The 68,017-nt window shown below is 40.9% G+C and overlaps 3 protein-coding genes across 4 annotated transcripts; all 3 read right to left on the bottom strand.

Moving 5' to 3' along the window:
- Positions 1-7,561: 7,561 nt before the first annotated feature.
- LOC140569253 (ADP/ATP translocase 3) lies at positions 7,562-12,566 on the bottom strand. Its single transcript, XM_072692529.1, has 4 exons — positions 12,341-12,566; positions 10,154-10,640; positions 8,934-9,074; positions 7,562-8,111 (listed from the first exon to the last, which is right to left on the bottom strand). The coding sequence occupies exons 1-4, from the start codon at positions 12,449-12,451 to the stop codon at positions 7,954-7,956; spliced, it is 897 nt and encodes a 298-aa protein (XP_072548630.1). The 5' UTR covers positions 12,452-12,566; the 3' UTR covers positions 7,562-7,953.
- An 8,380-nt stretch (positions 12,567-20,946) lies between these two features.
- Positions 20,947-45,924, bottom strand: LOC140569096 (uncharacterized). Its single transcript, XM_072692516.1, has 16 exons — positions 45,733-45,924; positions 42,480-42,519; positions 41,836-41,896; positions 39,615-39,724; positions 38,601-38,659; positions 36,900-37,010; positions 36,376-36,506; positions 36,103-36,236; positions 34,494-34,593; positions 33,245-33,386; positions 32,539-32,562; positions 32,273-32,330; positions 32,054-32,115; positions 31,214-31,412; positions 29,682-29,840; positions 20,947-26,051 (listed from the first exon to the last, which is right to left on the bottom strand). The coding sequence occupies exons 1-16, from the start codon at positions 45,791-45,793 to the stop codon at positions 25,925-25,927; spliced, it is 1,578 nt and encodes a 525-aa protein (XP_072548617.1). The 5' UTR covers positions 45,794-45,924; the 3' UTR covers positions 20,947-25,924.
- A 3,567-nt stretch (positions 45,925-49,491) lies between these two features.
- On the bottom strand, positions 49,492-64,660 carry tagln3a (transgelin 3a). Of its 2 annotated transcripts, none has more exons than XM_072692551.1 (5): positions 64,427-64,660; positions 62,305-62,537; positions 61,870-62,044; positions 57,170-57,272; positions 49,492-56,094 (listed from the first exon to the last, which is right to left on the bottom strand). In XM_072692551.1, the coding sequence occupies exons 2-5, from the start codon at positions 62,482-62,484 to the stop codon at positions 55,911-55,913; spliced, it is 642 nt and encodes a 213-aa protein (XP_072548652.1). In that variant the 5' UTR covers positions 62,485-62,537; positions 64,427-64,660; the 3' UTR covers positions 49,492-55,910. The 2 variants fall into 2 exon arrangements, with proteins under 2 accessions (XP_072548652.1, XP_072548642.1); XM_072692541.1 differs by having other exon boundaries at positions 62,305-62,534.
- Positions 64,661-68,017: the final 3,357 nt, after the last annotated feature.

The following is a 68,017-nucleotide window of genomic DNA, read 5'->3' as shown; positions in this document are numbered from 1 at the left end:
GTCAGCATTTTGAGAAAATTACAGTTCTGAAAACGCAATTTAAAAAAAATCTAAAATAAGCATTTCGAGTATTTAAAGTCTGAGAAAAAAAGAGGTCAATATTTGATATAGAATGTATTATTTTCTAATTTGTTTGTATACGTGTTTATATTTGTAATAATTTTACCACCAAAGTACAGAAGTCCATTCTCCATCTCTGTTTCTATAATTATTTACTGTCAAAATAAATGTCATTTTATAAAATGTCAGTTTTACACATTTTTAAAGTAACAATGTTGATGTACTGAAAAAAACTGAATTAAAAACATTGTTAAGATAAATGTTTTACTCATTTATATTTATTATATTTATTTATTTTTTATATTATTTATATTTGTATTTATTTATTTTTTGTATACATCCTTGGGTTTGTATCAATCTTATCATCAAAGTACAGAAGTCTATTTTCACCTGGCAGAGAACATCACCTGTGTTTTATTATTCTTCTCTGTTTGTTTTATTATTTACTATTTATGTTCAGATAATTTCGTTTATAAGATGTCCGCTTTTGGAATATAAGCCAAAATGTAAAAAAAAAAAAAAAAAAAAAAAAAAAATAGCAATAAAAAATATTTTGGAATAGTAAGTCAGAATTTCATTATAATACGTCATTATTTCAATATACTCATTAAAAATAGTAATGTGTTTACTGTGTTATACTATTGTAAATATTTTCAAGTCAACATAAAAAAGCAAAAAAGTAAAAATTTAGATTTTTTTAATATTATGGCAAAAATTCTTTAATATAAAGAAAATCACAAACATTTAAAAAAGACACCAGAAATACAGAAAAAAGTAAACATATATAAAAAGTATTTAAATTAACGAAAATATGAAAAAGAAATGTAATACTATATATTATGTATGGATTCTAATTTTTGTATACATCCTTGCATTTTTTGCATCCAAGAGTATTCTCACCTGGTAGAGACGATGTGTTTTATTATATTTCTCTATTTTCATAATTATTCATTATGTTAAAATAATTGTCGGTTTATAACATTTTTTTTTTTTAATAGAAGCCAAAATGTTAGAAATGTAACTGATGCATTTTGAGGTACTAAAATAAAAAAAATAAAAAAATTAAAACATTGTTTTGGAACAGTAAGTCAAAACTGAATAAAAATAAGTAATTATTTCAAGATACAATAATAATTATTCTCATGGTTTTGCTTTGCTTTGATCTTATCTCACATATTTTGACATGTTTAAGTACTTAAGTAATTATTTCAAGAAAATAACAAAACAGTCCAAAGATATTTTGAGTGTTATTTTGAGTATTATGGCAACATTTCAAGAAAAGATCATAAATGATAATAAATGTTGTGGCTCTGCAGTGTGTTTCGTTGTCAGCTTAGCGCCCCCTACTGGGAGAACAGGGTTAAGCACAGAGGTTAGGGACACAGGCAGTAGTCAGAGCAGAGCACATGGACTTCATATCTCGAATCTGCTGCAATCCTTCTGGGTCAGCCGTTAAACAGGCATTCCCTGCACATAGGGAGTTTTATTAATATCTAATAATAGGCGGAGCCTCCATGAGCATCAATGGACCCTGGGTGCCCATGAACCTGTCCTGGGTTCAGTGGTTGTCCTTCCTTTGGGCACTTTTGGTAGGCACTTTTGGTAGGTACTTTTAATAGGCAGTTTTAATGGGCACTTTTGGTAGGTACTTTTGGTAGGCACTTTTAATAGGCAGTTTTAATGGGCACTTTTGGTAGGCACTTTTGATAGGCACTTTAGATAGGCACTTTTGGTAGGCACTTTTGGTAGGCACTTTTGATAGGCACTTTTGGTAGGTACTTTTAATAGGAACTTTTGGTAGGCACTTTTGATAGGCACTTTAGATAGGCACTTTTGGTAGGCACTTTTGATAGGCACTTTTGGTAGGCACTTTTGATAGGCACTTTTGATAGGCACTTTTGGTAGGTACTTTTAATAGGAACTTTTGGTAGGCACTTTTGAAAGGCACTTTTGGTAGGCACTTTTGATAGGTACTTTTGATAGGTACTTTTGATAGGCACTTTTAGTAGGCACTTTTGGTAGGCACTTTTGGTTAGGCACTTTTTATAGGCACTTTTGATAGGCACTTTTGGTAGGCACTTTTAATAGGAACTTTTGGTTAGGCACTTTTTATAGGCACTTTTGATAGGCACTTTTGGTAGGCACTTTTAATAGGCAGTTTTGACACCTTTGCAGTAGTGATGGTGAGAGTAATGAGACTTCAGCTGTCGTGGTTTTAATGTTGTGGCTGATTGGTGTAGATTTTAAAATCTGTGCTGGCATTATGCTAAATGTCATTGTTTTATTGAGGAATATAATGTAATTAGAATGTAATTTCCAGCATTAGCATGTGATAAATATGAAAATGATGATAAATATGATAATTTATGTGTTGGTAAGGTTCTCACTGTCACACAGCTGGAGGAATCAATTAGCAGAAACAGGCTCAGTGAAGGTTATTGAAAACTAGCACTCGTCTTCGTAATGGAAAAAAGTTTAGGACGAAGAACTCACTGTGACGTACAAGTGTGTGTGTGAGTGTGAGTGTGTGTGAGTGTGTGTGAGTGTGAGTGTGTGTGAGTGTGAGTGTGTGTGTAGGCCAACTGAGATCATGTGTCTCACACACCCTTGGGCCCAGAGGCACAAGGCATCTCTGGAATCTCTCACCACAGCAGCCTGCCTAAATATTGGAGCAGGAACATGCCAGCATGTCAGTACCTGCTGTGTCTCAACCAGCCACAGTCACACACACACACTTACACACACACACACATACACACACTGATCAGGACTCACCTGCAAACTGAAGGGTGTGGAGATTCCACGCCAGTAGGGTGCTGTTTGGGGCCTATTGATTGCACATTCACTAGTACAGCATTTTGACAAAAGTATTGGGACACTTGCTCATTCATTGCTTCTAAAGGGTGTTAAAAAGAGTCGATCCTGCTTTTATTGGAATAATTGTCTCTACTGTCCAGAGAAGAAGGCTTTCTACTAGGTTTTGGAGGAGAATTGCGGTGAGGATTTGATTGCGTTCAGCCACAAGAGAGAGTATGAGGTCACCACCCCATCCTCATCATCCTCAACTCCTCAAGTTCCCTCTACAAAAAGTCTGTAAAAAAAGGTTGTGTGGGACTTCACACTATCCAGAGTGAGTTAATGATATTTATATATATTTTTTTTAATAATGTAGGAATTACCTGCTGCCATTTGCACAAGGCGAGGTAAAGCTCTGCTAAGGCCTCGACCCACCCCTGGAATAGAGCCAGAGATTAGCAGAGGCAGGCTGTGACTCAAAGTTAGCCAACAGACTGAGGTGAGGATCCTTCAGCTGCAGATCTGGTTGCTCACGCTGGCAGAAGGCATTAACACCGGGTTACGAGGGAGAGTGAAGACAGCGCGAGACTTACTGCTAGTACTCCAGACGACTGTCATTGGGCCTAAGCAGGAGATAAGGAGGGGTAAATATAGAGTGTAATCCACTTCATGCGTTTGATTATCCTTCAATGAACGTCTACACGCAGCACGCAGCAGGACCCAGAACCAGAGCGAAGCCACTGGAAGGGTTCTCCAAAAAAGTTGACCCCTGTCCAGTAATAATAATCCATTAAAGAGCCAATATCCTGCACTATATGTCCAAATGTTTGTGGACACACCTTCTAAGGAATGCATTTAGCTACTTTAAGTTGTGTAGCTGCTCTCTGAAGCAGATCAGCATCATGAACCTATTGGCACCATTGGTGCCTGCTTTGAGCACCATATGGACCCGCCTTGTAACTTAGGGGCAGTGGTGGCTCAGTGGGGCTATTGATGACAGGGTTGTGGGTTCGATACCCGGGCCACTGTTGGGCCCTTGAGCAAAGCCCTTCAGCCTCTCTGCTCCCCGGGCGCTGGAGTTGGCTGCCCACCGCTCTGGGTGTGTGTGTATGCTCAATGCCCCTAGTTCACTAGTGTGTGTGTGTGTTCACTACCACAGGTGGGTCAAATGCAGAGGACATTTTTCGCTGTATACAGTACAGTGACAGATACGTGCACCTTTACCTTTACTCACGCATTCAGCAAGACTGTCCACAAGAGGGCGCTACTGAAATCGCTCCTAGTGTTACTGCTCAGTGACCTGATTTCCAACCCAGCCGTTTACTGAAGGACTGGTGCTTTGCTTTAATGACACTGCGTGTCCTCGCACACAAGCAGACCACCTCCACCTTTCCTTGGATGAAGGATCTTTAAAGAAACACTACAAAATCCTAAGAACGTGTCTCATTGGCTACAAAGCACCATGTGGACTTGGGGAGAAAATGGGTATAAAATCAAAAATAAATTAATAATAATAATAATAAAAAAACAATCTTAAAGACACTCTTAAAGAGTCTTCAGATTTTCAATTTTCCATTATTCAGGTAAATCTGTGCAAAATAAGAGAAAATAAAAATCCAAAAGTGACGGTGGAGGAAACGGCCAACAGGAAACCTCTGGGATCCTTCTGGGAAAATATGGGAAGTGTGACGTGACGGAAATCGGAAAGCCATTATTTTCCATGTGTAGAAACAGCACTTCAGGAACATCAAGCCTCGCTCACCAGTGTCGTCCTGAGAATGCTCTTCAGCTGGTTCTTGAGACACAACTTAACAGAGGACATGTTCACAGCTCTGCTCTTAGAGTCATGGATCCCACTGTCCTTCTGACCTGAACACATCCCACATTAGACATTAATGCTGTGATTCGACCATTTCAGCTGATCATTTTAGAGGCCGACCTTTTGACCTCTTGCAGTCTGAGGCCTTTGTGACATTGAGAAAGTTAAGAACACCAATTATTCTTAGAAATGATCTTAATAAAGAGATATTATAAGAGAGCACATGTGAATTCGGGCCTAGGACACCTTAAGCTACCCCGCCCCATACCACCCCCCGGGTACACGCAATAAGCCAGAAACAGGCCCGAACGGCACTCCCGACGTGACAGGAATTCAGCATGGAAAGCTGGGCAGTGCAGCCAACACTATTGTACTACTGGTCAAATCACGTTGACCTTGTTAAGTCACATGGGCTGGGCAGTCAGCCAACAGCGTAGTGGATTTGGCTTCTGAAGTACTTGGAAGAGCTTTAAATGACCTCTGCTGTCCAGTTTCTGCAGGTCATTGACGAACTGGTGTTAAAAATACACACAGGTTTAAAAAGTAGCCCAGAGTCAACAGCACCCGAAACCAACTGCACCGGCCTAAAGTCTGACCCTCGCCCTTTATGGACATCTAGCTATACCAGTTAATTCAATGGTTCCACACCCAGGTCCTGGAGAACGCAGTGCTCCCAACACACCAGATCCAGCTAATGAGCTCACAGATAAGCCCTTCCTGATTCAAGGTGCTTGGGAACCAACTGGGTTCAACAGCTAAAGGGGAATTCCATCAAATTATCAGAATTTCTAGAAAATTAAAAAAATTAAAAAAATAAAAAAATCAGCCACAACATTAGAACCACCTGCCTTAATACACTGAGCAGGCCCCCTTGCACTGCCACAACTGGCTCTCTGACCATTCCAGGCATGCACTCCACAAGACCTCTGAGGGCATCCTGTGGTATCTTGACACCTTCTGACGTTAGCAGCAGATCCTTTAAGTCCTGTTAGTTGTGAGGCAGGTGGGTGGGCCTTCAGAAGCTTTAGCCATGACCCTGTGGCCGGTTCACCGGTTGTCCTTCCTTGGAGCACTTTTGCTTGGTGCTGACTGCTGCACACCAGGAACACCCCAAAAGATCTGATGGATGTTTTGGAGATGTTCTGACCCAGTTGTCTATCTAGAACATCACAGTCGAAGCGTCTGAGCTTGGCCATTTTTCCTGCTTCACCAGTAAGTGGTGCTAATGTACACTGGTATACTTGGGTAATTGCCCAAGTCAGTCATTTAAGCCAAGACTTTAAACGGAGAGCTAGCACAAGAGTCCCATAGCCCTTCAGTCCCAGACTACTTTAGGAAGTTGCCTCAGAGTTCCAGAAGAACCAACAGACACGGCCCTCTGAATATTAGGCTAATTTTAATGTTTTTATTCATAAGCTAACAGTCGACTGGATAAACCAAATATATATGGGACAAATGACCACAACCACCCAGTCACATTTCTGCAAGGTTCTCTGAAGGTTCTGAACATTTGATGGACACAGCAAGTTCTGGGAGGACACGTAATTTTCAAAGTGCAGACCACGCCTGCTCAGCTAAGAAAAGAAAAGAGGACCTGAGAAATTTGGGCTGGAGTTCTGGGGGGCTTTGAGCTGATGGGACCCGAAGCCAGTACAGGCAGAGGTTGAGCATAACTGGACCATCAGGAGGAGCAGGGGCGGTGGTGAGGTGCGAACTTTCGCCACATGAAGTAGTAATAAAGGAGGAGGAGTTTGGGCGTGGTCCTTCTCCCTAACTATTAGTTATTACATAACTCCATCTTCAAGCCAACATCTCATTTCCATAAACAAAATTAAAGGGGAATTCCACCAAATTAGCAAGATCATCCTAGATTACAGATCAAGAGATGCTGAAATGAGCTGGGGACCAAATTATCAGGAGCCTTTAAACAAAGTTAAGATTAGGGCTGCACGATATATCGTAGATATACAATCTGTGAACGTGCAAGTCTCACATCGCAGGCCGTGCAAGGTCATGGATGGCCACTTGGATATTTATAAAATTTGCAAAGATCATTTCCCAGGACATATCTAGGTTCTATCCTCCAAAAACTGTTCATTTACACCAATTTTGGATTAGGCAGAGGACTTCTTGACCTCTTAATCTCTGAAAATCTCAGAATATATAACCATGCTCTTTCTAATATCTGGCAGTCCTGGAGAAAAACGAAAGGGCTGGAAATGCACTGGCAACTTTTATACGTTTATCCAAACATCTCCCTAATTATCCGATAGCTCGCCTTAACCCCCATCCTCAAAGCGCATAAAACCCATAAACCAGAATAATTAAAACGTACTTGCATTTGGGAAAAATCTGACATTTATTAAAATACTAATTTTCCTTCTTCCCTCATTTGCCACCTCACCCCTCAGCCACCCCTGCAGGTCCACTGAGCGCCACTGCAGAACATGCATGCAAGACCTTTTGAGGGAAAACGTCCATTCTGAACAGGAATATAGGCCCAGATCAACAGCCCAATGAACTGGGGCTATTCGGACCCCCAGCTCCTTCCAAAATCACCAATAATGCAGAAATCAGAGCTACCACGATTCTTGAGAGCAACTCCTTTCTCTTGTAAAGAAACTCTACTGCACGACTTTGGCGACTTGTTGAAAGATTAGTTAAATTCCCCTTAAAAACACCAACACACCGGGCCTCATTCTCCACCTTCCGCACCACCTGATAAGAGTTCTTTAACATGTCCGAACAGAAAGTCTAGGTCGTACTCAGGATGCTCGTATAATGGTAGATTTCTCCTAGGGAATGGTTGGAGAAGGAGGCCCATTGCTCCCAGAAGGAAAAAAAAAATTAAATAATAATAAATCTTTTCAGGTCACAAGGTGTGTGTAGGGTTGTTCAGTAGGTTGAATTTATTCAAGTCGTGGTTAAAAACAGACCAACGGCAGAACAGGTGGAGCTCGTTCTGGGTTCTTGAACAGGAATGACCGTGATGAGAGGTGGGGACACTCAGAAGAGAATCGCTCGCGCACACCGTTTAAATATATACCATCTCTCCATTAGAACCAGTAGGGTGCTACTAGTTTGGGCCCCACGAATAAGGCAGAAGAGTCCAGCCAAATAATAATAATAATAATAATAATAATTATTATATAATAATACATTATGTTACAGGTTTTAACAACTTCAGCTTTTCTCCATTTTTCTCTTTTGATTGAAGGTGAAGGTTGTTAAAAAAAGAAATGAAAAGAAAAGGAGGGAGAAAGAAACGGGTGGGTCGCTTAGATAACTTTCTTCAGTTCGTCGTACAGGACTAGCACGAAGGCTCCGCCCATGCCTCGGAGAACGTTGGACCAGGCGCCCTTGAAGAAGGCCTTGCCGCCCTCATCCCGCGCAATCTTCCTCCAGCAGTCAATGGTGCCGGTGTACATGATGTCGGCTGTAAACACAACAGCAGGACGTTAGTAAGTCATTGCGGTGTAGCAGCGGCTCACCTGGATACTTTTCTGCACCAAATATTGATTAAACATTTGATAGAATTTTAATTTGTACATTTATTTAAATTTGGACGCCTCATTTTCAGCACCGCTGGGGGGATTTCAGTACTCCGGCCGAACCCTAATAAACCCGTTAAACTTACAGATACAAAGATACAATCTGAATTTGACATGGTTGAATCTTCGGACCTCCCCAACTGTCCATTTATGATTTATAAAATATTCAAAATCATGTTTTGAATAAACTGATTGATGCCAATTCAATTCAGTAACATACAGCTACTGATTTAGCCTAGAGACCTTCAGCTGCACCTGTACACACCTAAAGGGTTGTATTATGTAGGATTTTGTAGTGAGGTACAATGCAAGGCAGCCGGTCAGGATATAGCTCATTAACCTAGACTAGTATTAAAAGGAACAGTTGGGGGAAAATAAATAAATAAATAAATGCTGACGCAAAAAGCTTGCATCTTAAACAGCAACTTTACAGGAGAGGGGTAGAGAGCTTTTCTATTGGTCCATGCATCATGCTAACATGGATACTGCCAGATTCACATGATTGAGAAATGTAAAAATGAGGATAAGGTTTTTGCATGGCGGCAACACAAATCTGGTTTGCTTCCAAGGTTCCGAGATGCTGGAAGCTAGTCTGAAAATCTGCTAATCTGACTGGACGAGCAAGTTCATGGGTTTTAGATCTGCAGGCGGTCTACAGCAGAGTAAACTAGTTTTTGCTAATTAAGGGAGTGTTTGCAAAGTTTTACCTCCTTTGCGGCCAGACTGCATCATCATACGACGTCTGACTGTGTCGAAGGGGTAGGATGTGAGACCAGCAACAGCGGTCACAGTCTGAGCGATCATCCAGCTCACAACGATGTGGGTGTTCTTGGGGTCAGGCAGCATGCCTGTGAAAATTACAGAGACGTTAATGAGACAACTGGTCAAAAGACTGATGTGCATTAGAGGGCATGAACAATATATATAAAATATATATTTTTTTATAAATGTATATATATATATATATATATATATATATATATATATATATATATATATATATATATATATATATATATATATATAAAATAAACCATTGACCCATCTTTACACCTAGAGGTGGGCAATATACAGAAATATTTAATGGTATTGTGATCAATTTTGGAAGGGACACACACAATATACTCAATCTGAGCATACTGTGGATAATGGCATTGCTTAAAGAACACTGATCAACTGGCCAGTTCATTACCAGGTGTAATTAGCCCTGTTTAATTGGAGAAAATTCAGTGTACCAAAGATGGGATGGTATTTGAACAGGGGTTTAAGAACCTGATGTTCACTGATGTTGGTGTCCATCAATATTGCAATAAATGTCATGTAGCCTGACAATGTCTTTAAATAGGGTTTTAATAATAATAAAGATAATAAAAATAAATATAATCAACTTTACTATATATCCCAACCCTACTCACACATCTGAAACAGTTAATGCATGTTAACACTTCTATATTTTTTTAATTTATGAAATTAAAGTGAAGTAAATTAAATTATACTTTGAATAAAATGTATAGTATATTAAAAAAATAAAAATGTTTAATCAGCAGAAATCATAACAGTGCCCTTTGAAAAAGTGTTCATGTAGAGTCTACATGAAGAATTTCATAAATTTAATAAAGTAATTTCTTTAAAAGTACAGATAATCACATCTCTATCATTCATTTAAGGTGTAACGCTCACTTCCAGCTCAGACCGGAGGACCCAGCCCCTTTATACACGTCAGCAGGACTGAGCTAGGACTGACCTCAGTAAAGCCAAGGTGAAATAATTAGCTTCCCAAGTCCAAGCCACTTCCTTCACCTCACCTGCAGTGATCCCCACCCACCTAAGACCCTACAGACTTCCTACAGGAGCAGGGTAATAGGATCAGCAGGAAGGATAAAAAGTCGCCGAAGCGCGGCCCCCGACGAACCCGCGCTGAACTCACCTTTAGCGGTGTCGTAGATGCCAAAGTAGGCCGCTCTGTAGATGATGATGCCCTGCACGGACACGTTGAAGCCCTGGTAGAGTCCCTTCAGACCATCCGACCTGAAAATCTTCACCAAGCAGTTCCCGAGACCGGTGAACTCTCTCTCCTGGCCGGCTTTGCCCACATCAGCGGCCAGACGGGTTCTGGCGAAGTCGAGGGGGTAGACGAAGCAGAGGGAGGTGGCTCCGGCAGCACCGCCAGACGCCAAGTTACCGGCGAAGTACCTCCAGAACTGCGTGTGCTTGTCGACGCCGTCCAGGAACACCTTCTTGTACTTGTCCTTGAAGGCGAAGTTGAGGGCCTGGGTGGGGAAGTACCTGATCACGTTGGCCAGGTTACCTCTCCAGAAGGACAGGAAGCCCTGCTCCTTGGGGATGCGGACCACGCAGTCCATGATGCCTTTGTACTGCTTGTCGACTGTGATCTGCTTGCTGGCATGCTGGACCTGCGGGACGTCAAACGAGATGAAATTCGATCTTATAGAATTTATCGATATTCGGAGATAGCTGATTGTTTATATATCAATACAATACAATACTTAGGCGATTCTGGATACAACAGTTATACAGGTATAGCTACTGGAGTAGTAGTCTGGGGCCGCTGTATTAGCTTGTAGCCAATACGATTAGACAGCGACGCTAAAGCCCAACTTTTACTTCATATATTCTACTTTTCTCTTGTTTTTTCCCACTCTGTACGTGATCCTACTGAACCAATGTTTATATTTAGAGCCACTGCATTGTGATTCACTTCGATTTGGTCCAATTTGCTTCATTATTGATTATGTATTGACCTCTATAAACAACCCAGGACTCCCTTATACCAGTGCATCCCTAAAATCAATCAACGATTAAGAAAACCGAAATTAACCTTAAACTTAACCACATTTTAAGGTCACCCAACCTCAGGCTTGGCTATATGGCCATATATGATATTTTGCCAATCATGATATTCAGCTGTAGCTCAACAGAGAGATCAGAAGGTGGTCTTGTAGAAAGACAACAGCGATCATTTTGGTATATGGATCCTCCACCATTCAAAGCCAAGTGTCTTATATACATTTATAAATATTTATATATAAAAGGGGACAAGTTCTGTGTCCCGGATAAGCTCAGAAAAGCCAAAATGATGATAATTCTGCGTCCACCTCTACTTCTTGTGACCTTGTGGACCTACCAGTACCTCTCTCCAACGACCCACAGCCCCACTTCACCTTGCTCCTCACCCTCTACAGCTAGCCTTATCCAGGCCCGGCCTAGCAGAGGTGTCCCCTTGTCGCGACCTTGGCTGCAAACCACCTTTAAACGAGGTATAATCTACCTTAAGAGCCTGTCTCAGCTTCCCACGGCCAGCGAAGCGCGCTTCTCCTGCAGGGGACAAGATGTACAACCTTTGCATACCAAGATGGGAGCTGCATTACATAACCCACCCAGCTCCTTCCCCTCCCCAGTCATCTACTCCCAGTGAGAAAACCGTGCGCACACCGGTCACCCACAGCCAAACTGGGTCGACATCTGCATATACTGGGAGTCTGGGGTGTTTAGAGGGGGCATCTGATCACCAGGCCAGTGGACAGAGCCCCAATGTCACCTCAATGACTAGCTTAGCCACACAGGGCTAACGCTGGAGGGCATGGTTAAGCTCCAGCAGGTCACTCCACTGAAAACTAGCTAAAATAGAATATAAAGGGGGGTAAAAATGAGAACACCTGATTTAGGGAGGTTTTAGCTGCTATTTTAGGCAGTTCTAGGGTTTCTGTATTGATCTCCATTCATACAGTAATTAATTTAAGCTACATTATATTAAATTCTGCAGCCTTTTGCAGTCAAAATAATAAAATTGTGCACTTCAGCTCTGTATACTGCATATTTACATATTTACTGTATAAATAGTTTGATAAGTAATATATATAAATAAATAAAAATATAATGAACCTCTATAAATGTTAAAAGTTGACGTAAGAATCGTGTCAAGCGATTATAACTATATAATATTATTAAATACGTGCTCTTATTGTTGTTAATAATAATAATGATGATGATGACACTAACGCTGTGGAAGCACCGGGCTCAGCCCGCAGGCAGACCCCAGCCAGACTGCCCTTCCCACCGCGGCAGACCCGGCGGATGCTCGCCGCTCGGTTACCTGAAGGAGCAGCTTCACTCTCTCGATGGGAGCAACAGCTGTCTTGGAGATTGCGGCGGCGATTCCTCCGGCCAAGAAGTCCTTGGCGAACGAGATGGCGGTCTCACTCATGGTGCGGCGGCTGCTTAGTTCTGCTCCCCCGATGCTGATGTTCGCGAGTCCGGCCTGCGCTGCGCTGCCCCTCCGCTAGCTGCTGTTCGGCCGCTCGGTCGAAATGGCCGATTTTATAGACGCTCAGGACGGTGCAGGCGCGCAGCTCGCGAGACACAACGGGATCTCAGCGTGCCTATTGTGATTGGTCCGTCTGTTCTTTAGAGGCTGAAATGTCTTATTGTGATTGGTCCGTCTGTTCTTTAGAGGCTGGAATGTCTTATTGTGATTGGTCCGTCTGTTCTTTAGAGGCTGGAATGTCTTATTGTGATTGGTCCGTCTGTTCTTTAGAGGCTGGAATGTCTTATTGTGATTGGTCCGTCTGTTCTTTAGAGGCTGAAATGTCTTATTGTGATTGGTCCGTCTGTTCTTTAGAGGCTGGAATGCCTATTGTGATTGGTCCGTCTGTTCTTTAGAGGCTGGAATGCCTATTGTGATTGGTCCGTCTGTTCTTTAGAGGCTGGAATGTCTTATTGTGATTGGTCCGTCTGTTCTTTAGAGGCTGGAATGCCTTATTGTGATTGGTCCGTCTGTTCTTTAGAGGCTGGAATGTTTCATTGTGATTGGTCCGTCTGTTCTTTAGAGGCTGGAATGCCTTATTGTGATTGGTCCGTCTGTTCTGTAGAGGCTGGAATGTCTTATTGTGATTGGTCCGTCTGTTCTTTAGAGGCTGGAATGTTTCATTGTGATTGGTCCGTCTGTTCTTTAGAGGCTGGAATGTCTTATTGTGATTGGTCCGTCTGTTCTTTAGAGGCTGGAATGCCTATTGTGATTGGTCCGTCTGTTCTTTAGAGGCTGGAATGTCTTATTGTGATTGGTCCGTCTGTTCTTTAGAGGCTGGAATGCCTTATTGTGATTGGTCCGTTTTTTCTTTAGAGGCTGGAATGCCTATTGTGATTGGTCCGTCTGTTCTTTAGAGGCTGGAATGTCTTATTGTGATTGGTCCGTCTGTTCTTTAGAGGCTGGAATGCCTTATTGTGATTGGTCCGTTTTTTCTTTAGAGGCTGGAATGCCTTATTGTGATTGGTCCGTCTGTTCTTTAGAGGCTGGAATGTCTTATTGTGATTGGTCCGTCTGTTCTTTAGAGGCTGGAATGCCTATTGTGATTGGTCCGTCTGTTCTTTAGAGGCTGGAATGTCTTATTGTGATTGGTCCGTCTGTTCTTTAGAGGCTGGAATGCCTTATTGTGATTGGTCCGTTTTTTCTTTAGAGGCTGGAATGCCTTATTGTGATTGGTCCGTCTGTTCTTTAGAGGCTGGAATGTCTTATTGTGATTGGTCCGTCTGTTCTTTAGAGGCTGGAATGCCTATTGTGATTGGTCCGTCTGTTCTTTAGAAGCTGGAATGTCTTATTGTGATTGGTCCGTCTGTTCTTTAGAGGCTGGAATGCCTATTGTGATTGGTCCGTCTGTTCTTTAGAGGCTGGAATGTCTTATTGTGATTGGTCCGTCTGTTCTTTAGAGGCTGGAATGTCTTATTGTGATTGGTCCGTCTGTTCTTTAGAGGCTGGAATGTCTTATTGTGATTGGTCCGTCTGTTCTTTAGAGGCTGGAATGTCTTATTGTGATTGGTCCGTCTGTTCTTTAGAGGCTGGAATGCCTTATTGTGATTGGTCCGTCTGTTCTTTAGAGGCTGGAATGCCTTATTGTGATTGGTCCGTCTGTTCTTTAGAGGCTGGAATGCCTTATTGTGATTGGTCCGTCTGTTCTGTAGAGGCTGGAATATCTTATTGTGATTGGTCCGTCTGTTCTTTAGAGGCTGGAATGTCTTATTGTGATTGGTCCGTCTGTTCTTTAGAGGCTGGAATGTCTTATTGTGATTGGTCCGTCTGTTCTTTAAAGGCTGGAATGTCTTATTGTGATTGGTCTTTAGAGATAGAAAATGCCTTACTGTGATTGGTCCGTCTGTTCTTTAGAGATAGGAAATGCCTTATTGTGATTGGTCCGTCTGTTCTTTAGAAGTAGGAAATGCCTTATTGTGATTGGTCCGTCTGTTCTTTAGAAGTACGAAATGCCTTATTGTGATTGGTCCGTCTGTTCTTTAGAAGTAGGAAATGTCTTATTGTGATTGGTCCGTCTGTTCTTTAGAGGCTGGAATGTCTTATTGTGATTGGTCCGTCTGTTCTGTAGAGGCTGGAATGTCTTATTGTGATTGGTCTTTAGAGATAGAAAATGCCTTACTGTGATTGGTCCGTCTGTTCTTTAGAGATAGGAAATGCCTTATTGTGATTGGTCCGTCTGTTCTTTAGAAGTAGGAAATGCCTTATTGTGATTGGTCCGTCTGTTCTTTAGAAGTACGAAATGCCTTATTGTGATTGGTCCGTCTGTTCTTTAGAAGTAGGAAATGCCTTATTGTGATTGGTCCGTCTGTTCTTTAGAAGTAGGAAATGCCTTATTGTGATTGGCCCGTCTGTTATTTAAGCGCTGTGATTGGTTCAACTGTTTTTCATCTGCTCAAATGCCTTATTGTGATTGGTCCATCTGTTCTTTAGAAGAGCTAAAATAACGTATTGTCATTGGCCCGTCTGTTCTTTAAAAGCTGTGATTGGCTCAACTGTTTTCAGCTGCTCAAATGCCTTATTGCGATTGGTCCGTCTGTTCTTTAGAAGTAGGAAATGCCTTATTGTGATTGGCCGGTCTGTTCTTTAGAAGAGCTAAAATAACGTATTGTCATTGGCCCGTCTGTTTTTTAGAAGCTGGAATGTCTAACTGTGATTGGCCAGTCTGCTCTTTCAGAGATTTCATTGGTTCATCTCTTCTTTATCTGCTCTAATGTCTTTATTGTGATAGGCAGGTCAGGTTCTTTAAGAGCTGTAATTGGCTCAACTGTTTTCAGCTGCTCAAATGCCTTATTGCGATTGGTCCGTCTGTTCTTTAGAAGTAGGAAATGCCTTATTGTGATTGGCCGGTCTGTTATTTAGAAGAGCTAAAATAACATATTGTCATTGGCCCATCTGTTCTTTAGAAGCTGGAATGCCTTATTGGCCGGTCTGTTCTTTAAGAGCTGTGATTGGCTCAACTGTTCTTCAGCTGCTCAAATGTCTTTATGTGATTGGCCTGTCTGTTCTTTAGACGCTGGACTGTCTTATTAAGATGGGAACCCTTTCTCAGCTGCAGATGATCAGAACATGGTTGGAGAGGATTCTTCTGGAGGAGTCTCAGTATCTTATTTAAACCTCAGACGTTTCGTCTGGTCTGATCTTGATGGTTGAAGTGAGTGAGGGGTGAAGAAGATCACCATGGCCAGACCAATGTTCATTTAATAATCATATATATGTATATTATAATAATGTTATACATAATTATCCCCATCCTGACAGGTCTGCCTCCCCGTCAGACGCAGGAATTGTCAGAGTTCTATTAATACACTGGCCCGCCCCCTGATTCACAGAACACTGTGCTACAGGGAGTGAACAGAGTGTACATGACGGACCCAAAATAGTGAGTTATTACATTGCTGGAGTTTCAGTACAGGACAATTAGTTTACTATGTGCGTTACTGGGAAGTGCATACACTCAACAAAGCCACCTCTCAGCTCAGCAGAGCAAACACTTCCTAGAAAATTATCAATGGAATGGGAAATATGATAAAACACGAGGGTATCGGACCTGGTTTTGAATGGGCAACTTCTCATTAGGGCCTCTTCCAGTAAAACTAAGCATCAATACAAACAACAGCAACCTACAAAGTGTATGTTTTAATGCAACTGTTAGCAGCTTTATCTCTGGATTATGAAGTTTTATATACATAAGCATATTCATGTACATAAATGAAATGTTAAATTGGCCAAAAAAGCCAGTTTTAACACCTAATCTATCATTAAATTCAGTGTTTTGGTCACAAAACACTGCAGATCTCTAACAAAACTGCAGAAAATAGCAATTTAATTGTGAAAAAAGTTATAAAAGTAATGTTAGATATTCAGAAATACCAAAATTCTTAATTTTAGAGCAATTGGAGCAAGTTCTGACCTTTTTTCCTTCATTAAACTAAACCAACCTAATGACCTCGGCTTGTCAGAACGGAATATCAGATATCCTGGGCCTATTCCCATCAAAATAAAAGTAACTTTTATTAGTTTTATTATTTTATTATATATATTTTATTAGCTACTTCAGTAAGGTCAATATTTCTCTGCTTCAGAGACCTCCAATTACACGCCTCCCAGGCCGAGGTTTACCTTAAGCTGTACTTGTACTAGAGTCTAGCCTCTTTAGGACTCATATCTTAGGTCAGATATGAACGCGAGAGCCGAACAGAATAGAGAGTAGATCACTGTGTGAAAAGTTAAAGACCACATCCGTCACATGACTGGATAATCCATGACCCGTGTTCATTCAGTGTCCTGCCAGGCCGAGTATATATTTATATATATAGTCCTGAAGAAGCAGCTGAGTGGACATTCTCAGCTGACGCTGAGGCGTAAAGTCAGCCAAGAATAGAGTTCAGTACAAGGGCTTTTGTCAGGTGTCCTCTGAACAGCCATGGCTGAGGCCTGTGGTCACTGCAAAACTGACCGAAAGCCTCCATTGAAGCCTGGGAACAGCAGTAAAACCAGTCATCGACTCTGTATTTTGTACAATTTATACTGTATGTCCAAAAGTTTGTGGACACCCCTTCTAATGAATGCATTCAGCTACTTTAAGTTGCAACAGTTGCTGATACAGGTGTAGGGCAAATGCACACACACACACACAGCTTGTCTAGTCCCTGTACAGAAGAAGTACTGCCAATAGAATAGGACTCTCTGGAGCAGATCAACATCATGAACCTATTGGCACTATGCTGCCTAATAATGCCAGGTGTGGGCTAGAGGGGTATTTATAAAAACCCCCAGCATTGAGGAGCAGTGGAAGAGCTGTGTTCTCTGGAATGATGGTGGTGATGGAGCTCCATCCAGTACTTTTAGGATGAGTTGGGGATGATGAGGTGGGGTGGTGGTGATCATTCATCCAACATCCAGACCTCACTAACGCTCTTGTTGCTGGATGCAATCAAATCCTCACAGCAATGCTCCTCCAAAATCTAGAGTCTTCTTCCCTGGACATGTAGAAACAGTTGCTCCAACAAAAGCAGCATCAACTCTTCTTAATACCCCTGATTTCAGAAGAAAGGCTAAATGAGCAGGTGTCCAAATACTTTTTTTTTTAGATAGTGTATCTGTGACTGTAAATAGTTAACTGAGTAAAACATGACTTACTTTCCAAAAGGCTTCTTGTCTTTTGGAATCTTGAGAGATGGTTGCTAGGGTTTCTCAGTTTGTCCCTGTGCTGTTGATATAGATAGTTGCTATACCAGGTAGCTGCTAGGTTGCTAGGTTGCTAAGTGGTTGAGACAGTATCTCAGGTGGTTGTGATGGTGTTGCAAGATGGTTGCTGCGGTATTTAAGGTGGTTACTATGTGGCTGGGAATATTGAATATACTTCTGTAAGGTTCTGTGAGGTTCTGTGAGGTTCTGTAAGGTTCTGTGAGGTTCTAAGCTCGTCTTGCTGCTCTGCTCTTTTGAGGTCTATCCACAGATGTTCGACAATGTTTAGGACAAGGCCATGGAAAACCTTCAGCTTGGTCTTTCTGAGGTGCATTGTGGGGTTTAAGGTGTGTTCAGGATCGATAATCTGCTGTAGAAACTCCTCCCCTTTGAGCTATGCGTCCAGAATTTGCTGGTATTGAACTAAATCTATTCTTCCCTCTAGCTGCTGCTCTCTCTGCCACTGGCTGCAACACAAACCCAGAGCATGATGGATCCACCCTCGTGCTTAACAGTTGGAGAGGTGTTCTTTTCATGAAAGCATCTGATCAGTTCGATGTCGTCTTCATCAGTCCACAGGGCCTGTTCTCAGAATGGTTTAGGGCTTGTTTAGATTTAGTTGTTTTGAAAACGTTTGATGGAGGGAAAGGTCTCTGTTACGACCCTGGGTGTTGGCACTCTGCCTGACCTGCGGGGGCAGTGTAGGTACGGGCAGTTAAGATCAGAAGAACAGCTCATATTAGTGCAGGAGTCGCTGCACAGTAGAACAGTGCACCACCGCTCCAGAGCCTGCTCAATCTTCCTGAAAGTCCAAAACAACATCTTCCTGAAAGGTTTGTCATGAGACATCCTGTCCCCTCTGATGTCCTCTTACAGAAGGACCATTTAGGACCCAATACATTAGCCAGCCGATGTAGCTAGCATGCTACTGATTACCCAGCTGAGCTGGTCCACCCACCTTGGCTGTATTAGCTATCATGCTACTAGTTAACCAGTCAGGCTGATGTCCCTTGGACTGTATTATTAGCTAGCATGCTACTGGTTAACCAGCTGAGTTGCCCCCACCCCCTTCACTGTGAGTTTTATATAGTGGTTGTTTATTTTTTATTGCTTTATTATTTTATTTGGATCCAGATTATCTGCTGATCTTGCACAAGGTTAGCTCGATAGCGAATAGCGAGTGCATGATAGCTAGATTTACCTGTTGGGATCAGCTTTATATGCCAGCATAGCAACGACAATATTATATCGTTGAAGTTAATATGAGCTATTATGTGAATCACATTTAATAAATAAAGTTAATTAGCGACGCTTTATCCAGATAAAAAATTCTCAGTGATGATCAGTAAATATCTCAACACCAGACCTCAGCTTGACCTCCACCCTTCTACCATTTCTTAATAACATCAAACGGCATCAAACGGCTTCCTGCTATCTTCTCCTAGTCTCCTCAGACTCCGATTTTTCAGTGCTTTCAGGCTCTAATGTTTAGCAGCAGAACGTCATTCTTTAACTTTATGCCTTATGGAGATCAGTTCTCCAAAGATCTCCAAATTTCCAATTCACAGTAACGCACATCTTGACCAGAAACCTTTGCATGCCACTGTACGACCAACTGACCATGACCTCAGGCCTGTAATGGAGTTCATAAGGAACCAGAGTATCATTGGCCACAGTGGGAAAACCCAGGCCAAAAGTCAAGGCCAGAAGTGGACAGAGGTGAGCAGAGCAGCCTGAACCCGTCCATCTGAAACAGCTCACTGTAGAGAAACCTACCAACTGTTCTGTGCAGCGCTGGTCAACCAGGTGCATGGTGGAACTAGGCATTGTCGCCATGACTACAACACAAATATCGCCCTTCCATTTACTATCCAAACCCACCAGAGAACCTACAGGTGTCTTCTGAGTGGCTGAGCTGGTAGAAAAACAGCAAATGTGGTAAAGGTACATTGACTTCGGGGACTATTATTTACCGCACAGCGCCCTGCATGTATCCCTCCACCGTGAATGTTTTTAAGGACATGTTTTTAGCCTACTTTTGGTAGAAAAGTGTCTCGGGCATCAGGCAGTGTCTTCATAACCATTAGGAGGAAGAACTATCTGTGAGGGAGCTTTTCGAGGCTCCCTGGTACCACTCACCACCACTGTCTTTCTCTACAATGGAGCGAACAAGCACTTCCCTTCACCTCCTGACCATTTAACTGAATTACCACGGTACTGTGCTCCTTTTATAGTGTGGAATATTGTGATGACATATCGCAATATATATATTAGGACCTATACAAATTTAAAAAAAAAAAAAAAATAAATATATATATATATATATATATATATATATATTTGTTTTTTTTTTAAAGGTCGTAATTGTTTCTTCAGCTAACCTCTAATGACACGAAAGGTCAGAAATACAGGATAATCTCACCGTATTTGAACTAATTCTTTACTTTCCACTTTCCATCAGATATCACAAATACATTTGGTCCTTGAGCATGAATATGCCTGCTGCCCTTTTCCATTATTATTATTATTACTACCATTATTCTACATATACGCTTCAGAAATAATACAAATTCAGTGCATTACTGCCATTTCACACTGGGACGTTCAGAAATGCTACAAAGGCTACAGCATCAGGGCCATGCAAGATCTATTGCTGTACAATAATAATAATAAAAAGGATAATAATGGTAAGATTAAGGGATTTCAAATACATTAAACAAATATTGTGAAGGTTTCAGCTTTCAGGAAATTCTCTGACATTTTGAAGATGACAAAATTTTACCAGGGTTAAAATAATCAAAATAATAATAATAATAATAATAATAATAAATAAAAAAAACAACAACACATACATACACAATACGTCCAGAAGAAGCCTGTATAGCTTCCATAGAAAAGCACGGACCAATAGAATTGGGCACCCTGGAGCAACAATGAGCACATGACCCCTTAAGGTCACCGTGCCCGATGCAGAGCGTGGGCTAGAGGGATATAAATACCCCCAGCACTGAGTTGTGGAGTTCTCTGGAGTGGTGATGGAGCTCCATCCATTGGCAGAACTAATCATCCAGCATCAGTACCTGACCTCACTGTTGCTCTCGCTCTTGTACGGCTGATTGCAATCAAATCCTCCTGTGCGCAAATGTTCCGACATGTAGTGTTACATCTTCTCAGAAGAGTAAAACCTGTTACTGCAGCAAAGGGGGGGGGGGGGGGGGGTGTTACTCTTGATTTCTGAAGAAATGCTGGGGAGGCATGTGTACAGTGTAAATAATGTACATCATATGGTCTACATTTTAGACCCATAACCATAACATTTAACATACCATCAATGTCACGCAAAACATAAAAAACCTTGTATCTCCAAAGCAGCAACTTTACAGGAGAAGGAAAAAACCTTCTGAACTTTCAAAGGAAGAAAAGATGTTACTCCAGGTCATTTTGGAGCATTTCTATTGGTCCGTTCATCATGAAATTCTAATACAGTATAAAGAGCAACTGCCAAATTATAAATTATTATGAATAATGTCAAAAAGTAAAATGATCAAAAATGGAGATACAGTGGGGTTGGTTTATGGTTTTGGTTTCTGTCATTAAAACTTGGTAATATTTGGAAACACCAGTAATTTTTTTACACTGTGTGAAGATTTCATGATGAAAGGACCAACAGAAATGATCAGAACTGAACCTGAATAAAATCTTTCTCAATTAAATTAAGTTTACTAAAAAGTTTGTAAAAAAAATAATCTAAATATCTATAAATTAATTTAAGTTTTAATTATATCTATATTTATATTAATTTGATATTATTTAATATAAAACTGATGTTAGAACTGGTAGCGCTCCCTGTTACACACAATGAAGCCCAAAAGTCTGAGACCACTTGACCATTTGATTTTTTTTTACATTTATTACAAAAAAAACTAATAAATGAAGCTATAATGAGTGAAATTCAGCAGAATTATTCAATATTAGGCTCTACTTGAGGGTGAATATTCAGACGTGTTGTGCTCAGTCTGCGCTCTTTCACTGAAGCTGGTGTTCAGACAACTCTCAGGTGGGTCAAATCTGTGAAGTATGTACAGCTCGAGTGTATACACAGTCATTAAAGCAATAGGAGGACACACCACCAAATACTGGGGATCTCAGATCTCTGGACCTCACTGCGTATTTCACAACGTATAACACAAGTCAAATATACAGAACTGTGCAAAGGTCTCTGTACCTGTAATTAACTCTATATAACATTAGAATAAACCCAAATAAATAAAAAGTCAGTGGTCAGTGAGAGTGTCTACCTGTAATTAACTCTATATAACATTAGAATAAACCCAAAAAACATAAAGTCAGTGGTCAGTGAGAGTGTCTACCTGTAATTAACTCTATATAACATTAGAATAAACCCAAATAAACATAAAGTCAGTGGTCAGTGAGAGTGTCTACCTGTAATTAACTCTATATAACATAAGAAAAAAAACAAATAAACATAACGTCAGTGGTCAGTGAGAGTGTCAACCTGTAATTAACTCTATATAACATTAATTCTACATAACATTAGAATAAATCCTAATAAACATAAAGTTAGTGAGAGTGTCTACCTGTAATCAACTCTATATAACATTAGAATAAACCCAAATAAACATGAAGTCAGTGTTTAGTGAGAGTGTCTACCTGTAATTAACTCTATATAACATTAGAATAAACCCAAATAAACATAAAGTCAGTGGTCAGTGAGAGTGTCTACCTGTAATTAACTCTATATAACACTAGACTAAACCCTAATAAACATAAAGTCAGTGGTCAGTGAGAGTGTCTACCTGTAATTAACTCTATATAACATTAGAATAAACCCAAATAAACAAAGTCAGTGGTCAGTGAGAGTGTCTACCTGTAATTAACTCTATATAACATTAGAAAAAAAACAAATAAACATAACGTCAGTGGTCAGTGAGAGTGTCAACCTGTAATTAACTCTATATAACATTAATTCTACATAACATTGAATAAATCCTAATAAACATAAAGTTAGTGAGAGTGTCTACCTGTAATCAACTCTATATAACATTAGAATAAACCCAAATAAACATAAAGTCAGTGGTCAGTGAGAGTGTCTACCTGTAATTAACTCTATATAACAATAGACTAAACACTAATAAACATAAAGTCAGTGGTCAGTGAGAGTGTCTACCTGTAATTAACTCTATATAACACTAGACTAAACCCTAATAAACATAAAGTCAGTGGTCAGTGAGAGTGTCTACCTGTAATTAACTCTATATAACATTAGAATAAACTCAAATAAACATAAAGTCAGTGGTCAGTGAGAATGTCTACCTGTAATTAACTCTATATAACATTAGAATAAACCTAAATAAAGTGTGTCAGTGGTCAGTATATTAGTATTTTTACTTTAAATAAAATATTACTGCCCAGAAAAACAGCTTTTAGGATTATTTACTCAGAATCCTGAGACTTTTGCACAGTCCTGTATATAAAGAGTGGGATCTGTATCAGATCAGTGTTTGTTACAGTAGTTTGAGTTAGGTTGGTCATCCACAGAAGGAACTGCTTAGCTAAAAAAAGTACATTTTACACAGTTTTCCCAGACAAGTATAGTGCATTTTCACATCTTTACGAGGCTAACATAGCTAACAAACCGTGTGGAAGCGGTCAGTAATCTCTTACAGACTTAATTGTGTGTTTTCTACACTGTGGTTTCTCACTCTTAGCTACAAACATGGACTGAGGTACGTTAGCATAGCTAAAAACAGCAGCAGCGGCCATCTTGAAGCCTGAATTCTGCCTGTATGTTTGTCCATTTGTCCTCGACAGACTCTTCAGAGCAGGAGGGGCTGTTTCTATTACTGTAAAGTCTTAGTATTAGACTGGCTGTGCATTAGAAAGGTCAGTGTAAGGTTCGTGGAGTCGAGGGGAGAGACTGGGAAGACGTCAACGAAACTAGAATGCCCACGGAAATAGCTCTGCAGTAACGCTGCCTTCAAGCCGTGACGGAAATATCGTAACATAACATAACCGTGTAATTTTTTAATGAGTCTAGACTTTTCTAGACTAGTGAATTGAACCTTGAAGGTCTTGAAGGAATTGAAGGTCTGGACCAAGGTTCACTCTAGAACATGATATACCTACGTCCCATTGCTTCTCCCTATACTTGTCATTGATTGATTTGTAAGAGGGCGATTTGGCATTGGACATCGATGTGCTGTCAATTTGGAGAGTGGCCCAAATCCAGTGTTTTACCGAATTCTGACTTCCTGCCAGAATCCGACTCCCTTTGAGTGCACAGGCATAAAGCATTTTAAAATTTTATCAGATTTTCATCCATTTTCAATTACACATCCCAGACATACTCCCCACCATTGCAATAGCATACGCCCCCCTCTGACTCGTGCACAGTCAAGCCTCTCATTTTTCGAACTGACGCCAATGCAACATCGCCGGGCAACCTGCAGGAAAGGCACCAAAGCACCAGCCTGCAGACGCCAGTGATGGCCAGCATCGCTGCAATGTAGGGGGAGAGCGCCATCTACCCACCCTGGAGAGAGCAAGGCCAATTGTGCACTCTCAGGCTTCGGCTGCCGATGGCTAGCTGCATGACCGGGATTCAAACCAGCGATCCTCTGATCACAGTGATCAGATCCAGGGCCCCACATTTTTTTTTTATTTCTGATTATAAATAAGGGTTAATCCACAGTTATGGTAGATACAGGCACGTAACTAGTGCACCCTGTTGCGTCTGTATTGCTGTGATAGCCTGCTTTATCCTCCTGCAGTTGGTCTGAAAGTGTGAATCTCCAAAAAAGTGTTCTTACTGCAAACCCATCGAATCATGGTTCAGTTAGATCTGGTTTGAGACCATCAATTTCTTAATTTTGGTCTCGACCGAAGGAAGGCATAGACTGTGTATAAGAGAGGACAGTATGTCCCTGCTAAAACACACAACTCTTAGCATTCCTGTCAAAGTGTTTGCCTTATTCAATCTCTGATGATGCCACAGCCAACCGTCAGTGACTGGAAATCCAAAGACAGCCCTATAACTGTCCTTACTCTCTGGGTGGGTAGGATGACTCAGCGTGGGTGATGCTAGCCAGCGTGGGCGTCTGTTAGCTGACCTAACAGTATTAGCAGTTAGTGTTCTCTTCCAAGTGTGTTGAGATGTCCAGTGACGCTGGGTTAGGAGTGGTAGTTTAAAAAAGATGCAGTGGAAGCACATTTAGTCTTCACCCTCCCAGCACTGGTAGCATCATGTGATGAGTGGGGTCCTAGATAGTGGAAACTGGAAATGAGAACATTGCAAAACACATTTCAATATCAAAACCCTTAGAAATCGCAGTTATGGCCAGCAGTAACCTAAAGATCTCTGTGACCTGTAGTTCATTCCAGATTCAGGACTTTAAAGCAACATTATGCAAAATTTCCACCTTAAAAAATTAGCTTCAGGATCATGCTGATGCTCCACTGACTGGAATAGGGAGAGAACAACGTCTCTGTCATTCCCACTCTGGGCCGGAACGCTGCTGCTACTGCACTATGGAGGTTTGGTGGTGGAGCTGCAGGAGGAGAACCTCTCTCCAGAACTGCTGTGTAATGCTGCAGAACCCATATTAGTGATTATAAGAGTCATATTAGTGTAGAATCCTGTAGTATTACTCTACCGCCTCAGCCCACATGCTGCTCCACCTTCAGATCAAGCTTCTGGAGCTCTCAGCTTGTCCAGAAATACACATGGTGAGTGAGAACTACACTTCCTAACTGTAGGGAGAGCTCAGGAGCAAGAAGTGCCAATTCTTGCATAATGCTCCTTTAATCGTTGGAACACTAGGGTTATAATTCTGCTATTAATCATAATGCAGAAGCTACCTTTAGCTATTTAGAGGTCGTTTGGTTTAGCACGTTTTGTGGAGTCCCACAGGGTTCTAGTTTAGGGTCTATGAAATTGATGCTAATTATGAGAGCACCACAGTTATGAGGGTGGAGAACTGAGCTAGGGGTTTATGTACAGGGTTTAAGGAGTTAATTCCAGGCCGTATCAGTGTCTGCAGGGAGGAGAGGAGGTCCATTTGAATTCAGTCAGATTTTACAGAAAGAAAGTTGAGTTTTTGTAATTCATATAAAATCACAGCATGCTTTCGTTAACTGAGACTTCCAAGTCGTTGCTTTCGGCCGGGTTCAGTCCTTGTGTTCGTGTTCGTCCCCCTGTCCCCCCGCGTCCTCCGCCGCTCTCTCCTCTTTGCTGCGTTTGTTCTTTTTGTGTTTGTGTCTGCGGTGTCCGTCCCCGTCATCGTCGTGCTGTTTGCTGCGAACGGGAGACAGAGACTGGTTAGTTTACAGCACTTGGAGCATAGCATGGCTAACACTGCATGACGTTACCATATGCCAACAATGATGCGCTTGTCAGTTTTGATAAATTATAAATATATGATATTTATATACACAGCTCTGGAAAAATAAGAAACCACCCTACATGATGAGTTTCTCTGGTTTTATTATTTGTAGGCAGTGTGTTTAAGGGAAAATGAACATTTGCATGTATTTCAGAAACATGGGCAACATTTACCCTAAATACTAAATAAAAATATTACTATTTAGAGCATTTATTTATTTATTTAATTGCAGAAATGACAGCTGCTCAAATAATGCAAATAAATGATGATAATAATTATAATGTAAAGAAGTTATTATTCAGATTTAATTACAGTACTAATATCTGAACTCTGAGAGCATTCAGAAATCACTATGGTGAAATAATAACGTTAACGGCCAATCACAGCTCTCATGTCTCGGCCGGCTCTCCACTAGTCTTTCACACTGCTGTTGGGACTTTATGGCGTTCATGGTCTGCAGATTCAGCTAACTCAGCTCTAAAACAGCAAACAGAGATGTAGAGATGCAGATTTAACAAAATAATGACGTGGTCTCTTATTTTTTCCCGAGTTGTGTATAATGGTGCTTTCACTGATCTCTTTAAACTGCTGTTTTTCTGGGGAAGAATGAGTGACATCATTCATCTTTAATAGAAACAAACAAGAATTTTGTTATTTTTGAGGTTTTCTGGAATCAACACAAGATCAAAAATGTACATACAGCTAAAATTTGGTTAAATCTCTTACCAAGTTTCACCAGTAGCTTTAGTAGCTGTCTCAGTTTCCTGCCACAGACCCGACTTTTAAGTAGGAATGCACTGAAATGAACATTTTTGGCTGAAACTGAAACCGAATAAAATGAAACATTTGTCTGAAGGTCGAATACAGAATAACGAACACGGCTTTTCACAGGTTTTCATTCATTTTACCACTTTTTTCATAATTTAACAGCCTAAATATGTTTTATATTTATTAGTTTACAGCAGTTTATATATAAAAAAACAATTGCAAATTACAATTTTAAAATATTTATTTAAACACTTACCATTTTGACATCCCAGCAGACATATCAACAAAGCACAATATTTTAAATAAATTAACAAAAAAGTAAATAAAATTAAAATAAATAAATTACAAAATAATTATTATTTGCTCCCCCAAATAAAAATACAATAACTGCATTTAACAAAACAAACAATAAACAAAATAAACAAAAATTATATTACTGAAGATAAATTAGTATCTTAAAGTATTTTAAAGTATACAGTGAGTCCAAGAAGTATTTGATCCCTTGCTGATTTTCTTTGTTTGCCCACTAATAAAGACACTATACTTCTGCACTTTTAATGGTAGATATATTCTAACATGGAGAGACAGAATATCAAGACAAAAATCCAGAATATAATTTTAAAGAATATATTTTAATTAATTTGTATTTCAATGAGGAAAATAAGTATTTGATCCCTCTTGCCAAACACACTCAATACTTAGTGGCAAAGCCTTTGTTTGCAAGCACAGCGGTGAGACGTTTGTTGTAGTTAACCACAAGTTTAGCACACACACCAGGGGGAATTTTGGCCCACTCTTCTTTGCAGATCCTCTCTAAATCATGAAGGTTGGTGGGCTGTCGCTTGGCAACTCTGACCTTCAGCTCCCTCCATAGATTTTCGATCGGATTGAGGTCTGGCGACTGGCTGGGCCACTCCATGACCTTAATGTGATTTTTCTTGAGCCAATCCTTTGTTGCCTTTGCTGTATGTTTAGGGTCGTTATCATGTTGGAAGACCCAACCACGGCCCATTTTCAGATCCCTGGCAGAGGGGAGGAGGTTGTCCCTCAGGATTGTGCGGTACATGGCTCCATCCATCTTCCCAGTGATGCGGTGAAGTAGCCCTGTACCCTTGGCAGAGAAACACCCCCAAAACATTATGCTTCCACCTCCATGCTTGACGGTGGGCACAGTGTTCTTGGGGTCATAGGCAGCATTTTTCTTCCTCCACACATGGCGGGTGGAGTTGAGGCCAAAAAGTTCAATTTTGGTCTCGTCTGACCACAAAACCTTCTCCCAATAACTTGGTTCATCTTTCAAATGATCATTGGCATACTTGAGGCGCGCCTCCACATGTGCTCTCTTCAGCAGGGGTACCTTTCGGGCACTGCAGGATGTGAATCCATTGTTGCGCAAAGTGTTGCCAATTGTTTCCTTGCAAACTGTGGTCCCAGCTGCCTTCAGGTCATTTGCTAACTCCTGCCGAGTGGTTGCAGGACGATTTCTGACTGTTCTCAGCATCATTGCCACCCCACGAGGCGAAATCTTCTTTGGAGCACCGGGCCGAGGTCTGTTGATTGTCATGTTATACTCTTTAAACTTTCTGATAATTGCACCAATAGTTGTTACTTTCACATCCAACACCTTACTAATCTTTTTGTAGCCCATTCCAGCTTTGTGAAGGTCAACAATTCTGACTCTGAGGTCCTGTGACAGCTCTTTGGTTTTACCCATGTTGGAGACTTGAAATCTGTGTGATCTGTCTGATTCTGTGGACAGGTGTTTTTCACACAAGTGATTAGTGAGAACAGGTGGCTTCAGGTCAGGTAACAAGTTGATTGGGAGTGTCTAACTGGTCTGTAAAAGCCAGAACTGCTAATGAATACTAAGGGATCAAATACTTATTTCACTCCATGAAATACAAATCAATTAATATATATTCCTTAGATTTATTTTCTGGATTTTCTTTTTAATATTCTGTCTCTCCATGTAAGAATACATCTACCATTAAAAGTATAGAATGATCATGTCTTTATTAGTGGGCCAACGAAGAAAATCAGCAAGGGATCAAATACTTCTTGGACTCACTGTATTTATTATTATTTATTATATAATATATTTAAAGTATTTTTATTTATTTATTTATATGTATTTAATATTAAGTATATTCAAGTATTTTCATATGTCATCAAAAATGTAATTGTTCGGTAAATAACTTGGTCTTTTCACTCACATTGCCATTTTTTTTGGCAGAATAATTGCAGTTGCCAAATATTCGCTGCATCCCTACTATTAATCAAAGTCCACATATTTATCATAAAGGAAAGCCCGGGAATCAAACCCACAACCCTGGTATCAATAGCCCGGTACTCTAACCGCTGAGCCTCCACTGCCCCATATTTATATTATATTATATTTATATCATATTTATCATATTTTCATATTTATCATATTATATTTATATCATATTTTGATAAAGTTGAGGTTAGGACATCCTCCTCAGATCTGCTCTGAGCTCCTTGGACTTTCCCTCTGTACTGTACTGTGTTGGTCAATCCAATGACCGCTGTCAATCAGACCCTTTTAAATCGGCACAGGCAAGCTACCAGCTGTAGACCATCATGATCACTAACAGGAGGTTAAGAGGTCTTGCTTTGGGGAAGTTTCAGGAACTTTCAGCACTGAATGAAACATCTAAGCGGGTGAAATCAGGGTGTTTTCTGACCCGGTCAGCAGCTGCTCAGAGTGGCAGCCTCCTTCCTGAGAGCTTTTCCCTCTATTCAGACTCTCTCACCGTTTGGAAGACTTGTGTTTCCCGCTCTCGTCCTTCTCTCGGTGTCGTCTCTCCCTCCCAGAATGCTCCTCTCTGCCTCGGCTGCTGGCGCGAGTGTGATGGAAGCGCTCGTACTCTCTCTCACTCTCGCGGGCGTAGTAGTGAAAACGGTCGTCCTCACTGTGCTCAGCATCAGACAGACAGAGAGAGCTCTCACACACCGACTGCTCGCTCTCACACACACTCACACTCTCTCACAAAGACAGTGCTTGATAGTGATTTTGAATGTTTTGAATGTGGTGAATTACTGATGTATTGTTTGTAGGGCTGCAGGGGTGGAACCTTTCCAATAAAATGACAGTAAATTAGTGTGGTATCTTTCCAGGGTAACTTTAGCTTGGGAACTTTGGAAATAATCCAAAATGTAAACTTTCCATTGAAAGTTTGGGAAGTTTGGAATTTTTTTGGGAGTTAATAGGAAATATTGGATAATTTAAAAGAACTATATCATATACAATCATCAATGTACCATTTTTTGTCAACAGCAGACATAATTAATATTATACAAATAACTTTACCAAGGGAATTAACAGGAATTAACAGGTAATCATGTGAATAAAATGGAAGCTAAAGGTGAGAAACTTACATATAGTTGGTAAAAATCTACTGAAGCAGAATTGTGGCTAAAATAATTAGATATGAGACCAAAACAGTCAATCCCAGACACATGGCACATTACACACTGCTGGGCTATTAAGAAGACCACACCCCCTGCACCCACTGTCCATCTCTCCATCACATGTCCAGCTCATGTCCAGATGATTTCTAAAAATCGGACACTCACCACCACTGAAAGTGGTTTAATTATTAATTTTTAACATCAAATTAAATAAAGTTAAACTGTTTTTGTCTCATATCTAATTATTTGATGGTTTTACCAACTATATGTAAGTTTCTCACCTTTAGCTTCGAATATTCCCATTTTATTACCGTTAATTTTCAGGGTAAATTTACTGACTTTGAAAATTCCAAAAATATTGCAACCATAATTGTGTGTGTTATAAGTTATCAGACCATTATTATGATATGATATATATAAAATTAAATATCTAGGAAGAATGAATTGCTATTACATTTAATTGATATTAATTAAAATAAAAAAGAATCAAAGCAGAGATAAAACAAACAACTAGCCAAGAAGAAGATTATTCTTTTGCACAATGACTGAAATAATAATGAAAATACTAATAATGATGAACAATGTTTAATAATAAGTTAATATTGGTATAAATGTGATTAACTATTAAATAAAGGAATGATTTGTTAAATGAAACATATTTGTATTCCATTGAATAATGAATATAACTTCAGATAATATAACTATAACTTGTTGATTAATAAAACATTTTATTTGATTTTTTTCACTTAAATCTATTTATTTCTATAAATAAAAACCTCATAATTTATATGACAAAGTGTGTTTTTTATGTGATTGTTTATTTAGGGGTTAATCATGCCCCCTCTTCACACTCTGGGTTCTGAAAGCTGCTCACCTGTATTCGTTTGCAGTGGGCGTTCGCTCCCGTCGCTCTGCCTCTCTTTCTCTCTCCATCTCTCTTTCTCTCTCGCGCTCTCTGTCCCGCCGAGGGTGCTCCCAGTGTCCTCCTCCGCCTCCACCTGCGCACTTGTCCATCACTCCGCCCCACTGCATGTGTGAGGAGGACACCGGAGGGTAGCTGATGAAGTTTGGCTCTGCAATAAATCAATAAATAAACATTCAAATTTATTTTACAGTGGTGGTGAATGGAATGGGGCGTTGCCATGACTACAACACAAATATACAAATATAGCCCATCATTTATTTCTTATCCAAACCCACCAGTGCAGCTACACGAGTCTTCTGAGTTTTATATGGAATGATGATAAGGATGATGATGATGATGATGAAGGTAATATAGTGAAAAGAGAATCTCAACTAATCCAGTTTTCTTTAGGGACTACTTTCTGTAACCTGCAGCATGTATCCCTCCACCATTTTAATGATCTGGTTCTAAAAGCAGGTTCTAGAGCCGAACTCTTCTCAGAACTCTGGTAGAACAGTGTCTCAGGCATCAGGCAGCGTCTTCATCACCATTAGGTGAAGAACTTTCTGTGAGGAGCTTTTATTAGAGCTTCAGACGTCTGCTTCCCTTCACCTCCACTGTAGAACCACAGCTCTGACTGGGGGAGCTTATCTAGAACCTCCACTGTAGAACTCCAGCTCTGACTGGGGGAGGTTATCTAGAACCAAAAGTTTTGCACCAAACCCACCAAACTAACTTTGAATGATTCGAGAATTATTCCGAAAAATAGCTGAACCTGCTGAGGGAGAGCGTGTAAGCCCTTCTGTTTACCTCCACTGCTGTATCCAAAAGGGGGCGGGGCCCTGTTACCATATCCAGAAGTGGGACATCGGCTGTTGAGGAAAACACAGTTCACAGTTCAGTAGTTGCAGAATTGGCCTATCCATGCTCCGCCCCCCCATGTAAAGCTGCTGATCTGCTCAGTAAAACACTAATATTAGAATCAACACTAATAACATTCAGTTCTGCATTAAACAACAGGTCTCTCACCTGTTGACAGGTGGCATCATTAGGTTAGGTGGAGGAACGTGAGGAGGTGGAAAAATACCTGGAGATAAGACAAAAAGCTAGACTGCATTAACAGACATGTTAGCTTAACATTATAAACACTGGAGATTCGGGCTGCTTTATGTAACACGGAACAAGGAGACCACTACAATGTGTAGGACAGGGGGCCCCCAGAGCCAGGGTTGGGGACCAATCATCTAAACCATGTATGAAGAGCAAAAATAAAATCTGATTGGAGGAAATTTTACCTGGAAGAGCAGGTGGAGGAATGCCTGTAGAAAAGACATCATCACCATTAGCACTGTTACACTGTCACAATCATCCGATCCCATCATCAATATCCCTATACAATACACTATATGTCCAAAAGTTTGTGGACACCCCTTCTAATGATTGCATTCAGCTACTTTAAGTACACATTGCTGACACAGATGTGCAAATGCACACACACAGCTTGTCTAGTCCCTGTAGAGAGAAGTACTGCCAACAGAATAGGACTCTCTGGAGCAGATCAACATCATGACCCTATTAACACCATGCTGCCTAATGCCAGGCGTGGGCTAGAGGGGTATAAAGCCCCCCAGCACTGTGGTGCTGGAGCTGTGGTGAAGTGAAAGAACTGTGTTCTCTGGAATGATGGCTGCTGCTCCATCCAGTACTTTTGGAATAAGCTGGGGAGTTGGAGATGATGAGGTGGGGTGGTGATCATCATCCAACACCCTGACCTCCCTAACTAACGCTCTTGTCGCTGAATGCAGTCAAATCCTCACAGCAGTGCTCCTTCAGAATCTAGTAGAAAGCCTTCATCCCTGGACAGTAGAGACAGTTACTCCAAGAAAAGCAGGTGAAACTCTTTTTGATACTCGTGATTTCATAAAAAAACAACGAATGAGCAGGTGTCCCAATACTAATGTCCATTTAGTGTATCTCTGTCATTAATCCTGACTCATTTACCTGGGGGCTGCATGGGTGGGGGCATTCCAGAGACAGGAGGTGGGCGGTGAAGAAAGTGTGGTGGAGGTACTCCTATAGGAAGGGGAGGCGGTACTGTGGGCGGGGTCACAGGCTGCGTCTTGTTGCCATGGTCACCAAGAACCTGTGATTTGAGCAAGTTTCGTTAGAGGCCAGAGAATCCCTCAGATCACCTAAAAGTGAGTGGTTCTCACAGCTGTACTGGAAATCAGCTACAGTCATGGCCACAAATACTGGCACCCCTGCACTCCCATCAGCAAATAGTATACCCATGCTTATTTCTTTGGAGTCACTTTACCTGGATGCTCCAGTGTAGAGGCCTCGTAGATGCTCACCAGACATTCAACTGACCTTCAACTGTATCTGTATTTGTATCTATCTATTATCCAACCATCTATCCATCCATCCATTAATCAAACCATCAATCCATCCATCCATCTATCCATCCACCCAAACATCCAACCATCTATCTATCCATATATCCATCAATCCATCCATCCATGAATCTATCCATCCATCCATCTATCCATCCAAACATCAATCCATACATCAATCAATCAATTCATCCATCCATCCACCCATCCATCTAATCATCAGTCCATCAATCTATCAATCCATCAATCCATCTAACCATGCATCTTTTTTATCCATCTATCCAAACATCCATTAATGCATCCATCTAATCGTCCAACCATCAATTCATCCAAACATCTAGTCATCCATCCATCCATCCATCCATCAATATATCCATCCATCCATCCATCCATCCAACCATCAATTCATCCATCAATATATCCATCCATCCATCCATCAATATATCCATCCATCCATCCATCCATGCATCCATCCATTCATCCATCCATCCATCCATCCATCCATCCATCAAGATATCCATCCATCCATTTATTTATCTATCCTTTTACTTTTGTGTCCAGTCCATTTCTGGAGTTCTGTGTGGAATGATATCAGGTTTGACTTTTTTCTCAGTGTTTGGTTCAAAAACAGTTATGTGAAACAATCATGTGAAAGTATTTCTAAGTGCAACAGCGTTCTGGGAGCACATTTCAGAAAGAAGTGCAGGGGGCTGTAAGGGTTGTGTTCAGGGTTTGTTTGACCTCAGACCTGGATATCATATGAAATCTGAAGAGGTGTGTGTACGGAGCTCCGCTTGGTCTAAGTCAGTATCAGACTGAAAAGAAAACCAGTGGTATCTCCCATCCCGAGCGCTCACCTGAATGGGATTCTGTTCGGGGATCTCTCTCCGGCGCCCCTCGACTCTGCGGATAGTTCCTGTCTGTCCTCCAATCACGTCAATTGTCCCACCCATTTTCCTGCAGTACAGAAAGCAGTGTGAGGATGAAGGTCAGGCTAAACTGAGCAGGGTTATTCTGGGATATCCATTGTTTATGAACCTCAAACGCTGCTGCTCCTCCTTCATGAGGATCATCCAGCAGAACCAGAACAGTGCTGGAAAACGGGCCAATTCCAAAACCCCAAAACTGTTACATCACAGTCTTGACTCGTTATATTTAAACCCTTAAAACTCAGAAATGTAAAATCGTGACGGCGACTTCATGGTAACCAGGCCTTGTGGCCGCTGCTTTTTTATCCGATTTCCCCCAATCCCCCCAATGTGGACTGGAAATGACCCAACTCGTCTATAACCCCCCTGCCATCTACCCAAGGCAAGAGCAAGGCCAATTGTGCTCTCCCTGGGCCTGACCAGGATTCAAACCAGCAATCCTCGGATCATGGTAACAGCACCTTAGTCCGTGGGACCCCCCGGGGTAAAGTGCTGTTTTTAACCCTGTTTATAAGCCTGAGTCATCAAATAAGTGCCAGAAATGTCTCATTCTTTATAACTGGAGTGTTTATTTGACCTTTTGACCAATTATTTAAAAAAATACAATTACTTACACTTATATACACGTGCATATAGGACTTTTATTTTGTGTCATATCTGATACATCACACATGTATTGCTCACAGCAATTATTAAAAAAACAACTAAAACATGTAGAACACAAAACTGTTTAACCCCTTATTCTCAGAGGTAGAAAACCTTAAAGGTTTACTAATTCATTTCAAACTTAGAATCTGTGTGTATTTTTCTGGGGCCTGGAGTGCACGGATAATCCACCAATTGCCTGTGCTTGCTGGTGGCAAAGTGGTAAGGTGTTGGACCTTGTTTGCCAGGGTTGCTGGTTCTAACCCCGGCATTTGCAGTGTTCCCCTCTGTTCTTCCACTTTTTAATCATTTTTATAATTATAATCTGAATATTTTCCACGACTACAGGGTGTGTCTTGAGAAGCTACTCACTGCATCAGTAAGGGTTAAAAAACTTGTTGCCAGCTCAAACATAATCACCCATGCAGAAATTATCCAATAGGATGCTCTTACCTAGTTGCTTAGTTTTTTTTTTTTTTACCAGGCAGCGTATTATTGCTATTTATGTATTATTAATATGTATTAATATGCTATTATGTATTATTAATGATATTTATGTATTATTAATAATAATGTTAATATTAACTGTGACTATTAATCAATTTTTTCTGATTTTGTAGAGATCTACTCAAGTCATTACAAACGTAGAAATCTGTGTGTATTTTTGTGGTGCATGCAGTGCATGGCTAATCCACCAGGGGGGACACATACATGTGATTTTATTTCATTATTTATTTAATTAATTAACTGATCATTATGTGTTAATCTTTTATTATGCTTTATATTGTGTATTTATGTATTATTAATGTACTATGTATTGTATCACTTAATAATGATTTAGGACAGCTGCACATCAAATATGCAACACTTGGACTAAGAGAAAACCTTTAACCTGTTGGGTGGAGGTCCAGCTTTCAGCCTGCTGGACGCTGCCATAACCTGCGCAGGAAACTCAGTCGTATAGTCCAGTTTGACTGCTGGGCTCTCAGTGTCCTTCTCCGAACTGACCGTTCTGCCCTGCTGGACCTGAACAGCACAAAAAGGCTTTATTATGAACCCAACAGTGTACTCACTTCCCATCTGGGAGTTCAGGTTCCCAGTTTAACCAGTATTAGTGGTCGGATGAGAAAAAGGGGGGTGAGGATGTTCTCAGTAGCGGTCATACTGTGATTTTGTTCTCGAAGCTAGGGGGAACGCAGGGGTCTAGGCCGAGCTGAAGCCTCCGCTGCTTCTCACAGTACGCCTTCCACGTCTCCTCGTTAAAACCGTAGTTAAAATAGTCGGACAGGTCAGCACCTACACACACACACACGCACACACACACACACAGACACACAAACACACACATACACACACACAATAGAACAAACTAGATAATAATAATAATACATTTGTTTACAATTCAATAGAAATATAACATATAAAATAAGTGACTGCATAATTATTCACCCCCTTTAAACTAACTGACAGGCAGGTGGAGCTGATAATGGAGATCACCTGAGTGCAGTCAATGTGTCTCAAGCGATTGCAGTATCCACCTTATTTGGCCACGCCCACTCAGAAACTCTGTTCTGAAGGTCTGGAGAAGCTCCGGAGGCGTCAGGTGTTTGTTAGACTTGCTAGATCAGTTAGGATGTTAGCCTTAGAGCTAATCTAGCTAGCTAAGATTTTTTCTAGTGATTTTATTACCTGGCTTCCTCCAGGGTTTGTCTTCGTACGTATCCGCCTCCATCTCAACTGCATGGAGTCCGTTAAAGCTGCCCGGTGCCTCCATGTCCACACCTTTACACTGGAGTTTATCTGATTCAGAATAACAACAGAAAAACCAGAGAGCAAAGAATTCAGCTTCAGACAGAAAAGATGAGACGAACTTGTCTCGTCCCTGTAGAGAAGTACTGCCAATAGAATAGGATTCTCTGGAGCACCATGCTGCCTAATGCCAGGTGTGGGCTAGAGGGGTATAAAAAGCCCCCCAGCACTGAGCTGTGGAGCAGTGGAAGAACTGTGTTCTCTGGATTAACGGATAGCGTTCCATCCAATACTTTTGCGGATTAGATATGATGACCCAACATCCTGACCTAATTAACTCGCTCTTGTTGCTGAACGCAATCAAATCCTCACAGCAATGCTCCTCCAAAATCTAGTAGAAAGTCTTCTTCTGTGGACAGTAGAGACAGTTACTCCAACAAAAGCAGGAGAAACTCTTTTTAATACCCTTGATTTCAGAAGAAGCAATGAATGAGCAGGTGTCCCAATACTTTTGTTTTTGTAGTTTACCTCTGGTTACTCAGTTCTGTAGATTACCCTACTACCTCACCAGTCTCAGTACATTTACATTTACATTTACGGCATTTAGCAGACGCTCTTATCCAGAGCGACTATTTACCCAAGAAAACCTCAGCTAGTTAGAATAGACTAATAATTCAAAGATACCTCTAAGCTTTAGACATTACTAAACACAAGACAATAAGGTGACCATAGTACTCTATTCATCCAAGTACTCTCTAAAGGGGTGGGTCTTCAGTCTGCGTTTGAAGACAGCGAGCGACTCGGACGTTCGGACACCCAGGGGCAGCTCGTTCCACCACTTTGGTGCAGGACAGAAAAGAGCCTGGACGCTCGTCTTCCGCAGACTTTGAGGGTGGCTGGTCGAGCCGAGCCGTACTTGAAGCTGGAAGGGCTCTTGGTGCAGATCGGCTTTTGACCATTGCCATCAGATACGGAGGGGCTGGTCCGTTCTTGGCTTTGTAGGCCAGCGTCAGGGTTTTAAATCTGATGCGGGCAGCTACAGGAAGCCAGTGGAGAGAACGCAGCAGTGGAGTGACATGGCTGAATTTAGGGACATTGAAGACGACCCGTGCCGCTGCATTCTGGATGAGTTGCAGGGGCCTGATGGTGCGCAGAGGGAGACCAGCCAGAAGAGAGTTGCAGTAGTCAAGTCTGGAAGTGACGAGAGACTGAACGAGCACCTGGGTGGCCTCTCTAGAGAGGAAGGGTCGAATTCTCCGGATGTTGTACAGGAGGAATCTGCAGGACCGAGTTACGTTTGCAACATGACTTGAGAACGATAACTGATCATCCATCACTACACCAAGGCTTCCAGCTTCTGTAGAAGGAGTGACCAGTGAGTTCTCAAAGGTGATGGCAAGATCGTTTTTTGGTCCAGCAGTTCCCGGGATGTACAGCAGCTCCGTCTTGCTGGGGTTGAGTTTGAGGTGGTGAGCCTCCATCCAGGAAGAGACGTCGGCGAGGCATGCTGAGATGCGGGCAGAAACCTGTGTGTCAGTACGACGCTCATCGAAATACCACACTATTCCCAGTACCACGCCAGTCCAAGAACATCTACAGTGTGTGTGTGTGTGTGTGTGTGTGTGTCTGAATGTTACTTACTTGTAGCCGCGACTCCATATCCTCGAACTGGTTTGATGTTAAGGTTCATGCCAGACCCCCTGTGTGAAACATCATCTACAGTTCAGTGAGAATTACCCACAGAGAGTCATAATCAATAATACAGGGTTAGATTACACTCTCTACAACAACACAGACAGACACACAACACACAGTTAACCCTTTAAACCCAGGATAGTGAGATCTCTGTAACATCACTGTAACGAAGGAATAATTATCTTAAATAATTACTACGTAATGAATTAAAAAGGGCAATAACATATAATATATTTTATAAGTGATCATTATTTACATCAATAATTAAATTACATTGCGGAATGTTTACTGCCCCCGGTGGACCAAATTGCGCAGTGCACGTGCCAGAAAAATACATACAGAAGTGTGAAAGGTAACTTAGAGAATAGAAGTTTGATCTGTTTCATGGTCGATATGAAACTGCGAAAAAAAAACTGAGAGCAATAAATAATGTATCAATTACGCTACAAAAAAAAAGTCCTAGTTCAAAAGTGTTCGTTTATTTATTTATTTTTTAACTATTTGGTCAGAAGGTCATATAAACTCACCAGTTTTAAACTATCAGAATTTTCTGTCAATTATTAGATGATTAAGGCTTTACAGGGTTAGGAATTTAGACGATTAATTATGTTACAAAATAAAAGTCCTAAATCCAAAGTGTTATTTAATCTCTTTTTTAAAATAATTGGCTAAGGGTCAAATAAACTCTCCAGTTTTAAACTATTAGACATTTCTGGCAATTACTAGATGGTTTAAACTTCAAAGGGTTAAAAGCTTAAATGATGAATTATGATACAAAATAAAAGTCCTATATGCAAAGTTTTATTTAATTTCTTTCAAAATTGGTCAGAATGTCAGAGGCACTCTCCAGCTTTAAACTGTTAGTATTTCCTGGTAATTACTGGATGGTTTAAAGGGTTAAGAGTTTATTTTAATTAAACAGAGGAAGATTTCAATCTGGTCACAAAACCTGCAGCATACATGTAAGCCGGAGCCCCCGTTTTGATGTTGCCGATGGTAACCTTAACATCATCCTCATCATCACTGTCACTGTCCTCTTCCTCTTCTTCTTCCTCCGCACTTTTGGCGGCCTGATAATGAAACAAACACAATCAAAAGCTTTTAGTTTCCATCAAATCCTCTTCAGAGGACCCCTATAGTCCAGTGTCCAGGCCTGCCACGATAATTACGTTACACGGTCATGACCTCACCATTTCCGCTGACCTCGATATCGCCCGTCGTGTTTACCTGTGTGTTTGTTTACATAAGAATGAACCTCACCAGTGTTTTATCCAGTGGCGCTGTTCAGTTCTCTTGTCTGCTCTCTGTTGGAGGCGGGGCTGGATTCTGTGAGCAGACAGCGCCATCTACCATGTAGGGTAAGAGTGCAGCGACCAGTGCATCAATAGTGGCGGATGTGAGGATGTGCCACTCCAGGCTAACTGGTGTTTTTCCTAAAGTCTGCAGAATTCCAGCCAGAAAGTGTTGGACACTATGAATTTGGCCTTTAACCATTCAAGCAGTAAACAAACACACACACACACACACACGTGCCCGGAGCAGTGGGCAGCCATAGCTGAACCCAACAGTGGCAGCTTGCTGAGGCCGGGTATCGAACCCACAACCCTGTCATCAATAGCCCAGCGCCTCTATCCGCTGAGCACCACTGTCCCAAGAACGAAACATGCCGATACTCATCACAGCCATCATCATCCATTTTTTTCCGTGCTGGGAATATAAAAGCGCAGTTGGAGAGAGAGGTCTTCCTGACAGCTGGCTATTCCAGATGGTTTCGCTGAACAGTGCAAATAAACATGACTAAATGGTGCTCGCTCACAGATAGCTTAGCACTATATATAGCCAAAAGGACGCTGCCATTAACCATGGACTTTAAAATGCCCAAAAACCATACATCTCATATTAATACATACAGCATATTAAGACATCAAGCCAAAGGTGACAGTGGCAAGGGAGAACTCCCTCAGAGCTGGAGGAAGAAACCTTGGGAGGAACCAAGACCCCGACCCATCCTCCTCTGATCAGAACTATTAATAAATTATTGATAAACATCACCAAGCCACCTGTTCTAGCCCTCAGATGTGCTGGTATCATCATAATATAGTATAACTGATGAAGTTATAGTAGAAATGGTCAGAAAAAGGAGAGTAATGATGGTAGTTGGGGCAGTGGTGGCTTAGCGGTTAGAGCTCCGGGCTTTGTTTTGTGTTTTTCACTGGTGTGTGTGAGGGTTAAAGGCGGAAGCCGAATTTCTATCTGTGCCCATGTTTATGGTTGATGGTAATAATAATAGTAATAAAGGCAGATAGTTAGGAGTCCATGTAGATTCTAACATAGTCGTTAGGCTGATAGCAGTGGCAGGAGGGTGGGCGGCTGGTCTGACACGGGTGGTAGAGGAGCCTGGCGGTCAGTCTGGTGGGTGGGCAGCTGGTCTGGCGCAGGTGCAGTGTCTGTTCATTGCTCTTTAAAATGTTGTAAATGCACTATTGTGCTAATATTTTATAATTAGAGGCATGAAAGGTTCTTAAAATGATATATAGACAATACATAGTGTAATACAATGTTCAGTTATAGTGATACATATTTTACATTTATTATATTTATTGTTATTATTGTAATGCTTGTATTTTATTACTTTGCTGTGTTGTACAATTGCTACTCACCGCTAAATGTCCGTCTGGATCAATAAAGTGTCTGTCTGTCTGTCTGTCTGTCTATCTATCTATCTGTCTGTCTGTCTGTCTGTCTGTCTATCTATCTATCTATCTATCTATCTATCTATCTATCTGTATGTCTGTCTGTCTATCTATCTATCTATCTATCTGTCTGTCTGTATGTCTGTCTATCTATCTATCTATTAATCTGTCTATCTATCTATCTATCTGTCTGTCTGTCTGTCTGTCTGTCTATCTATCTGTCTGTCTGTCTGTCTGTCTATCTATCTATCTATCTGTCTGTCTGTATGTCTGTCTATCTATCTATTAATCTGTCTATCTATCTATCTATCTATCTATCTATCTATCTATCTATCTATCTATCTATCTGTATGTCTGTCTGTCTGTCTATCTGTCTATCTACAAGCTACCACTGTTGGGCCCTTGAGCGAGGCCCTTGACCCTACAGTGAATCCTACAGTGAATATGGGTTGAAGGTGGAGGCTGAAGTACTGGTGGACTGGTAGTACCTGCTCTGCCTCATTCTTCTCCTCTGTGTCGGCGCTGGTCTCCAGAGCAGCTTCTTTCTCCCTGGGGGACAGAGCAGGTGCCGGGGTGGGTTTTACTGATCGGTGATAAATCATATATGAGTGTTTCAAACTCGCTAAACAACTATAAAACACACCAATCAGCCATAACATTAAATCACCATAATAACTCAAACTTTAGCAGCAGATACTTAAATAAGTCCTGTAAGTTGTGAGGTAGGCGGGGCCTCCGTGAGCATTACTGAGCCTGGGGTGCCCATGACCCTATCGCCGGTTCACCGGTTGTACTTCCTTGGAGCACTTTTGGTAGGTACTGACCACTGCCTGATGTTCTGGAGATGTTCTGACACAGTTAACGTGTAGAACATCACAGTTCGGTTCTTGTCAGAGTGTCTCTGATTCTTACTACTGATCATTTTTCCTGCTTCAGGACCTTCATCACCTTCAAGAACTGACTGTTCACTCACTGCCTAATATGTAGATCCACCCCTCGACAGACAGGATCATCAGTGTTTACTGTTCTGGTACTAAATAACTAAGTGTGATTTTCTCAATTATAATAAACTACATATATTTATTACAGATCATTTACACAATAATTAACAGCAGATTGGGCGTTTTCTTACCTCATCTCACTGTTTACAGCCTGAGTCTTGGAGTTTTCATCTGGTAAAGAAGAAAAAAAGTATATTAAAATAATTAATCACTAAAACTCAGTAACTGTTTGTGTTTCTCAGTATTATTATATATGATCTAATATTTATTAAAGAGTAACATACTATTTTTAAGCATTTTTAATTAGTACATGCCCTTTTCCACATCTCCATATTGACCAACATCACATTTACAGCTAAAATATCACCAAATAAATGTTATTTTTAAATCAAACCTTTACTATATTTAGGACTATGTGTTTACATCCCTGTTTACCTAAGATATGATTATTTCTGACGATCTTTACATCATTTATTTGTAGTTTCTTCATGTTAGACACCGTCTGTCTAGCTCAACCCAAGGAAAAATCTTTACACCATTAATGCAAAGAAAATCATATTTTAAACATATAGCACGTGCGCTAGGTCGCATAAATGTGGCTATTTTACAGTAAAACTCAGCAACTGTTTGTGTTTCTCAGTTATAACAGATTTAGCTCAATTCAGCTCAACTTTTTCATCATTATACTAATACAGGCTCTACAGGAAGACCAAACACCCTTAGGCTCCAAGTCTCTAAGGTGCAGGATGGGAAGACATACAAAGACAATAAATACAATAAATACAAAAAATATGCAAATGTATGCATGAATGGATGCTCTGTAATTAAGGTCCAGACTAAGTTACTACACTAACAGTAAAATGCAGTGAAGATCGCCGCTGTCTAAAGAAAAACATGTATCTCCAAAACAGCAACTTTACAGGAGACGGATAAAAGGAAAGTCAATGAAAAAAGGTTGTAATCCAAGTCAATTCAGAGCATTTCCATTAGTCCGTTCGTCCAGAGTTATTCACACAGGGTACGGGTCAGCTACAGGGTTTAAAGGATGGAGAAAACTATAAAAAATGACAAAAACTGAGTGAATTTTTCATTGATCAGCAGCGAGACGTAGAGCAGAACAGAGTAAAGCAGGGGTTCAGGAGTGTGTGCAGTACTGAGTACAGCAGCTAGTGTTCAGGTGAGAGAACAGTGCTCATCAGTTCATCAGCTGCATCCTGCAGTCTCTGCATTAGACTGTAAACACATCCCACAACCTAAAGGAAAGGTTCAGTGTGCGATCTGTGTGTATCTGGGTCAGAAACTTTTAACCCTTCAGAGGCTGCAGTCAGCTCACTCTGACTCCCTGTCAGTTACAGCAGGATGCCAAAAGTATCCGGACACTTCAGCGTTCCTCCTCCAGTCAAGGGCACTGACAGGGAGGCCGTCCTTTACTGCAGTAACGGCCTCTGCTCTTCTGGGAAGACTTTTCACTAGATATCAGACATCAGAGCACTGACCAGATTTCTTTTTTTTAAAACTAAGCCATTCCTTCATTTTTGATGTCAGCTGTTGCCAGAGAAGATAGAGAAGATACAGGTTAAATAAAGGGTAAATAAATAAAAATGAAAAAAAGAGAATAATATATATATATATCTGGCCTGTTTCTCACCATGGTTGGATCCAATTATGACTTACAATTATCTTCAAATAATAACTTTCGGGAAACTGTGGAAATTATTCTTATGTGGTTTGTCAGACTTGGTATCTTTAAATAATAAGCAGTTGGTGTAGCATAGTGGGTAAACACACCACCTGCTCCTTGGCAGACTCGGGTTCGATTTTCCGGTCAGACAAGCAGAACACTACCAGACACAACTAAACTCAGCTCGGGATGAGAGAGTCAACCAAATGCCATAAATATCAACTTAAACATAAATATCAATTTAATTAGGTAGGTAAGTTAACATTTTAAGCAAACAGGTCAAATTTGTAAGATAATAAGTCCACATTTTGATGTATTTCTGCCATAGAAAGAGAAATAAAAACTCATCTGCCAGGATATTGTTATTATTATTATTTTCTATCAATATATTTTCTCCGCAATGTTTCATGAGAAGCATTAAGCACAAACAATAGTGCAAAAGTTTGTTTCCAAAGCTTAAAACAATTATTTACATTTTTCTTGTATATTAATATACAAGATAATTATATTTATTAAAGAGTAATTTACAATTTGAAGCATTTTTCATTAGTACATGTCCATTTCCACATCTCCACATGACATTTACATCTGAAATATCACCAAATAAATGTTTTTTTTTTCAAACCTTTACTATAATCAGGACAATGTGTTTACATCCTTGTTAATAAGATATATTTAGTTATGACTTATGTCTTTACATAGTTACATCATTTATATGTAGTTTCTTCATGTTAGACAGCGTCGGTCTAGCGCAACCCGATCACACTGTCATCTTTAAATCTTTACACTATTAATGCAAATAAAATGATATTTCAAACACTCGTGTGCTAGGTCGGGAATTTCACCACATGAAGAACTGTGGCCATTTTCCCATTTTTATAACATTTACCACCCCGTCACTCTGTTTTATTGTGAATATGACTTCTAGTGTCTGGATAAAAAGGATGAAATGAATAGAGATATTATGTCTGAGGGGAAAATATGTTTTTGGAGGATGAATATATATATATATATATATATATTAATGCTGTGAGCCTCTTGATGAGAATTTTGTAAACATTGTGACTCACAGACAAGAGGTCAAATTTTTGAGCCTAAAATATCAATTATTCCACTTCATCACAAGTTCAGCATCAGTAAATATGCTGTTATTTTCCACAAAAATATAAAAATATAAAACTAAAAAGCTTTTTAATCATAAATCTGCTGTTTATTGGTGTTTATCTAAAGCCTGTTTATGGCTTAGTTCATCCTTCAGCACACCAGCGCACTTTTCACTGTGTTCCTCCGCCTGAGAGCGATGATGGTGACGTACCGAAACGCATCACTACCCACAACAATCAAACCAGTGCGCGGCAGCAAAATAGTTCCAGACGAGATGCAGGTTTACACGTGTTCTGTTCTTTATCAGGTTTTAACATACGGTGGAAACGCTGGATAATGCAAGGCGGAGTAATTAGCATAACCTTATATTATATATATTTGCGTATTTTGAGAAATTGGGTTGGACTACTTCTTTCAGCGCCCGGCTATGGGTCTCTGCTGTAGTGCCTGACCCCAGGATGCGCTACTCCCTGGACTACTGTTTAGCTAGCAAGCTCTTTTAGCTATTAAGGCTACATGTTTTAATAATAAGCTCTGCTTTCTTAAAGAGGTGCATGTTGTGTTACAGTGGTTTATTTGGCTGTATAGACTGTTTTTACCCCCGTAGAGCCAGTGCTCTTCATCTTCGACCTGTTCGGACTCCGCTGCCGCAGTGGCCATTTTGAGCACGATAAGCTTTAGAGCTGTTCGGACATCGTTTATGGACAAAATAACAACGTTAATCAGCAGAAATCAGGCTTGAAATGGGATATTCCGTGATTTTGTTTGCGCGTCCATAATCCCCGTTAAAGCATTTTCCATCTCACGGTCCTAAAGCCCTACGAGTCCAGCTCACAGAACTGGGAGTCGACTCCTGAAAGGGAGTCGAAACACTGATTCTTCGTTTTTGGGGACTCTTCCTAAGAGGATTATGTGTGTAGTATTCTGCACATATAAACAGTCTTACCGTCGTTATGTTCTTTTATCTTTTTTAAGCGTAAAATAAAATAAAATAAAAACATATTAAACAAAACTTGACCCTTTTCCCAAATGACTCTCTGCGCTGAGTCAAATAGAAGCATCTAATGCAGCTAGCTCAATATTAACATCGGACAAATGTGCTTTTCTGAGAGTGTGATGAGTATGATCAGATCAGATCTTCTACAACAATAAATACCTTTATGAATCATAAATAGATTTGGACCGATTGAAGAGAGCCTAGTTCTTTATAAGAACACGTAGCTTGGGTTGGGCTGGACGGAGGCCTGTTGAGTCTCACAAGATAACGAAGTAGCATAACATAATTCAATAATAAATTAATTAAATATTATTATCATGTCTTAATGCTTTTAATGTAAAGAAATTGTATGGAATTGAGTCCTAGAATCAACTCCCATCACTAGGACTCAGAATCGGAGTCGACTCAGTATGGACTCGAACAGTCCTGCCTTCAAATCCAGCAGCATCTTCTTCATACAGTAGCGGTCAGGCCGCAATACAGTCAGGTGCTGCAGTGGCGCCCCCTGCTGAAGAACAGCTGATAGAACTGAACTCGAGTTATGACTAATAATAATAACTTACACACATTTACAGCCTGACCTTTCACTCAGTAATCAAACAGAATCTACTATAAAGGCACTGGATCATTTCTTTAATAGGAGCTCAGGATTATATTAAACATCTCCCAGAAATGGAGTGGACTAAATGATTGGCATCCCCAACTTAACATTTTAAGCACACCCTTTGGTCAATTAAACTAGGATATTTGGTTTAATCAACATAATTAACATGTATGTGTGTATATAAATATATATATACACACACATACATGTTAATTATGTTGATTGGCATACGATTTATCTAGCAATTGTCTCGGACTGGTATCAGGGATCGACCGATATGCAAAGTTAATGTATTGGTATCGGAACTAAAAAAGGCCGGATCGGAGCATCCCTGATGCTATATATATATATATATATATTAACATGTATATATACATATTTATACACACACATACATGTTAATTATGTTGATTAAACCAAATATCCTAATTTAATTGACCAAAGGGTGTGCTTAAAATGTTAAGTTGGGGATGCCAATCATTTAGTCCACTCCATTTCTAGGAGATGTTTAATATAATCTAGAGCTCCTATATATGCTATATGCTATGCTATATATATATAGCATCAGGGATGCTCCGATCCGGCCTTTTCAGTTCCGATACCAATACTGATACATTAACTTTACATATCGGTCGATACCTGATACCAATCCGATACCATTGCTAGATAAACCGCATACCTCACCATGTGGGAGAGACTTAAGGCATCAGGACTGACTTAAACATTACTTTACTTTACATAACTTTGTAAAAATAAATAACAAATTATCACATATATATATAAGTGTACTAAATTGCCATTTATTTTTTTTACATTTTTTTTTATTTCTATTATTTATTTTGTGTGTATAGTGTAATTTATCTAAGTTTTTGTATCTGAGTGTCTTGCTATCCCTTTCTGCTGTGACACTGAGAATTTCCCCACTGTGGGACTAATAAGGAATCATCTTATCTTATTTGTTTATTATTTATTTATTTATTTTTTTATTTAGTGCAGTCTTACACCAACAAATTAAAGTAAAAGGATCCAGCTAATTCTGTTAATATCGGGGCTGATATTAGATTCTAATATTAGATCGGTGCATCCATAAAAAAAAAAACCCCAAAAAACATATATATATATATATATAGTTTTTTTCCTCATTATTTATTATTATTATTATTATTATTATTATTTCTAATTACTCATTTTACCCCATTTTTATACCCAATCTGGCCAGTTGTATATATTGTATATATTTCTTTAGATATTTCTACTCCATTTCCTACCCAATAACCCTGGAATCTGGAAACCCAATCACCCAATCCCCCTACACATGAACTCCCCCATCACTAGCAATGCCCCCAACACTAGCAAGGTGAAGACTAGCAGAAGTCTCCTCCGACACACGTGAGGCCAGCCACCGCCTCTTTTCCAATTGGCCTCAAGACTAATTGTGCTCTCTCTGACTCTGACTGCTGATGGCAAGCAGCACGACCCGGGATCTGACCCAGGTCTGGCTTGGCTCCAGGTCTCTCAGATTTTTGGAGTTGATTGAGGTCCTTTAGCCACCATTCCATCAATCCTTCACTGCAATCTTCCATCAGATTTTCCCTTCCAAGGACAAAAGTATTGGGACACCTGTTCATTCATTGCTTCTTCTGAAATCAAGGGTATTAAAAGAGTTTCTCCTGTATTTGTTGGAGTAACTGTCTCTACTGTCCAGAGAAGAAGCCTTTTTACTAGATTTTGGAGAGTCATTGCTGTGAGAATTTGATTGCATTCAGGAACAAAAGTGCTTTAGTCAGGTCAGAATGTTGGATGATGATCAGCACCCCTCCTCATCATCCCCAACTCCCCAACTCATCCCATCCAAAAGTACTGGATGGAGCTCCACCATCATCATTCCAGAGAACACAGTTCTTCCACTGCTCCACAGCTCAATGCTGGGGGGCTTTATATACCCCTATAGCTCTAGATTCATGTTGATCTGCTCCAGAGGGTCCTATTCTATTGGCAGTACTTCTCTACAGGGACTAGACAAACTGTGTGTGCATTTAAACATGTTCATAAACAAAAGTATGGTGCAAAGATCTCTAATTTTATATAGTCAAGACAAAATACACTATATGAACAAAAGTATTGGGACACTCCTTTTAATCACTGAATTCTGGCATCTGATTCAGGCTCATCGCCACCACAGATGTATAAACTCCAGCCTCTAGTCCTGCAGTCTGTCTTTCCTCCACACATCAGTGAGAGAACGGGAGGTTCTGAAGAGCTCACTGAACTCCAGCGTGGTTCTGTATGTAATAGGAGACACCGCTGCACCAACAACAACAAGTCAGCTGGTGAAATTTCCTCCCTCCTAGATCTTCCTCCATCAGCTGTGAGTGGTGTTATTATTGAACAGTGGAAGAGTTTAGGAGGAACAGCTCACAGAGAGGAGCTCAGCCACCGAGTGTCTGTCAGACCACGTAAAGCTACAGAGCGGGGTCAGGGCCGAGTGCTGAGCTCAGAGCAGAGAGCAGAAAAGTCTCTGATAACTGCAGAGCTGCTGTTAGAGCTTAGAGCAAAGGAGGACCAGCTCTATATTAATGCCTATGGGTTTAGGATATAAGAGCTCCTGTATGTGCAATGTGGAGGCGTCCCAATACTTTTGTCTTTTAATCTCTTTATTGTGTCTTGAACAGGGGACAGGGGGATTCTTTAATGGGTTTCCATTTTACAATGAGGCCAAAAGCACGGGATCAGTAGGAATTAGAGTCGTTTTATTGACATTTCACAAACAAAATTCAGTAAATGAGTAAAAACCAGTAATCGGATTCAGTTCTGTACATCAGTCGACTGGAAGCAATGAGGAATGCAGTTCTAACGCTGGCTGTAAGACGCCACTGTGAGTGCACGTCACAGGCAGGGTTGCTATATTGCTCGGCCACAGTGTAGCAGTATTTCAGAGAGAGGCGTCCTCGCGTTTCATCGCCCACCGAAACAACGTTCGACACCACTGTGCCACACAGAGTCTACCCAGAGTCCCACACTGCTCATTTCTCCCCCCGTTTCAGCACCTTTAGAGTACGCTGTCTCGCGTTGAACACAGACACTGAATCAGTGAGGGGGTGATTCTTCAGTTGAGGGCTCTGTTTTTGTTTTTAATAAATAAAAGAAGCTGTGGTCTAGGTCAGGATTTTAATACTTTGAGCTAGAGGTGGTACGATACCAGTAGGTCATGATACCGATACCGATAATGCAACCTTGAGTATCTGCCGATACCTATAGCAATCTGAAAAATCGTAATTTCCCCCTTTCGTAACTCTTAAACCTCTTTGGAAGGTTTGCATGATTTTTTGATAATTTGACATAACTTTATTTGCTTAAAAAATTCAAATAATTGATAAGAGTCACACACGCCATATCTAGTTCTTTTCAGGAGATTCTCGACTACTTAAATACGTCTGAATTTGAGATGTAAAAATGAACAGAATTTAGTTATCTGAACAAATCTGACCCTGTTTTGATCATAAATTGACTTCATGCTACATGCCCTCAGTTGTTGCTTGTAAAGACTATAAAAACATGGTGATCGTTTTGAGGGCAGGGCTGGGCAATATGACGATTTTATCGAAATCGTGATCAATTTTATAATTATCGTGATACAAGCGAGTGTATCGTGGAAACCCTCAGAGCCTAAACTGCACACTTCCTTAAAGAGAGTGTATTTAGTGCGTTGTAACTAGATGAAGAGGGGGTAGCGATCTTCTGATAGTATCAGAGCGATGCAGATATTGAGCGTTGGATCGACGCACCTCTACTTTAAACTCATTTACATAAAATTGAGTTTTCATTTTTTCTGCAAAATATTGCTGTTACGGTATAAATGGTAATTATGCTTAATACATAAATCTACTCCACATTCAGGAGGAATACATGATTCAATGCGCCCTGCCCGTCTTCGTTTCCATGGTTATGACATAAACATAAGTGTATCCTTTAAAAAGAAATCCTTACTAATGTTGCGACGGTTATGTTAGGGATGGTAATATATTATATAATATGCTCAAAAATATGCAAATTTTGTACAGATATGAAGATGAATTCTGCATTAGGTGTTTTTTAAAGTAATTATAAAAAAAACACAACTGTACTAACACTATGATTTTATAAGATCACTTTATCATTTTACTGAAGTAAAGAAGTTTTTGGCTGGGGACAGGGATGGGGGCCAAAGTAGCAAAATATTGATAAAAAAATAAAACTGAAAACATGATAATGATTCATACATCATTTTTGGTGGTGCAATCAATAATATAATTAATACCAAACCTATTTATGTTATTTTAGGTATAGTATTAATTGTGTGTGTATATATATAAGTTATATATAAAGTTCCCCTAATTGAAGAATCACCCAAATACAAAACAATACACATGGAATTAGTGAGAGACCACATTCATCAATACTCAGAAAACACAAATACTGTTATGTTTGAAGTGTTAAACAAACAAACAAACAAACAAACAGTATTTTACAGATTGTTTAGTTCGCTCTAATATTTTCTGCTTTTAAAATATTTTTAATGAGACATTTAAAAAAGGCAAGCAAAACATTTAACAGTAAAATTACTATAAATAGTACAGCTGCTATATGTGTATACAGTGTATATATATATATATATACACACACACATATATATATATATATTTATATATATATCAGCCACAACATTAACACCACCTCCTTGTTTCTACTAACACACTCGCCACCACCAGGTCAGTCAGGGTCACTGCAGTGCTGAGAATGACCCTCCACCCAAATACTACTACAGTCCGCTCTGTGGTGGTCCGTCCTGTGGGGTCCTGAGCATTGAAGAACACCCAGGGAGAGAGAGGCTGATAACAGAGTCTGCAGAGAAACAGATGGAGACAGTCTGGAGTTATAGATCTACACACTGCTGCTGTACGACCAGTGGAGCTGATAGGATGGACAGTGACTGTAGAAATACGGAGGTGGTGTTAATCAAGTGTCCGGTCATGTATATACACATATATATGTGTGTGTACTTGTACAGCGTGTACAGAACAGCGTAATACAAACGTTATTAAGCTAATAGTCTGTAACAGTGAGGGGAGATGCACTGTAATATCACAGTTATTATAATGAGCTATTTCTGCTAGAATCACATCTGTAGTGGTCATGTGATGCATAAGCATGCACTACGTACAAACCAAACTACGTCTAAAGCGCAGTGTTTACATACGCACAAACAAGACTCTCCACTGCATCACATGACTTCCCTGACCACAGATCACGCAGCCGGCACAATCGGTCATTATGACATCATTTGTCATCTTTATGACATCAGAGCATTCGGTTCTGGAATGTTGCAAAGATTGGATTCCCGAGGCCGCTCCGCAACTCGAGCGCTCACCGAGGGCCACAGCCAACGGACAGCTGTGGTCACAACCACAGTCCACCTCAGAACACCTCCGAGCTAAAAGGTCCAGCCAGGTCAACCAGCCTCAACCAGTATGACCAAGCTTGTCGCCCAGCATAACCAGTATGACCATGCTGGTCAACCAGGAAGATTAGCAGGACCACACTGTTCAACCAGCCTGCCCAGTATGCCCAAGTTTGTCGACCAGCATGATTAGTAGGACCAAGCTGGTCAAGCAGCCTGACCAGTATGGCCAAGCTTGTCGCCCAGCATAACCAGTATGACCATGCTGGTGAACCAGCTTGACCAGTATGACCAAGTTGTGGTACTAGCCTGACCAGTATGCCCAAGCTGTCCTACCAGAATGATCAACATGACCAAGCTAGTTAACCAGCATGACCATGTATGACCAGTATGACCAAGCTGCTCTTCCAGTATGACCAAGCTGGTCAGCCAGGAAGATTAGCAGGACCACACTGTTCAACCAGCCTGACCAGTATGCCCAAGCTTGTCGACCAGCATAAACAGTATGACCATGCTGGTCAACCAAAATGATCAACATGACCAAGCTGGTCAACCAGCATGATTAGCATGACCAATTTGTTCTAGTAGCCTGACCAGTATGACCAAGCTTGTTGCCCAGCATAACCAGTATGACCATGCTGGTCAACCAGCTTGACCAGTATGACCAAGTTGTTGTACTAGCCTGACCAGTATGCCCAAGCTGTCCTACCAGAATGATCAACATGACCAAGCTGGTTAACCAGCATGGCCAGTATGACCAGGCTGGTTGTGGTCGACTGAGCACTGGATGAGTCACTTGGTCATACTGGTTGACCAGCACGACCATGTATGCCCAGTATAACCAAGCTACTCTTCCAGTATGACCAAGCTTGTCAACCAGCAGTTTGGTCAAGATGGCCATGCTGATAGACCCACTAGTCCAATGACTCCAGCTCGAATGGGCTCAACCAGCTTAACCAGTGGCCTGACCATCGACGACCAGTTTAGACCAGCAGAAACCAGCAGAGGCTGGTCTTCATCGGGATTTCCACCCTATACTAGACTGCTGGACAAAAATAAATAGAGGCTATGTGTCTTCAGGAATGAGGAACCCGACCTCTCCACCAAATATCCACACGTAAACATCTGATTCCTAGAATACGGAACTTAGCACTTAGCATCTGATTAATACTGCAGTATTTCACATCATATTAATAACAATAATGACACACTGCTCCAAAGTGCAATGCTATTGGCTCTATATGGCTTCTGATTAGAATATAGATGAAATTGCACATATACACGTTTCTCCAGCAGCCAAACGCTCGAACAGCTTTATGATGAGTACACAGAGTTACAACAGACACTTAGTCACACGTTAGGGAACGAGTCCTATAGGTGCCCTTTATAGGATGCCTACTGGTGGACATCAGTATGAGGAGCAACTCAACGTGGAATATAATAATAAATAAATAAATATATAAACAAACAAACACTGTGCCCTAACAACGAAAAGTAAAAAATTACAGCATGTGGAGTTTCCTAGGCCGAAACACTGGACCCCCCGCCCCTCCCCGGCCCCCCGGCTCTGAAAGGCATGCGGTATTCCCCACCACTGACTTACACACTTTGTTAGAAGCGTTAGTTGGAGCTCTTTGGAGCAAGTGTTCCTCTCAGAACAGACGTCGCTGATCCAGGAGAACTGATCCAGGATTAGCTAGTCACCAGATCAGTGCTCCTGTATAAGCCATGCATGAACACAGCAGTGCATACCACTACACTAAAGGGCTCCCTAGTAGTCTGCGAGCTAGAAGCTAGAAGCTATCTAGGTCTGATTGGTCACGCTTCTCCTCGTCCACGTTTTTCTCCCTCAGGTAAGTTCTGTGGGTTAGGTTCCCCTGAGCTCTAGTGCGATCCAGTATCACAAGCAGGGGCGCAGGAAGTGATGTACGGGGTGCAGAGTGCGGATGTTTGTAGCAGCAGGATGTCAACATTTTAAATACGTTCGTTTAAATACTCGTCTTACTTATTTACCTAAAATATGGGGCTACTATGTGGAAAAGACTTAATTTCTAAATTTTTAAAAAGTTCTTACAATTTAGATCTTTTTTATTTATATTTTCTTAAAATAATCACTTTTTTATTTTTTCAAATTTTTTTATATATTTATTTTCTCAAAATTAGGTTAAATTGACTCACTATGTTGAACTAAAGACTTACTGGTCTACATTTTGACATAGTGTCTCAAAATTATGACTCATTTCTTGAATGTTTTGCATATATTCGAAAAATATAGACTTCATATCTCAAACTTGCTTTCTCAAATGTCTTCATTTCAATTTCTCTGGTTCTCACTATTTTCACAAATTGACTCATCAATTTCTGACTTAGATAAGATATTTGTCTAAATGACTTAGTATTTAAAATAGTATTTTGAAGTAATTACTTCATTTCTTGAATGTTTCACTTATTTTCTTAATTTGGGCTTCAGGTGAACTGACTTTCCATAATTTTTAACATAAAAAAATCACTTTTTTTAAATAATGACTTTTTTACATATTTTCTTAGAATTTACTTATATTCTCAAAATGGACACACTATATTGAAATGATGATGTATTTTGTAAAGTATAAAGTTACTTATTTAGTCTAAATCTTGATGTAGTGTATTAAAATAATTACTTATTAATAAATATTTCTTGAATGTTTCACTTATTTTCTCAGAATTTGGGTTTCAGATGTTAAACTGACTTTCCTCAGATTTCCATAATTTTTAAAACATCTCAGTTTTTTAAATCTCAAAATAATGTCTTCTTGCTTTTTTTTAAACTTATTTTCTTAAAATTGACTGAGATTAAATTGACACACTATGTGAAAGTCTTTTTATCCAAATAATGACTTCTTGAAGGCTTACTTATTTTGTCTAAATATTGACTTAGTATCTTAAAGTAAATAGAAAATAAGTAAAAACAATAAAAAAAACAAATAAAATAAGCAATTGCAAGAGATATTTTCTTGAAAGTTTACATGTTTTCTCAAAATGTCAACTTTAGATCTCAAACTGACTTTTCCCTTAGATTTACATCTAATTTTAAAAATATTTAAAGTGCAGACAGTTTTGACTTATTTTAAAATAATTGCTTATTGTCTCTTTGTTTTTTACTTATTTTCTATGTTTCTAAAATTTTCTTGAATTTTACTTCAATAATTCTCAAAAATATTTTTTTACAAATCTTTTTTAAAATTGTTTTACTTATTTTCTCAGAATTCTAACTCTTTATGTTCAAAAAGTGACTTAAACTTCAAAGTCATAATCTTGACACACTGCTGCCAGAAACAGAGAGGAACACAAATTCAGGCAGGTTGTTTGTTAGGAATGGGCATCCAAGATTGCATTTGCAAATATTTTTAAATAATCATAAAATATAGCATATTTATCATAATTTATCATATAATATCATGATCATAAATGTATAGCAACAACATCATCCAATAATTTATCCTGTTTTTCTCACATTCTGTTCATGCAAATTCCCCAAACTGTTCATTCAAATGGAAATTAAATCTAAGGCGTGGCATTCAATGATGACATCACTGCATATATCATAAATATATCATAAAATCAAAATTCTTCCTGCGTCCCTGATCACAATACAGGAAAATAAAAGATACAAAGTCGTGAAGAATCAGCGAGTCAGAACAGAAAGATGGAGAATCTCTGCTGTGGGAGATTAGTGGGGGTGTTGTGGATTCCACCAGTTTTAGGAGGGGCTTTGGTCTCCGTTGCGTCGAGGGGAATCATAGCGCATGATCTGTCGCGGGGTGCCATAACCTATCATGCCTGACTGAGATGCCCCGCGATTACTGCCCATCTGTAGGCCAATCAGAGTGCGACCCTGACGTAGCTGATCCTCCGAAAACTCCCTTCTGTGGCTTTTAGCTTTCCTGCACACACACACACACACACACACACACATTAAAAAGTTCACAAGTCATTTCCATGTACAGTTCATTTACAGTCTGAAACCATGTGTCATAACTTTATGAATAAGATATGATATATAATATCTCTATATGTAAATATATGTGTAAATATGTAAATATATAGATTTCATATAGATTTAAAAATGTTATTAGAGCTTTATTCTGGATATTAATGTTATTAAAACTTCATACTGGATATTAATGCTACTAGAACTTCATACTGGATATTAATGTTATTAGAGCTTCATACTGGATATTAATGTTATTAGAGCTTCATACTGGATATTAATGTTATTAGAACTTCACTCTGGATATTAATGTTATTAGAGCTTCATACTGGATATTAATGCTACTAGAACTTCATACTGGATATTAATGTTATTAGAGATTCATACTGGATATTAATGTTATTAGAACTTCATACTGGATTTTAATGTTATTAGAGCTTCATACTGGATATTAATGCTATTAGAGCTTCATACTGGATATTAAATGTTATTAGAGCTTCATACTGGATATTAATGTTATTAGAGCTTCATACTGGATATTAATGTTATTAGAACTTCACTCTGGATATTAATGTTATTAGAACTTCATACTGGATTTTAATGTTATTAGAGCTTCATACTGGATATTAATGTTATTAGAACTTCATACTGGATTTTAATGTTATTAGAGCTTCATACTGGATATTAATGCTATTAGAGCTTCATACTGGATATTAATGTTATTAGAGCTTCATACTGGATATTAATGTTGTTAGAACTTCATACTGGATATTAATGATATTAGAACTTCACTCTGGATATGAATGCTATTAGAGCTTTATACTGGATATTAATGTTTTTAGAACTTCATACTAGATATTAATGTTATTACAAAATCATACTGGATATTAATGTTTCTAATGGTACTAAATTATTATAACGTGTGTAAAACGTTGTTGAAACTACTTGACACCTGTGAACAACACCGGCATATTTGAATAATTTGTATATTTATTTAATGCCATTTATTAGCACTTCACTTTGGTCACCTGTGAAACCAGTCTTTGTTGCCATGGTAATGCCCATCGTCCTTGGTGAGGGCTTCACTTCCAAGAGCCATGAGGGTCCTCTGGACTGCAGCCATGTCCTTTCCTATGACAACACACTACAGTGAACTGGATATACACACACATACACACACAAACAGGGCTTCAAATGCACATACACTATATGGACAAAAGTATTGGGACACCTACTCAATCAATGTTTCTTCTGAAATCAAGGGTATTAAAAATGCTGAGGGGCTTTATAAATACCCCTCTAGCCCACGCCTGGCATTAGGAGCATGGTGCCAATATAGATTCATGATGTTGATCTGCTCCAGAGAGTCCTATTCTATTGACAGTACTTCTTCTCTACAGGGACTAGACAAGCTGTGTGTGTGTATTTGCACATCTGTGTCAGCAATGGGTGCAACTTAAAGTAGCTAAATGCATTCATTAGAAGGGGTGTCCACAAACATTTGGAAACATAGTGTGGTGAGACAAATTTGGTTTCCCCCCAATGTTTCCCTCAGCCTGTCTTCTCCTCAACCACCCATGAGCTTGACTGTAATTAGCTAGAGCATTCCACCGCGCCGCAGCGTGACCAACGTCTGCTGACAGGTCTCCGGTGGCTGCTTGAGGTGTAATTCTGATTTGGCTTGGCCTTTTTTTTTTTTTTTAATCAACGCAGCCGAAAGCAGAAGCTGCTGCTCTAAATTTCCTCTGGTCCAACTTCAGCAGCTGGGCCGGAAACACCTGCTCTAAAGGACACCCGTCCAGACGCTGGACGAGAGGACTGCTATTGTCTGACTTTCGCAGCTGCCCACAGCTCTTTTCCACTCCACACACCTCAGGAGGAAGTGATTTCACCACCTGTCAGTCATTCTGAAGCACTGGCGTGAATCACATTGCCCAATTTCACTGTAACACAAAACATCCCGCCCCCGTCAAAACATTTGGGCACACCTTGCTATTGTTGGACATGTGAATTTTCTGCTTTCTAATTAAGTAACATACACACACACACACACACATTCACACACACACACATACACAGGCATACACATGCATAGTCATGATAAAGTAGCCATGTGCTAGCATTTTTAGTAGTACACTAAATGTCCATATGTTTGTGGACACCCCTTCTAATGCATTTAGCTTCTGTACCCTGTACCCTGACACAGACACCGATACAGCTTGTCTAGTCCCTGTAGAGAAGTACTGCCAATATAATAGGACTAGGAAAGTTGGGGAATATTAGGTGGGGTGATGGTCATCCAATAGTCATCCTGACCTTGCTCACGCTCTCGTCGCTGAATGCAATCAAATCCTCACAGCAATGCTCCTCCAAAATCTAGTAGAAAGCCTTCTTCCCTGGACAGTAGAGACAGTTACTCCAACAAAAGCTGAAAAAACCTTGATTTCAGAAGAAACAATGAATGAGTAGGTGTCCCAATACTTTTGTCCATATCGTGTTTGTTTCACTTTTCTTTTTCAAACTATTGTGAGAAACTTGAAAAGCTTCCAGATTTTTTGTCCCAGGATCTATAAGTTCTCCCATGCATGTGGAGATTTGTGGAGTTCAGACGTTCAGAGTTACGGATGCAGCAGAACTGAATCTTCAGCCAGTAGGGGGCGCACTAGGTAGGTTAAAATGATACAAGAAGAACGTGTGTGAGCATGCAGATAAAATTTAATTTTTGGCCGCAGCAAGCAAAGATACGACTGGTGAAAAAGGGGACAAGGTTTCATAAAAAGAACCTCTTTCCAACTGTTAAACCAGGGGGCGTGGATGGATCATGATTTAGGTTTGTGCTGCAGCCAGTAACAGAGGGAACATTTCATATCAGCAAATTCTGAAAGCAACTATCAAACATCTCACTAAAAAGCTGAAGATGAACAGAGGAGGAGCTTCTACAGCAGGATAAAGATCCTAAACACACCTCAGCATCCACAATGGACAACCTCAAGAAGCTAAGGGTTTAGCCATGGCCCTCACACTCCTCCATAGGGCTGTGCAATTAATCGAAAATGAATGCATTCAGAATCTCTAATTAATCAAATTAATCTTGCTCATATTGATCAAATTATTCTGTTAAACAGAAAATAGCATCAGGTTTAACTCACATGTCATAATGTTTAATTAAATGTAACGCTAGTCATAGCCCACTTAAATGTAACGTTAGCATGGACATGGCACCCATCTTAAATACAGTGAACCCCGCCCACAGTTGGAAAGGAGGCAGCTGGTGTTGCCCTTTCCTACTTTGAATAATGCAACAGCAACACCTGAGCTACTCGAGTGGCTTGAACCAAAGAACCAAAGGCTCAGCAGCCGGGGGACGTGAGTTCGAATCGTGAGCCATGCCTCTTTGCCATCAGCAGCCGGAGTCTGAGAGAGCACAATCGCCCGAGCTTTCTCTCCAGGTGGGTAGATGGCGCTGTTCCCCCCCTTACAAGTTTGGAAAAAAGGGAGAAAATTCATTGTATTCGAGATAAAACGTTCAATGGTAATATTGATTTGCAGTCATATCACCCCCCCAGCACTAGCCCCCTCCTTTGAAACTGTAGTAGGGTCCTAGGGCACGATCCCCAGCGCTACACTGGCCCACCTCTGTAATACGAGTAACCCCTGGATAAATGCCATACATGTGAATGCCACTGTATATGAGGCAGGTAAGGAGTTGATGATAGGCCGCAGATGTGTAAGAGTGAGTGGGTAGATCCCAGGACGGGCCTGAGCTGGGAGAGGCCGACCTCAAAGCCACCTCAAAGGGGCGGGGGGCATCCTGACAAAAGCAATTCTTCTAAAAGCTTCAGGGCCACTCATCAAGTGTTGGACATGAGTATTAAATAGCCGGGATTCAGGCCTTTCTCGGCTGTTCTGCTGAGTGCGCTGCCTCTGTGGGTGCTGCGTTCAGTCTCTCCCACGCTGCTTCTTTAACAAAGATTAACCCTGAAAGAGGCTGGAGTCATTGCATCGCTTTGCTGTGCTGTTTAAACGCAATTACGTAATTACACAAAGGATCAGTTACGCAATTAATTACGCTTACAAAAAAAATAATCAAAAATGTGTCAGAAGAAAACACATAAAGGCTCTTTTTACTGATCACATTCATTTGGATGCAGATGCACTACATGGACAAAAGTATTGGGACACCTGCTCATTCACTGCTTTTACTGTAATCAAGGGTATTAAAAAGACTGTCTCTACTGTCCAGAGAAGAATAGGGCTTTCTACTAGATTCCGGAGGAGAACTGCTGTGAGGATTTTGAGTCCTCATCATCCCCAACTCATCCATCCCAAAAGTACTGGATGGAGCTCCACCATCCCTCATTCCAGAGAACACAGTTCCTCCACTGCTCCACAGCTCCTCAATGCTGGGGGGCTTTATACCCCTCTAGCCCATGCCTGGCATTATTAGGCAGCATGGTGCTATTCTATTGGCAGTACTTCTCCTCAGAGACAAGCTGTGTGTGTGCATTTGCACATCTGTGTCAGCAATGGGTGCAGCTTAAAGTAGCTGAATGCATTTATTAAAAGGGTGTTCATAAATATTTGGACATTTTGTGTATATTAGGGTGACTATATGTCCTCTTTTTGAAACCTAAAAATTCTGTGCTGTAAACACGCCCCCTTTAAGCCACGCCTTCTCACCACCACACCTGGTCTATATGAACCTGCATCTACATGCGGCCACTGGTCAAACTGCCTTTCAACCACAGCCGATTGACCACAGCCTGAATGAAAATAAACACAAATTAGTTCTAGATAAAAAAACAAAGAATCCTGTGGTTCTGTTTGAATGGATCCAAGTGGAGCAAGAGTTTCTAATCAATAATCAAATCAATCACACACACACAGTTACAGCCTGTCACACACACCAGAGCAGACTAAGCATTGTCCAGGCAATTAGTACAGGCTCTTTAACTGACCTTACTTTCTTTATTTTTTTGGGATTTTTTTGTATTGAAATTATGAAAATTAATTAGAAAAATACTGAATATTGTGTAACGGGGTGGTAAATGTAAAAAATAATTTATTTATTTATTTATTTTTCATTAATTATTCAGGTTTCCTGATGTGGAATGTACTTATGTTTAATAAAGTACTTATACATTGCTTAATTAATTAATTAATTAATTGATTAATTAATAATAATAATAATAATAATAATAATAATAATAATAATAATAATAATAATGAAGTGAATCAGGCTCCTCTGGGCCCCCAGTGTAATCTTACAAAGTGCGTCTTATAAAATTTCTTCTTTATTTTCACCGGTATTGCTCTCCTCTCCATGTGGAGTGGGCGGGCCCTAAAAGTGGGTCAGGTTTACGTTAGGATACCCCTGACCAATCACACGACTAATACGGCCCCTGACCTGTCTTCCAATCTGAGCAACCACAGAATTTGGTGTCTGGGTGGACGGGAGGTCCCGACACAGCGGCGTAGCTGGGGAGATACGCAAGTGTAGCCCTCCGCCAGAGCGGAGAAGCAGAGGGACGATGAGGCACACGGGCGGACGCAACTTCTCTGTCTCAAGGCCGTGTGTGTTGCCATGGTAACGTCAACCTAAATTTGTTCGCCAGGGGGCTGTCAGTCATGGACGTTCGTTAGAATATTAGGACCACGCCCACACCACACCAGAGAATTTTGGTGATAACCTAAATATAACGGTCACCCTAATCTAGGTGGGTGTTACCTTCCCACAGGTCAACCGTCTGGAAGATGTCCCCCCTGACGACACCGTAAGCCTCCGCGGCCCCCAGGAACTGGGAGATCTTCTCCATCTGCTTAAAGGCCATCTTGGTTTCTGGAATCTTCTTGATAGGCTCCAGTCCGCTGGGGTACAGACTGTTAATGAGACGACAGAGGATCTACAGAGAGAGAGAGGGAGAGGGAGAGTGAGGTGGTGGGGAGGGGTGAGAGAGCAAAGAAAGCAAGAGAGCTGGGACGAGTCCAAGCTGAACCCAATCAGCATTCAGACCTGACCGGACCGGTCGCCACATTCTGATTGCCAGCCCATTGAAAGCTGGCCCCTTTTGGCAGTCCCACGCCTGTCCCACCCCAAAGGTCTGACAGGAGGTCTTGGGAAAGTGGCTAAAAAAAGACCCCCCCCCTCTCTCCCACTCCTCACCGTCCCATCCATGAGCCAGGTCTGGAAGTTCTGCCTGCCAGGTTCTGGACGCTCCAAGCCGTCTCCACACTGCGCCATGATCCAGTCCACCAGGCGTGTCTCCAGCTCTGGGTCGTACTTCTGCTCGATCTTCTCCTGCACCTCTCGGCTCAGGCCGTAACTGGGCCCCCGATTCGCCATGGCAGCAAGCGGATCAATACTGGTACTCAACGGGCGCAAGCTCGGCAACTCTGCTGGACATGAGGAACATCAACACAACACACACACACACACACACACACACTCAGTCAGGCCTTTAGGCACATCAGGATGAATGCCCCAAATGGACACAAACCCACCACACATACATGAAGGTTCTGGTTCTGTTATAACACCAGAACTCCAGTCCAGAAGATACATTAAATTGACAAAAGTATTGGGACGCCTGCTCATTCATTGTTTCTTTTGAAATCAAGGGCATTAAAGAGCTGATCATGCTTTTGTTGGAGTAGCTGTCTCTACTGTGCAGAGAAGAAGACTTTCCACTAGATTTGGAGGAGCATTGCTGTGAGGATTTGATTGCATTCTGCGACAAGAGCGTTAATGAGGTCAGGACGTTGGACTCCCAACTCCCAACACATCCCAAATGTATTGGATGGAGCACCATGGAGTTCCACTGCTCCACAGCTTAATGCTGGGGGGCTTTAGAAATACCCTTCTAGACCCTTATTAGGCAGCATGGTGCCAACAGGGTCATGATGTTGATCTGCTCCAGAGAGTCCTATTCTATTGGCAGTACTTCTTCTCTACAGGGACTAGACAAGCTGTGTGTGTGCATTTGCACATCTGTGTCAGCAGTGGGTGCAACCTGAAGTAGCCAAATGCATTTATTAGCTGGTTGATCAGGGTGGTGGACCAACATGACCAAGCTGGTTGACCAGTATGACCGAGCCTAACTCCACTGGTCCACCAGTACAATCAGCTTGACCAAAACCAGGATGACCAAGCCAAATCACACCGGTCCACCAGTATGACCAGGATGACCAAGATGGTTTACCAGCATGACCAGGGTGGCTGACCAGTATGACCAGAGTGGCTGACCAGTATGACCAGGACGACCAAGGTGGTTATCCAGTATGCCCAAGCTTTTTGACCAGCATGACCAGGGTGGCTGACCAGTATGAACAGGACGACTAGGGTGGCTGACCAGTATGACCAGGATGGCTGACCAGTATGACCAGGACGACCAAGGTGGTTAACCAGTATGCCCAAGCTTTTTGATCAGCATGACCAGGGTGGCTGACCAGTATGACTAAGATGACCAGGATGGCTGACCAGTATGACCAGGATGGATGACCAGTCTGACCAGGACGACTAAGGTGATTAACCAGCTTGGCCAAGCGTTTTGACCATGGATGGCTGACCAGTATGAACATGGTGGTTAACCAGGATGATCAGACTGGTTGACCAGTATGACCGAGCCTAACTATACTGGTCCACCAGTACAATCAGCTTGACTAAAGTAGCTGACCAGCCTGATCAAGGCGGTTGACCAGCATGACCAAGCCAAATCACAAATTGGCCACCAGTATGACCAGCATGACCAAGCCAAATCCCACTGGTCCACCAGAATGACCAGCATGACCAAGCCAAATCCCACTGGTCCACCAGAATGACCAGCATGACCAAGCCAAATCCCACTGGTCCATCAGTATGACCAGCTTTTCCAAACTGGTAAATCAACTGGATCGTGATGGCAGACCAGTGAACCCATCAAACTCGCTTGATTACCAGTATATTGACCATCTCAACCATCTTAACCCTTAAAGACCAGTTTAATCCACCTGAAACCAGAAACCAGTAAACGCTGGTTCTGAGCTTCATGTCTCAGCAGGGTTTCTGGGCTGGAGAAGGAGAAGCTCCATCATCGAGTCTCCTCGTTGCAGCTCGGCTCGTCCGGTTCCGTCCAAGAGGAGCTTGCAGGGATGACGCCCCGCGTGCCAAAGCTGTCACGAAACATCAACGCAACGAAGCCAAGTCGCAGCATCTCCCCAACGTTCAGCGCATCGTCACGCGCCCAACGAATAACGACCCCAAACGTCCATCAACGACACGTCAATCAAAACAGGCTGTTTATACTCACGAGCGTTCTGCTGATCAGTCCCCGCCTGCCGTCAGCCCGTCTGTTTCACTTGGCACGAGGAGGGGGCGAAGAGTATCTGGGGGGCGTGGGTGTGTGTGTGTGTGTGCGTGTGCGTGTGTGTGTTTGGGGCGGGAGTGTGTGGGCGGCGCCTGGGGTAAGTGGGTGGGGCGAAGCTCATGGCAGCATCATAGCCTAGCAGATGGATGCTGCCCAGTCCTGCCTTTACACAGCCATCTATCACCACACACACACACACACACACACACACACTGTCCCGCAGAGAGGGGGTAAGGGGGGGGGGCACAGTCCGCATTACGTAAGCGGAAAAAATGCCAGCTCCCGCTATTGGTTCCGGTGGCTGAGCCAATCATTCCCGAGAAGTGGGTTCTAGAGAATTACGTCACAATTAAAAAAATGATTGCTTATTAATTACTTATGAAAAAATGTTTTTATAAATAGTTCTGATTGAATAAGTAATAACAAAGATGGAGTAAACATGGAGTACCTAAAGTGACACGGTGGTTGTTTTTAATAACAGGTGGGCACAAGATACTATATAGTGGTCGAAAACTCATGTTATTTTGTGGCCTCAATATATTATTTTGTGCCCACGTCTTATTAGAAACCACAATTTCATTTTTGTGGCCTCATTACATCAGAATATTTTCATGTGGCCTCAAAATATAGTCTTCTGGCCTCAATATATATTATCTTGTGGCCTCAGTATATGTTTCTGTAGCCTCAATATATTATGTTTGGCCTGTGTATTATTTTGGTGCCTTATTACACTAAAGTGAGGCCTCAGTATATTATCTTGTGGCCTCATTATATGATTTTGTGGCCTCAGTATATTATCTTGTGGCCTCATTATATGATTTAGTGGCCTCAGTATATTATCTTGTGGCCTCATTATATGATTTTGTGGCCTCAGTATATTATCTTGTGGCCTCATTATATGATTTTGTGGCCTCAGTATATTATCTTGTGGCCTCATTATATGATTTTGTGGCCTCAGTATATTATCTTGTGGCCTCATTATATGATTTAGTGGCCTCAGTATATTATCTTGTGGCCTCAGTATATTATTTTGTGGCCTCATTATATTATCTTGTGGCCTCAGTATATGATCTTGTGGCCTCAGTATATTATCTTGTGACCCCATTATATGATCTTGTGGTCTCAGTATATTATCTTGTGACCCCATTATATGATCTTGTGGTCTCAATACATTATCTTGTGGCCTCATTATATGATCTTGTGACCTCAGTATATTATCTTGTGGCCTCATTATATGATTTTGTGACCTCAGTATATTATCTTGTGGCCTCAGTATATGATCTTGTGGCCTCAGTATATTATCTTGTGACCCCATTATATGATCTTGTGGTCTCAATACATTATCTTGTGGCCTCATTATATGATCTTGTGACCTCAGTATATTATCTTGTGGCCTCATTATATGATTTTGTGACCTCAGTATATTATCTTGTGGCCTCAGTATATTATCTTGTGGCCTCAATATATTATGTTTGGCCTCAGTATATTATTTTGATGCCTTATTATACTAAAGTGAGGCCTCAATATATTATATATACTTTTGTGGCCTTGAAATATTATCTTGTGGCCTCTATATATTATGTTGTAACTTCAATATATTTTCTTCATCTTCAAGGGTCTTCAGTGAGTGAGTGAGGGTTTTCAGGGGAAGTTTCGTTCCACCACTTCGGTGCAGGACAGTAAAAAGTCTGGGCGCTTGTCTCCCGTGGATCTTAAAGGATGTCGGGTCGAGCCGAGCCGTACGTGAAGCTGGAAGAGCTCTTGCTGCAGATCGGCTTTTGACCATCGTCATCAAGTACGGAGGGGCTGGCTGGTCCAGTCTTGGCTTTGTAGACCAGAGTCAGGGGTCTGAATCTGATGACCTGGGCAGCAGCCACAGGAAGCCACAGTGAAGAGAGAACGCAGCAGTGGAGGAGGAGCTGAACATGGCTGAACTTAGAAACGTTGAAGACGACCCGACCCGTGCTGCTGTGTTCTGCTGATCACATTGATCAGCTGCAATGGCCTGATGGTGCGCAGAGGAAGACCAGCCAGAATGCAAACCATCACCATGCAGAGCCGGTAATACCAAGGCTGGTGAGGACAAACAGTTGATGGTCCACTAAGGTGACAGACAGGAGGTCGAGGAGAATCAGGACCGATGACAGATTGGCAGATTTCGCTGCATGGAGCTCCTCTGTAACTGTGATGAGAGCCGTTTCTGTAAAACGTGCCGGACTGGTCAGAGTCCGTTTTTTTTTGTCGAATTTATAAAATATATTATTGATTTGTGGCCTTAATACATTATATCATGGCCTCAATATATACAATTATGTTATCTAGTGGTCTCACTACTGGATGGGCCACTGCTGGGCTCTCTAGCAAGGCCCTTAACTCTCTCTGCTCCAGGAGCGCTCTAAGCAGGGCTGACCCTGCACTCTGACCCTGGACTTCTGACCTGGCATATGTGAGGAGATGGTGCTGTATTGTGTATGTAAGTAAATTGAGCATAAAGGCATTTGTAAAAAATTGAATTTCAGTACAAGATCAAGTACAGGATTTGTAATTTACCACAGTTTGAGTGGATTTGAAAGAAAACGGCTGAAGGAAAACACATGGAAGTGCAGGAAAGATGCCTTTAAAATGCAAATATGAAACAAAAGTTAAGTTAAAATATAGTAAAATGGATTTTAAATAATTGCAGCATTGCAGAATAGTTTTTAACCATTTAAAGATGAATCCAGTTGCAGGATCTTCTTAAAACCTTCACTTGGTAAACACAGTGAAGAAATAGTGGACTGCGTCCGAAAATGCACACTAGCACACTAAATAGTGTGTAAAAACTGCACCACCTTTGAAGCATTGATCATTAATGTAGTATGCAAGTACAGCAATATGTGATTCGGGACACAGCCGGGCTGTGTTTTTATTTTTTTTTCCAGAAATGTAAGTAAACATGTTTTAAAATGTTTAATATTTAATATTAAAGTTGTTGAACACTTGTTTTGATGTTACAGGTCGAGACATGACTTTTATGGAAGCCTCGTAATGAACCTGTGGAAAGGTGGCTAAGGTGGGCTGGACTGTGCAGCGCAGCCAGGTGTTTACATCAGGTAGCTAATACTTCATCAAAGGCCTATCCAAATGTTTGTGGACACCCCTTCTAATGAACGCGTTCAGCTACTTTAAGTTACCCTCATTGCTGACACAGATGTGCAAATGCACACACATACTCAGCTTGTCTAGTCCATGTAGAGAAGAAGTACTGCCAATAGAATAGGACTCTCTGGAGCAGATCAACATCATGAACCTATTATTGGCACAATGCTGCCTAATAATGCCAGGCGTGGGCTAGTAGAGGGGTATGAAGCCCCCCAGCATTGAGGAGCTGTGGAGCAGTGGAGGAACTGTGTTCTCTGCAGGGATGATGGTGGTGGAGTTCCATCCAGTACTTTTGGGGTGAGTTAGGGAGTTGAGGATGATGAGGTGGGTGGTGATCATCATCAAACATCCTGACCTCACAACCTAACACTCTTATAGCTGAATGCAATCAAA

Source organism: Salminus brasiliensis, chromosome 1 (genome assembly GCF_030463535.1).
Source record: "Salminus brasiliensis chromosome 1, fSalBra1.hap2, whole genome shotgun sequence".
In the NCBI taxonomy this organism is placed as follows: domain Eukaryota; kingdom Metazoa; phylum Chordata; class Actinopteri; order Characiformes; family Bryconidae; genus Salminus; species Salminus brasiliensis.
This window is presented reverse-complemented; position numbering and strand designations above follow the sequence as displayed.

What these genes read in the sequence shown, in the direction of transcription:
- LOC140569253 (XM_072692529.1), bottom strand. Translation starts at nt 12,451, where the DNA reads ATGAGTGAGACCGCCATCTCGTTCGCCAAGGACTTCTTGGCCGGAGGA. An exon ending in CATCTACGACACCGCTAAAG is followed by an intron (nt 9,075 to 10,153) that starts GTGAGTTCAGCG and finishes TAATTTTCACAG; the next exon opens with GCATGCTGCCTGACCCCAAG. An exon ending in GCAGTCTGGCCGCAAAGGAG is followed by an intron (nt 8,112 to 8,933) that starts GTAAAACTTTGC and finishes TTGTGTTTACAG; the next exon opens with CCGACATCATGTACACCGGC.
- LOC140569096 (XM_072692516.1), bottom strand. Translation starts at nt 45,793, where the DNA reads ATGGCCACTGCGGCAGCGGAGTCCGAACAGGTCGAAGATGAAGAGCAC. An exon ending in GCTGGACCTCCACCCAACAG is followed by an intron (nt 34,594 to 36,102) that starts GTTAAAGGTTTT and finishes TCTGTACTGCAG; the next exon opens with GAAAATGGGTGGGACAATTG. An exon ending in CCGAACAGAATCCCATTCAG is followed by an intron (nt 33,387 to 34,493) that starts GTGAGCGCTCGG and finishes CTCAAATCACAG; the next exon opens with GTTCTTGGTGACCATGGCAA.
- tagln3a (XM_072692551.1), bottom strand. Translation starts at nt 62,484, where the DNA reads ATGGCGAATCGGGGGCCCAGTTACGGCCTGAGCCGAGAGGTGCAGGAG. An exon ending in GACGGTTGACCTGTGGGAAG is followed by an intron (nt 57,273 to 61,869) that starts GTAACACCCACC and finishes GTGTTGTCATAG; the next exon opens with GAAAGGACATGGCTGCAGTC. An exon ending in AACAAAGACTGGTTTCACAG is followed by an intron (nt 56,095 to 57,169) that starts GTGACCAAAGTG and finishes GTGTGTGTGCAG; the next exon opens with GAAAGCTAAAAGCCACAGAA.